This window comes from Ascaphus truei, chromosome 9 (assembly GCF_040206685.1).
Source record: "Ascaphus truei isolate aAscTru1 chromosome 9, aAscTru1.hap1, whole genome shotgun sequence".
In the NCBI taxonomy this organism is placed as follows: domain Eukaryota; kingdom Metazoa; phylum Chordata; class Amphibia; order Anura; family Ascaphidae; genus Ascaphus; species Ascaphus truei.
In genome coordinates, this window is record NC_134491.1 from 41350387 (window position 1) to 41422475 (window position 72089).

The 72089-nt window shown below is 43.9% G+C and overlaps 1 protein-coding gene across 3 annotated transcripts; it reads left to right on the plus strand.

Annotated features, from left to right (window-relative positions):
• The first annotated feature begins 1695 nt into the window (after positions 1-1695).
• DICER1 (dicer 1, ribonuclease III) lies at positions 1696-44164 on the plus strand. Of its 3 annotated transcripts, none has more exons than XM_075614443.1 (28): positions 1696-1786; positions 2548-2629; positions 3106-3289; positions 4257-4419; positions 7453-7583; positions 8432-8566; positions 10721-10881; positions 12273-12441; positions 15019-15503; positions 18442-18574; positions 19472-19714; positions 19796-19950; positions 20423-20555; positions 20933-21008; positions 23390-23529; positions 25482-25661; positions 26994-27207; positions 28082-28235; positions 28440-28622; positions 29257-29362; positions 29451-29626; positions 30855-31629; positions 32146-32301; positions 33389-34265; positions 34705-34973; positions 37897-38059; positions 38825-38900; positions 39739-44164. In XM_075614443.1, the coding sequence occupies exons 3-28, from the start codon at positions 3176-3178 to the stop codon at positions 39902-39904; spliced, it is 5733 nt and encodes a 1910-aa protein (XP_075470558.1). In that variant the 5' UTR covers positions 1696-1786; positions 2548-2629; positions 3106-3175; the 3' UTR covers positions 39905-44164. The 3 variants fall into 3 exon arrangements, 2 of the variants coding, with proteins under 2 accessions (XP_075470558.1, XP_075470559.1); XM_075614444.1 differs by having other exon boundaries at positions 1719-1802; XR_012803872.1 differs by lacking the exons at positions 25482-25661; positions 26994-27207; positions 28082-28235; ... (8 more) ...; positions 38825-38900; positions 39739-44164 and having other exon boundaries at positions 20423-20566.
• Positions 44165-72089: the final 27925 nt, after the last annotated feature.

Consider the following 72089-nt stretch of genomic DNA (forward strand, 5'->3'; position numbering starts at 1 on the left):
ATTTTTTAAAAATATAAAAATATATGCAGCCTTTAATTACCTTTATTGAAAACGAATTACCTAAGCTGTTGATTGATTTGTTCACCTGTGCTCGATCAGCAAAGATCCTGCTTCCAGGGTTTGAAAATAAATACATTATGTGTGAAGCTTCCTTGTGTTGCTATAGCAACAACTATGTAGGAAGTGACCACTTCCTCTTTTGAAATAAGCGACCATATTGGGTTCCGTGGGAAGTAGGGTCTTCACTGATCGATCACGGGAGAACTGATCGATCGGCAGATTAGATAATTACCTTGGCGTTAATGTAAGGAACTGCTGCATTTATTCAGACAAAAATCCACAAGATGCAACAACACCCCTTTAAAGATGTAGTCCCAGTTAATAATATGATTTACATCTATTTTCGTTATCTAAAAAGATTAGGCCAATATAAGTAATTGTTTTGTAGTCTGAACAATTTTCATGCAATGTAGGAAGTCAACAAGTTTACAATATCAGGTAATGGGGTAAGGCTGATATTTACTAAGCAAGCTCTTCCGCAATGTTATGGGTTCAGCACCACTTAGTAAACATGGGCTATGGACTTTGGCCTTCAGACATGTCTTGCTCTTACACAATGGCACCATCCTTTATTGCTAAGCTAGAATTTAATTAGTAAAGGCTCACCCACAATCTTCTACATTTTGTCCATATAAAAAATTGTAAGGATCTTTTTTCATACTTTATTGCGTGATGGTGATCGTGCACCTAGGGACCATTTTCCATAAGGGGATTTTTTTTGATGCTAAGATTTGGCACAATCTCCAACATAAATAATTGTAGTTAACATAAAATCTATAATAAACCTCATAGAAGCCTTTGCTCCTATGATCACAAAAGACTTATTCAAACAAATATTCCCCACCCCCCTCTCCCCAAAACCCCCGGTCCTCATCTCTGGAAAAGTCCTTTATGGCGCCAATCCTTGCATTCTCAGTTGCCCTGATGGTTACATTGACAGCCATAATAATCTGGTCCCCTCCGAGTTTCCAGTCTGCACCTATGTGACAAGCAATAAGAGAACCTTCTGTCTGACAAAACATTGGAATGTCCGTTTTATTAAACCTATTAACCTTGTTTTATTCTTTAAGAAGCGGTAAATGCCTGACTTCACTGTTTTCTCTTCAGATTGTTAACTCTGCTGTATGCGCGGTGTAATTTTATATTTCCTATTTGAACGTGAAAATGGCAGTTCACAGACCACATTGAAACCAACATTTTACAAGCTGTTTTAAGATGGAGAGCATATGCATAACATCTTCCTGACTTGAAGCTAGTCACTTAAGCTAATTAAAGCATTTCCCTAAAAATGTGGCTTTTTCTTTGGTCCTTTGAGACAAAGCAGTAAGCGTGTGTGAGCAAATTTCCATGGTAAATATGTGAGCAGCCTTTTCATGCTATTAAAATGAGTGTGCTCATATCCTCCCCCCTTATAATTGTTCTGCTATATATAATTACCCATGTACAAAGCAAATGTATTAAAATACTTCTCAATACTAAACACACTACTGTCAGGAAGATGCTTTCTGTATGAACAGCCAAAAAAGACACATGCTAATTAGATTTTTGAAAGGGCTGTGGCGTGCCGGCAAAGCTAAATATTGCAATGCAAGAAAGCAGACTTACACATGGACTTTTTATATGACTTCTGTGTTAAATGTTCATTTATGTTTCCTTTAGATTACCAAGGGGGAGATAGAGTTACTGACTTTTGGAATCTCTGGGAAGACTCATAATCAGTGTTGAGGTAAAGGATTACTTGGGTAATATGTTGAAATAATGCTACTTTTTTGCTTAGTTTCAGAATCAAGCTTGGTTGCGAAGTGGCAATAAGGCATCAAATAGCTCAAAGTATCTTTTTATAATCCCTGCTCAGTATATTCTAACAACTATTGAGAGTATAAGAATGTCCGCTCTCTACCTAAACAAGCAGATAGTTAGCAAATGCTTAGTGAGCTGTGTAACTAGCTATAGATTGCCACGGTCATGGGGCTCTTATGCAATGGTTTAGTGTGTGTGTGTTATATATACACAGCTCAGCCCCCTTATAACGCTGTGCTTGGGATCGAAAGAATCACATCGCGTTATAAGCGGATCGCATTAGAAATAATGTACCATTGTATGCATTGTACAATAAAGTATTTAAGATACCAATAATCGTGTTGTAAAGTATTCGTAACTAAGAAAATTGGGAGCCATGTGTGCATCGCGCTATAAGCGGATTCGCGTTTAACGGATCGTGTTATTACGGGGTTAAGGTGTGTGTGTCTGTGTGTGTGTGACCAGATATTTAAAAAAAAATATATATATATTTATTTTTTAAATATCTGGTTGTAAGGTGTTTCTTAAGTGTTTACCAGAACAGTTATGTTAAACTTAAGCTTACAGGAAATACCAATTCATATCTTTGTGTGGACCAGTAAGTTGAGTGAGATGAAATCCATCTTGTTAAAGTGTTCTTTTTCATTGAAACTTACTTGATTTTGTTTTTATATATTTTTTTTGCAGGTTGCATAACTAAGATGTGATCATCTACGAGCAGATATGTCCGTGCAGCTCTCACATCAGAAGTTCCGAGGTCTCAGAAACGGTAAAGCTGCAAAGAAACCTTGCATGGGCCTTTCATTGTTTTACACGAGCAGGAACAGTCTTGCTCTTAATTAATAAAATTATTTTGTGTTGTTTTTTTTACCGCTTTATGTCGAAGGCGGTTCTCTGGTTGTAGCTTGTATGATATACAGTACACGTCTTCTGAATGAATGGCGGATGCAATAAGCATATTTTTCTGAGCTGTTGCTTTCCAGAAAGGATTAGTCTGGCACCTCCAGGAACAGTGGTCCGGGTCTCCATACACTTTGTTTCTATCTCTTCGTTTGTTGAGATTTTCATATGGCATTGGGGACAAGTATGAGAACCAGACAACTGGAATCCTGTTGTGGGAGTTGAAGTCTAATTGTAGGGTTTAAAGTCTGATTCCCAAGCAAAAAACCCAGTTGTGTTGTCTGTATTGTGAATATACACTGTTCTAATGAGGCGTTGATGTATGTGTGTATTCTTGTCTTGCAGGAGCCTGCACAGAAGCAGAATTGCAATGATCTAAGTCACTGGATGTCTGAAAGCCCTGCAGTACCACAGCATGGCAGGCCTTCAGCTCATGACCCCAGCCTCCTCGCCAATGGGCCCCTTCTTTGGGCTGCCCTGGCAGCAGGAAGCGATTCACGATAACATTTACACCCCAAGGAAATATCAGGTACGTGCATGATTTGGTGTATTTATTTATAGAGCGTTACGAATGAAGTAAATACCCGAGATTTAGAAAGTTTTCTTTTCTAGTACTGATAATAGTTTGCTAAATTACGTAAGTGGCCATACATCTGTTCTTCATATTCGCGTCAGTTTGTCATGTGGTAATAGGAATACATCGTTGCGTGACCCATGTTAGAATTTGCTGCAGCATCTATGCAAGTCTCACAGAACGTTTCTCTGTACACAAGCTTTTATACTCTGTCACCATAGACCGTGCACGTCAGAGTTGCAGATATCCGTGTCATTTACACGCCTGCATCATTTTTAGCATATGTCTGCTTTACCTCCACTACATATCTTGTTACTGCATTTGATCACTGGGCCAAAGAATGAAGCAGAAGTTTCCATTGTTCTTGTGATGCACAAATGCATTGGCTTGCAGAACAGCTGGTACAGTAGCACAGGGGTGCCCAAGTACAGTCCTCCAGCCCCCTCAGCTCAGGCTTTCAGGATGTCAAAGGTGGATCAATTAGAGGCTGTCAGAAGCTGGGATATCCTGAAAGCCTTGCTTGTTGGGGGGCTTGGGGACCGGAGTTGAGCCCCCCTGCATTATACAGTGTTTGTATTTTTGTAGGTTCATGATTCTCTTACGCTAACAGCATTTGAATATCGCAGGTGTTCCGATGTTACGCCGCTCACAGCTTCATTCTACGTCCGTACAGTAATGTTCAAATCACTGCTTACTACCCAGAAGACGGCTGCCGTTTTACTTGTCACTCTGTAAAGCGCGTACTTTGTGGCACCTGGCCTTCAGTTTCTCCGACGTGTTGCTGGTTGCATTCACATTATTGCATTTGCTTTAGATTGTTTCTTTACATTTATTATTGGTTCTGTTTTGACCTTTATTTGGGTGCACTTTTTTTTTGGCATTTAAATTTTTTTTTTTTTTAAATATATAACTCTTTCTGTAGGTGGAACTGCTTGAAGCGGCTCTGGATAATAATACTATCGTTTGTTTGAACTCTGGCTCAGGGAAGACTTTTATTGCAGTACTACTCACTAAAGAGCTGTCGTATCAGATCCGTGGGGACTTCAACAAGAATGCGAAGAGGACAGTATTCTTGGTCAACTCTGGTAACCGTTTACATTTCGTGAAACTCCAACATTTCCATTTATTATTCCTAGTCCCAATCTCAATTTGCAACCTTTCAGTGGGAAAAAATGGATCTTTTTTATTTATTTGTTTATAAAACAAGCATTAAAATGTAGTTTACAATTGGCCGCTCACTAAGATGTCTCTATCTGAATCTTTTCCATTCCAAATGAGCAGCAGCTTTCTGCCCTATGACTTTAGATACATGGGGGGAGGAAGGAGTTTACATTTCTAAACAAGTGAAACTAACCATTTGTGTTTGTGTAGAAACTCCACTTGGTTCCCCAAAAGAGAGAAATAAGAAGCAGGGGAGCCTGGTTCAATTCCCGGTGTCGGCTCCTTGTGAACTTGAGCAAGTCACTTTATCTCCCTGTGCCTCAGTCACCAAAAACATAGATTGTAACCTCCACGGGGCAGGGACCTGTGCCTGCAAAATGTCTCTGTAAAGCGCTACGTAAAACCTGTAGCGCTATACAAGAACATGTTGTTGCTGTTGCTGCTGCTGTTGTTGTTGTTGTTGTTGTTATAGTTATACACAGATTTTTTTTTTTATAATGTCCCTCCAAGACCGCAAACAAAGGAAGATCTACGGATTTGTCATTAAATTATAATTTATTAGCAACACAACGTTTTGGCCATCAGCATGGCCTTTTTCAAGTGACTGGCACATGACCTGTTTTGCCAAAGCATTTAAAAAGGCTCCTTCCTCCTGACTTTCCCAGTCATGGTTTTTCCTACCTGTGTGTAGACGTTTCTCTGACAGGTAGAACCAACAAGGTATTGGACACTTACTGAGCCCCCGTAGTGGGGGGAGGGGATCACGACTCCTGGACAATGTGGTCCCTCCGCTACCGCTCATACACCGGCAGCATCCTCTTGTCAAGATCTGATACATCCCTGGGCAGCCAGGTCCCTCCGCACATGCGCAAACCGGCTGATTTTTCTAAACTAAGGGTTTAATGCATATTTTTGGCCTCCGGAGACGGTTTTTGGGCCATGCGACACCGGGGGATCCACTTCTGGGTCAACCAGAAGTGAGATCGCCGCACCGGAAGCAATGTTTTGCCGCCAAACGGCCATGGCTGTCCCTGAGAGCCTCTTAGTTTTGGAACCAAATGGTCCCTAGAGACAGATTTCCTTGAGGTATGGTTTTCTTTTTGTGCTAGGTTAGATAACCAGTTGCTCCTTGTTGCAGCTTCCTTAGTCTGTCCACTCCTAATACTTCTCCTGAGTATATGGTTGAATCGGACCCACCCGAACAGGTGGCTAAACCAAGGAACGTTGCAACCAAATCCTGGCACAGTATTGCTATATATGCCTTATGTGAAGTGAAGTGGGAGATTCCGGCAATGGATGTTATGGTGACAGGAAAGAGTGCCAATCTCCAGGTCGTTTGTTCTGGAAATCTTGATCAAAAAGTTACTTTTTTCAGAAGTAATGTCAATAGAGTGAAACTTCCCACTAGTGTAAATCCCTGCCCCCTCGCTATCGTTATAGTCCCGTTCTGGCCAAGAAGGCCATGGTTTGCAGACCTACTAAAAATGTCCGGATAAGCACCCTAGAAGTTACCTCCCGTACTTCATCTCCTGACACAGGGCCCAATAAGACATCCAAATCCAGCGTTCCTCACCTTGACAGCATGGGGATTGAGAGGCAGTATTTAAGAAATGAGGGATTGACATACCAGGTAGTCCAGACTGTTCTCTGCACTAGAAAGCAATCAACGTCCAAAATATACCATAGAGTGTGGAACGTTTTTTCCAATTGGCTTGTGTCACAAGGCTTAAATCCGGCGGAAGCAAAGTCTCCATGTACTAGGTTTTTTTGCCGAGTGGATACGACAAAGGTCTTGGCCTTAATTCTCTTTAGATCCAAGTTAAAGCCTTCAGGGTTTTCTCAGTACCTCTTTACACAAGGACATTTTTTGTATCATCAAAGCAACCGAGAAACTCTGATCTCGACTTTGGCCCCTAGTGCCTTCCTGGGACTTAAATATTGTTTTGAAGACATTATCTTCTGCTGCTTTTGAACCATTACTTCAACTTTCAGATAAATGGATTGGATAAGTGACACATTGTGTGCTCATTTGCATGTCATTTCCCAGAATCCCTTGCTGCAGTGTGAGCACTGTATGCTATATGCTAACGGTGGAGGTTTTTTGTTGCCTTTTTCACCCACCATAACTTAAAATATATATGATAAACCTACCCAGCCTAGAAATATTGCAAGGCAAGTATAAACCAACCTCACACTGATGATACCCATCAAGGTTGAAACATGTCTGTGAGTGGTTTGACCTGCTTTGTTAGTCCCATGCTGTGCTTAAAAGCTGTGGGAACGGCGATGCATTTGCTTAAATGGGCTCCATGTGAATGGATATTCCAGGCAAAGGGTGACACATTGTGTGCTCATTTGCATGTCATTTCCCAGAATCCCTTGCTGCAGTGGGAGCACTGTATGCTAGGTGATAGAATGTGCTCACAAGTGATCTTCTTTATTGGCTGTATATTTATCTATCTCAATCTCTCAGGGTGCATCCTCACTGCGCTTTTTTTTTAGCTTTGGGAATCCCCATTTACTGAGAGATTTACCGGTGTTTTCCAAGGACATTTTTACGGCCATCCAGTAGGAAGGTGCAACCGGGACCCTCAAGATTTGGTGGCCGTTTTGAAAACCACCATTTGGAACCATCAGAAATGCTGATAACTCAATCATAAAATATCCCAGTGAACTAAGGTTTCCCCAGAGCTACAAATAGTGCCGCCCAGTTCCTCTCCGGAGGACATCCTGCTTCCGATGCAGGGCCTACTTTGTAGCACAGCAAAAGCCAAATACTGGATTGTAAGCATTTAGTTTAGTCCTTTTTAAAAAAATTATAATTGCAGTTGCTCCCAAATAAGGGAGATACTATCATTTATTTTCGTTTATGACCCAGTTTTGTACTTGCCACTATTCGATGTGTCTGAGCAATGTTCAAGACCGGCCTGGACTTATTTTATGGGTTTTTTTTCCAGCTAAACAAGTTGCCCAACAAGTGTCTGCTGTCAGGACCCATTCTGACCTCAAGGTGGGGGAGTACTCAGACTTGGAATTAACAGAATGCTGGACAAAGGAGAAATGGAACCACGAGTTTGTGGATCACCAGGTAAGTCCGTGTATTGTTTGAAGTAAAGGCATTGTGCTTGGGCTGCACTCCTGTTGCCCACTGTCCGACTGATCGTATATTCATTTCCATTTGAAAGAAACGAGTCTCGCTTGCCAAGCTTTTTCATTGTTTTTTATTTTGGTGCTAAAATCTATATTATGTAGGCATTAAAGTTCCCAATTTATAGATGTTCGTGCAGCCGCTGAACCCTGCACATTTGTATCACTTATGTACAGTATATGTAACAGCCTCTAAAGAACAGAGGATGACTGCTTATTATTATAATATTACACCGTTTTAGATGTTCTAACTAGTGGAGATCGCTGAATCTTCATACATTGTAAGAAATGTTGCTTGGACATTATACAGTTACCATGCAATAATGGTTATGTCCTTGCAGTAAAAAATAACATTCATTTTATACGCTTCCGTAAACTGTAAAGTACTACAAGCAAACATCACATGTAGTATATGATTTTATATTTTTATTGAACAATTTAGTATGTAAATGGTTTATTTTATAATGTGTTTTATGTAATGTGTAGCCTTACAAAAATGTGCTTTTACGATTAAATTAAGAAAAGTTGAAGTAATTTAAATCCGTTTATTTTCTTGGTTACTGTGGCAAGTTGTCTAAAATGAATTTCTCCCCGAATTCGAACCTAAAAATCTTTAGCACAAAAGCAATTTGGTGAGTGTCAGCTAAAGCACTTGATATAAGTTGTCAGTTAGTTTACAAAAGAAACATTGGAAACATATGGTATTTTATTCCTAAAATTCAAACCAGACCTGTACACCGGTCTCTTATGAGCAGTTTGATGTTACATTATTCCTATGTATATTTTTAGATCTTGGTCTTGACCTGCCATGTCTTCCTGAATGTTCTGAAAAGTGAAAACTTATCGTTGTCAAACATTAACTTGTTGGTGTTTGACGAATGTCACCTTGCCATTCAGGATCATCCATATCGAGAAATCATGAAGGTAGGAAAATGTATGTGTCTGTATGTATTATTTACAATTTCATATCATTTTGTATTCGCACTACGTTCAAGTATTGATTTAACTTGACTTAAAATTGTAGTCGTTTGTAATAGATTTTCGTTAAATGCAATTTCATTAAATTCTGTAATATTGAACCTTTGTCACTGATGTAGCCTATTTAGTGGTGAGCCCAGTCTCAAAAGCCATATATAAATGTGTTTTTATCATAAAATCGAACATTTGCTCTGTTTTACTTGGCTATACTTTATCACTTTCTTTTTTTGTAAATTCTTTATTTATAATCCACATTTTTATAACGTTTAACATGTACAAAACAATACACCTTAAAAAAAGACATTGGAGTTTTTGCATTTTTCACTCTGCTCTGTACAGTCAGCAATACAGGCATACCCCGCATTAACATACGCAATGGGACCGGAGCATGTATGTAAAGCGAAAATGTACTTAAAGTGAAGCACTACCTTTTATCCATTTATCGATGCATGTACGGTACTGCAATCATCATATACGTGCATAACTGCTGTAAATAACACATTTGTAACAGGCTCTATAGTCTCCCCGCATGCGCACAGCTTCGGTACAGGTAGGGAGCCGGTATTGCTGTTCAGGACGTGCTGACAGGCGCATGCGTGAGCTGCCGTTTGCCTATTGAGCGAGATGTACTTACTCGCGAGTGTACTTAAAGTGAGTGTCCTTAAACCGGGGTATGCCTGTACTCAGTAATACTCAGACTTATTGTATAATATCATATAAAGGGAGTTATACATTAGAGCACCGGGTATACAATAAAACATTAACTGACAGCATTAATAATACAAACAAACACAAAACAAACGATCCAAAAAACTGACATAAATAAAAAATTATTGTAATTAAACAAAAAAATAAATAAAATAGAAAGAAGTCAATCCCATAAACAGTAGTCCGGGTTATACCTCATTATTGTTCTCACTAGGGCAAAGTGGGTCCCCTTGCAAGTCCTCTCACAGTGTTCTATTAGCAGTAAGCTCTGACCATGGCACCCGAAGGCGTTCACATTGTGACCTCGTGTCAGTGGTTATATTTGATAGTTGTTCCATTTCCAAGACCCTCCCATACTCTCGACTCCCATTGTCCCATAGTGGGGGCCTCCACCTGTTTCCAGTTGGCAGCACTTTTTAATACTTTCAATGCCGCAGGATGGAACAATCCATCGCTTTTAACAGTAAAGGATTATATGCTCTATATATTCATTGTGATTGATGCACAGACGTTAAATACAGTATACGGTCTCCATTAAATCCTGTAGCAATGTGCGATTAAAATGAGTATATGTGCTTTTTCAGACTCCCAAAGCTCTTTCTCTGAAACTATTTCCAAGGTCTTGCAGTGTCCAGCGTGCAGGCTTTATTTAGCGGTTACCTTGCTATTATTATTATTATTATTATTCCTTGTTTGAATCCTGTACAAGCCCGTATTCATTTCTGAGTTCTCTTTGTAGATATTTGTGGACCATATTTATTCCTTCCAGTTAAAAACAATCCGTGTAAGCTCACTCCGTGTACTGAACACAAGACATGCATCTTTGCTTTCCGTCTGTGTACTTTTCCTAGCTCCCCTATTTCTTTTCTGAATGTTAATGAAAACATCGCAATGTAATACAGAACAGGCCCCACCAAACCTTTTCAAGGACGCAAGCATTTCCCTTTTTCCAATTAAAGTGAAACATGTTATGAATGCCAGTGTTACTCCTGCCCTGCTTGCAACTATCTGACATTGTGCAGATATTTTTAGTCTTTTATCTACAATAACTGTAAATGTCTTTTCTTGAACAGCTACATTTATGTGCACCATGCAAATCATATTTGCTTAAGAGCTTTTGGTACCCAAGCAAATTGTCTATGTTGAGTTTCACCTGCCAGCAATCTGCGCTGATGTATCTGTTCCATACTGTTTATTCTCTGTTTTACAAGGTCAGAATAAAGAGAAGTCTCTCAAATCTGAGCGATTAGTTTTGATCTTGAAGTTGCACATTAGGAAGGCTCTGCATGATCTGTCAGAAGTCGCTGGGACTCATTGGGATGATATTTCTGTGCATTAGATGGTTGTTACATGTTGGACCCATTAATAATGTCGTTCTTGTGTCGTGTGCAGATCTGTGAGAGTTGCCAGACATGTCCTCGAATTCTGGGCCTGACCGCTTCCATATTGAATGGGAAATGTGACCCATCGGACCTGGAGGAGAAGATTCAGAAACTGGAGAAGATCTTGAGGAGTAATGCTGAAACCGCAACGGATCTTGTGGTTTTAGACAGGTGACCCAATCCCAGATTTCATTCTCCTCTAAATCGTAAAGGGGCAGCCGCTCCAAGGATGAAAGTGAATTGAAGACAGTGGCATCTTGTAGCTAATGGTGTGGTTGAAACCTATTCCAGCTTGACATTGCAAAGCCAGTATAACCATCCTCACACAGAAACCCAAAAGGCCGAAATAGCTGTCTGTGAGTAGGCTACTGGCTCTGCACTTCTGTATCCCAGGCGGTACTGGAAGCTGTGTAATGCGGCAGGCATAAGCTTATAGGGGTCCCATGTTAAAATGGACATAAAGTAAAAGGTGACACTGCTCATTTGCATATAATTTCAAGAATCCCTGGCTGCAGTGGGAACATTGTATGCCAAGAGATAATGGGGAATAGCAGGGTTGCAGACCTGTCTGAGATGTGTGAATGTGCTCAGAAGTTATATTTATATTTAGTTAAAGGTCGTAAGACTGTTTGCCAGTCTTTAAAGGCAAATGTGAATGTTTAATTTTCTCTGGTTCTTTGTTTGCAAAGTAACTATGATGCCATCTGTAGTCAAATATATACATTTTATGAACTGATATAATTCAGTGTTCCTGAAGAAAAGCAAACCATTTATCTGTTTTTGACAAAATACAAATAAGTAACTTTTCCTGAGTGAGTAAATCTTTCTCATTAGGAGAGCTTCACAGACAAGTTGTGTACATTTTGTATCTGTTAGGCGAGACCGTCCTTTTAAATTGTCGCCACTTCCAAGATAACGGGGATAGAAACCTAATACAGTTTGCATTTGGCACTAAACCAATTTTTGGAACGGGGTGTTTCCTGGAGCGGAACCCCACTATTATCTGAAGGAACTCCCTGTTTCCTGAGATATTAATCCTTTTATGTGCCGGTAAAATTCAAGTGAAATCAAAGCTGGCTGACGGGGTTGTCCAATAGGAAGCTGCAAAATGTTGCTCTGCTGACATAGCGACTTCCTATTGGCTGGTCGAAGTGAGTTTTAATATCGGTTAGGGACCAGAAACATTGGCACATTAACTGGTAAATATCTGGGGAACCTGAGAGCTGCAACGTCCCAGGATAGTACCGTTCAGCTCTGAAGGACCCCTTGTTCAAATCAGGGGCCTTGCTGTTTTTTTAGATAAATATGTAAATTCTTCAAATGAAATGTCCTGGTTTCCACTCAATTCATTGTCCGATAGTGAGAAAGGGGCACTGCTGAACTTTAATTACTTAGAACTTTCCGCGGCATTCTGAGTGTAAATGAGTAAAATGTTCAAAGAAAGGGGGGGAAGTCATTTGTTTTTAGGTATTTATTTTGTGTGGTATCCTGAAACCCACCAGAAGATTTCCTGTTTGTGACTCCACGTTTGTTTATACGTTTCTCACATCTCCTTTCTCAAGATATGCTTCTCAGCCGTGTGAGATGGTGTTGGACTGCGGCCCGTACGTTGAGAAGAGTGGACTTTATGAAAGGCTTGTGCATGAATTGGATGAGGCGCTGCACTTTCTCGGTGACTGCAATATTTCTGCACATCCTAGAGAGAGAGATTCCACTTTAATTTCAAAACAGGTACATATTCTTGGTAAAGAGGATCAAGATGTTGAACTGTTTTTCCTCCAGCTCTGCAAATGTAACAGCGTCCGTGATAACTGACAGTATACTTTATCTGGCAATTTCTACCCTACTGAATGTAGTGATGGGCAGCATTATTCCTAGAAATGGGGGACACTAGATGGGGAGAGTGTCGCTTTATCGATGATCATCTTTGAGAATTAACCAAAGTCTCTGCAAATAGTTAGTCCGGAGTCACAAGCTGCACTTGCCGACCTTGGTATGTGCAGAAGCTTTTTGAGGTTTTCCCGTTGGTAATGACCGCTTAGATTGCTCAGGACGAGATTTCTTTTGAAATTGCCTTAAATAGTACCGCTGGCTCAGCAATTTATCTAAATGGTAGCACTGCCCCCTGTGTGCGCTCTCATCCTTTGCACTACACATTCCTACAGCACCTTAGTGCACTCTGTGCCAGGCTTGCACATAAGCAAACTAAGCTCCAGCGTGGCCCCTCGCGCTCTGAGGTGGCGGGCCCCTCGCGCTCTGAGGCGGCGGGCCCCTCGCGCTCTGAGGCGGCGGGCCCCTCGCGCTCTGAGGCGGCGGGCCCCTCGCGCTCTGAGGCGGCGGGCCCCTCGCGCTCTGAGGCGGCGGGCCCCTCGCGCTCTGAGGCGGCGGGCCCCTCGCGCTCTGAGGCGGCGGGCCCCTCGCGCTCTGAGGCGGCGGGCCCCTCGCGCTCTGAGGCGGCGGGCCCCTCGCGCTCTGAGGCGGCGGGCCCCTCGCGCTCTGAGGCGGCGGGCCCCTCGCGCTCTGAGGCGGCGGGCCCCTCGCGCTCTGAGGCGGCGGGCCCCTCGCGCTCTGAGGCGGCGGGCCCCTCGCGCTCTGAGGCGGCGGGCCCCTCGCGCGCTCTGAGGCGGCGGGCCCCTCGCGCGCTCTGAGGCGGCGGGCCCCTCGCGCGCTCTGAGGCGGCGGGCCCCTCGCGCGCTCTGAGGCGGCGGGCCCCTCGCGCGCTCTGAGGCGGCGGGCCCCTCGCGCGCTCTGAGGCGGCGGGCCCCTCGCGCGCTCTGAGGCGGCGGGCCCCTCGCGCTCTGAGGCGGCGGGCCCCTCGCGCTCTGAGGCGGCGGGCCCCTCGCGCTCTGAGGCGGCGGGCCCCTCGCGCTCTGAGGCGGCGGGCCCCTCGCGCTCTGAGGCGGCGGGCCCCTCGCGCTCTGAGGGGGCGGGCCCCTCGCGCTCTGAGGGGGCGGGCCCCTCGCGCTCTGAGGGGGCGGGCCCCTCGCGCTCTGAGGGGGCGGGCCCCTCGCGCTCTGAGGGGGCGGGCCCCTCGCGCTCTGAGGGGGCGGGCCCCTCGCGCTCTGAGGGGGCGGGCCCCTCGCGCTTCAGAAATAAAAAATAAAAAAATACGTTTTAAAATCTAATGATGAAGAAGAAATGGGAAAAAGATTCTCTATAAATATGAACATTTTTGTTCAAATATGACCCTAAGCGTCATGGGCATCGAAAGTGATAAGGGACGAAGTTTAACATTTGAAGACCAGTGTCTTTGCGCTCCCAAAATCACGAAAGAAAATGTTTTAATATATTAAAATGAATGTGATGTGCAAACACTTCAGCTTTAGCTTTACACGCCACCTGTGTATATAACCACGCCAGTATAGCGCTTTCATTCATTGCAGTTTCATGTTTATATTTTCTATGGTCCCTTCAGTCAGAATAATACATCTAGTCTAATTTTTGGGGCCTCTTAAACGTGACATAGCTTCAGGCCAGAGAAGGTGAAAGTCCGGCCATGACTGCACTGTTAAATACAGTAGGATATCCTGGTATGTAGATTCTTCCCCGAAGAGCTTGCAATCTAATGCTGTATGTGAAATGGAGCAAACTAATTTGATTAGCTTAAGGTCTCTGGCATAGAGCTGGTATCTTGTCCCAATTCATTATATATAATTCCACATTTCAGTGACTAAATCAGTTTCCTAGCCATTACTGTACAGACACTGCCTAAATATACTCTAGATCCCCCAAAATTACTGTTAATATCAAAGTCTGCGTATCCTTTTTTGGGGGGGGGGAGTGTGATTGTGTTTCTTTCAGTTGGTAATTTGTTTTTAAATGGGGCAATGAATGCTTAAATAAGTGTTATACAGGCATACCCCACATTAACGGATGCAATGGGTCCAGAGCATGTATGTAAAGCGAAAATTTACTTAAAGGGAAGCCCTACCTTTTTCCCACTTATCGATGCTTCGGTGCAGGTAGGGAGCCGGTATTGCTGTTCAGGACGTGCTGACAGGCGCATGCGCGAGCTGCCGTTTGCATATTGGGTGAGGGGAATCAGCGCGTCACTACTACGGCGGTCTGTAGGGCAGAAAAAGTGTCCGTACTCGCAAAGCGAGCGTACGGACACAGGGGTATGGGGCTATTGAAAATATATCCTTACTCGCGCGTGCACTTAAAGTGAGTGTCCCTTAAACCGGGGTATGCCTGTAAATCGTTTGCCCTCATAGCTCTGGATGTTTACATTTCCCAGTCGATGCATTGGGAACACACGGGTTCCACTAACTTCTAAATAAAAGTAACGTTTGTCTGTCTTTGCCGCAGATCCTTTCGGACTGCCGAGCGGTTCTGGTTGTCCTGGGACCTTGGTGTGCGGATAAGGTTGCGGGAATGATGGTGAGAGAGCTTCAGAAGTACATTAAACATGAGCAAGAGGAGCTGCACAGGAAATTCCTATTGTTTACAGACACTATTTTAAGGAAAATCCACGCGCTCTGCGAGGAGCACTTCTCACCCAACTCCCTCGATCTGAAATTTGTTACCCCCAAGGTCATAAAACTGCTTGAAATCCTGCTCAAGTACAAGCCGTACGAGCGCCAGCAATTTGAAAGTGTTGAATGGTATAACAATAGGAATCAGGATAACTACGTGTCTTGGAGTGATTCAGAGGATGACGACGATGACGACGACGAAGACGAAGAAATTGAGGAGAAAGAGAGAACTGAAACGAGTTTTCCGTCCCCATTTACTAATATTTTGTGCGGTATAATTTTTGTGGAAAGGAGATACACGGCAGTTGTGCTAAATAGGTAATATGATTTTCCCTGTGTACCGATCTCTGGTTCCGGAGCTGGCTGCTCTGCTTGGAACATTGGGGTGTATTGTTCCGTGTTTGCTTCTCTAATATCCGTATGATTAGTCTGGTATGTGCCACCGGAACGCTCTGCCCAGTGAAACCTTGTGCTTACTTTAAGCCACTAACAATTTCTTCCGCAATTACAATTGCAGCTATTCTTCCCTGTCCACCCCCCTCCCATCCAAAATATATTTAATTTTGAGTACTCCCCTCAAACTCCTCTGTGGTCCTCCCAACATCCAGCACCTGCTGACATTGCGGCTTTGTTCGCCGCTAGGGCAAGCCCTGACCCTGCCGCCATTTTGTGCCTGGTGCAGGAGCCGAGGAGTCGCTGGATATTTCAGACTGCGAGCATGGAGGGGCGCTGCTTTTTTGTTTTTGATTTCTTTTTGCAATCCTCGAGATTTGTTGTAGGTGATGTTTTAATGGACATGCATGAGCTTGCAGAACTTCCCAGATCTTTCTCTGCTTATAAAGAGGCCCGAAACTTTAGAATAATGTGTACAGACAACAAATCTGTGAAGAATCCCCATTCTTCCAATACAAGGTAGCACAACCTACTGCAGATCCGCTGTTCAGTGTGATCACTGGCTGTCCGTAACACACAGCAGCAGCGCATTGTGACGCAGTGAGCTAGTTACACACACAGCAGCAGCACCGCATTGTGACGCAGTGAGCTAGTTACACACACACAGCAGCACATTGTGACGCAGTGAGCTAGTTACACACACAGCAGCAGCACATTGTGACGCAGTGAGCTAGTTACACACACAGCAGCACCGCATTGTGACTCAGTGAGCTAGTTACACACACACAGCAGCACATTGTGACACAGTGAGCTAGTTACACACACAGCAGCAGCACATTGTGACGCAGTGAGCTAGTTACACACACACACAGCCGCAGCACATTGTGACGCAGTGAACTAGTTACACACACACAGCAGCAGCACATTGTGACGCAGTGAGCTAGTTACACACACACAGCAGCAGCACATTGTGACGCAGTGAGCTAGTTACACACACAGCAGCAGCACATTGTGACGCAGTGAGCTAGTTACACACACACAGCAGCAGCACATTGTGACGCAGTGAGCTAGTTACACACAGCAGCAGCACATTGTGACGCAGTGAGCTAGTTACACACAGCAGCAGCACATTGTGACGCAGTGAGCTAGTTACACACAGCAGCAGCACATTGTGACGCAGTGAGCTAGTTACACACAGCAGCAGCACATTGTGACGCAGTGAGCTAGTTACACACAGCAGCAGCACATTGTGACGCAGTGAGCTAGTTACACACACAGCAGCAGCACATTGTGACGTAGTGAGCTAGTTACACACAGCAGCAGCAGCAGCAGCACATTGTGACGCAGTGAGCTAGTTACACACACAGCAGCAGCGCATTGTGACGCAGTGAACTAGTTACACACACACACACACACACACACACAGCAGCAGCACATTGTGACGCAGTGAGCTAGTTACACACACACACAGCAGCAGCACATTGTGACGCAGTGAGCTAGTTACACACACACACAGCAGCAGCACATTGTGACGCAGTGAGTTAGTTACACACACAGCAGCAGCACATTGTGACGCAGTGAGCTGGGGACCGCTTAGCCAGTTTTCCTCCTATAATACTGCTGTCCCTGATTTAGGGTACTGCTGCATTACTGGAGTATTCTTACTTTTCTCTAGTTAGAGACTAACCTTAAAGGAGCATTTGTTAATGTTTATGATCAGACATTTCTCTGTGATGGCACTCTCTGGTCACTGAGTTACTTGCCTCTGTAGGTGCTGCCGGTTACTCCTGGTTCTTAAATCTCCATTTTGTTTCCCCTTCAGCAGATGGTACTAGGGCAGGTGTGCGCAAACTGGGGGGGGTGGGGGGCACTAGATTTTCTGGGGGGGCACGGCAATTATAGAGGTATTCTGTACTAGGGGACACTTTTTGAAGGTAAGTGTCTTGTACCTGGGGGTTTAGCTCAGACACTCCCTTCTTGCCACCTATGTTTATAAAATCTATATATTTAACTTAAATAATGTTCCTGGCAGAATTAATATCCACATTACTATACAGATTTGATAGCACTGAAACCTTTCTGATAAGATTTATTTTTTTTCGTTAATACTACAATGAAAAAATTGAGCATGTTTCTTTTAAAACCAGCAATCTCCTCTACCCACCATAAAACATATTATTATTAGTGCAAAGTATGTTTTGTTGCAATCTCTCGCCCTTTTTAAATTCTGTAAAATTCTTGAAGTCTAAAGATATCCGTTGCTGAAAATCTGCCTCCCTGTGAGTTTAAAATGGCCGCTGCCACGCTAACTCATGACCGCGGCTAAACTGGCCGTGTAGCAACTGATGTCAATGAAACGATAACCAGGTGAAGATTCCGCATAAACAGATGACCTGGATCAGCACAACATGGACTATTAGGTTCTGTTATGTCTTCGTTTGCTTTTTTGGGCGATCGCCGCTTTAAGGTTTTATTAAATTGTGAGGTTAAGTATTTTTCAAGTTTCAAGACCAGATGCTAGAAGCGGTGATTCGTGGTCCGTCTGTGCCAATTGTTGTGTTGCTGTGGTAGAAACAGGAGTTGATTTCCAAAACAAAATAGTTCGATTAGATGCTTACTCTGAAGCTGAAAGACGGACATGGGGTTAATTGGCAAATAACCTTTCTGCTCTGAACCAATGTCATTCATTCTTAACTCCATCAATCCTAATGCACAGCCGTTCAATACGGGCCCCATGTTAGAAGTGGCAGCTGCTGGGCTGGGAGATGTGAATGTACTGCTGGAAGCCGCCTTGTACATGATCGTAGCCAGCAGGAATATTGAGAAATGAATGGGGTGAAACACATATTTCATAACATTTCAGGTTGATAAAAGAAGCCGGGAAAGCAGATCCTGAGCTAGCTTACATTAGTAGCAACTTTATAACTGGACATGGCATTGGGAAGAACCAGCCGCGTAACAAGCAGATGGAAGTGGAATTCCGAAAACAGGAAGAGGTAACACGTTTATACGTCGTCCTGGAGTAACGCTTCGCCCGGCTCTTGTACCTTCCAACTTTATATTGGAAGTCAACCATTTGTATAATGTTAATAGCTTCATGCACAAAGCTCTGTTCTAAATCTGCTTTCTGTCCATTCACGCTCTCCGATAGGCACTGAAGTGAGCTTTGCAAATGTACAGGCAAAGTTCTCCTTCACACAACATTACAATATCTGGCTTTCCTCCGAGGGGGAAAATGTAATTATCTGGCATTACCGACATAGCTCCATCACATGTTGCCTTGCTACACGTTACATCTGCATTGCCTGCTGGATATTGGCCCTGACAGTGAAATAGTAATGTGTTATTTTTAGGCACATATACAGTTAGGCGGAGGACTTCATCATTGCCCCCTTGTAATACTAGGTATTATTAGGTATGCTGCGGAGTAGGCTACTTTTACATTTTGATTATTTACCCGTTGCTTTTTGTATTTATTACATGCCAAGAATGTAATCTTCTACCCTCGGGTTACAATGTAGAGCTGTACATACAAAATAATAAGACGTAGTTACAGAAACGTAGGCTTCATATTTTAATTAATTGAGTTTATTGCTCCTTAACCATGTATACACTTAGTTTTCTGAGAAGGATAATGTAATGAGAGCACACACAGGCTGCAGGCATGCACACAGGCTGCAGGCATGCACACAGGCTGCAGGCATGCACACAGGCTGCAGGCATGCACACAGCCCTTGCAATGGGTCGCAGGTTTCTCCTGCACTTCTGTTTGACAGTAAATGAAGCAGCATAAGACGGTTGCTCTGAGATAACGTTTATCTTCTGTTATGGCTTCTTTTTGTTAATATTATTATTGTAAAAGGGAAAAAAACATGTTCTATTTACATCTCTAGGTTCTGCGAAAGTTTCGAGCACATGAAACTAACCTCCTTATAGCTACCAGCATTGTAGAAGAGGGGGTTGATATACCAAAATGCAACTTGGTGGTTCGATTTGATTTGCCGTCAGAATACAGATCCTATGTTCAGTCCAAAGGAAGAGCCAGGGCCCCCATTTCAAATTACATCATGTTATCAGACACTGATAAAATTAAAGATTTTGAAGAGGATCTCAAAACCTATAAAGCCATTGAAAAGGTGCGTGACGTACACTCAATATATTTTTTCCTTTTTGCATACGTTTGAAAACAATTGATGCAATTAGCTTTTGGATTTTAGATCTTGCGAAATAAATGCTCCAAGCCCATAGATTGTGGAGAAACCGAATCAGAGGCCATTGTGGACGATGATGAAATCTTTCCACCATACGTATTGCGGCAAGATGATGGCAGTCCAAGAGTTACCATCAACACTGCTATTGGACACATCAATAGGTAGGTGCACGTTTTATTGGTTAGTGTTGGACAATCTTGGATAATTGGTCATCTCTCTCTAACATTGTAGTCAAACTGATTATAATTCATTTGGGACAACTGACAGAGGTATCTGTTCTCCTGAAAGCATATCTTGTTTCTTGCCATTCTGTTTCAAACTGATGCAGCACTTAACATGTTATAAGATATTTGAAGTTGATATCATGGAATTTCACACCACCAATTAAAAGTTTGCTACAAATTAGGAGTCTAAAGTGGAGAGAATGCTGGTAAAACGGAGAAGACCTTGTTTCCTTAGTTCATGGTTCCTATTGTGTATATTACCTAAGCATGTGCATATATACGCTCTTTATGTTTACTATGAAAGTTGCATGTGTTTTGGCTGTGCACACTGAATGATAATTAAAACTTTCAGGCTTGGCGCAAAGTGTAACGTTGTCGCACCCATATGATCCTTTTTGTCTTTTGCAAGGTATTGTGCTAGGTTACCTAGTGACCCGTTCACTCACCTTGCTCCCAAGTGTAAGACCCGAGAATTGCCCGATGGGATTTTCCGCTCCACGCTCTACCTGCCGATCAACTCTCCTCTCCGAGCCCCAATTGTTGTAAGTACTTGGTAAGAATGACATTGCAGGGACGAGGCGAACGTTCATCTGTGACTGCAGTTATTGCTGGATTCAGCCTCTAACACAGCTGCAGTAGACCAGTTGTGTACCCTTTTTACAAAAAGTATTAGGAATTCTCGTTATTCAAGTCTAATTTACGGAACAGTACGGTCCCCAAACCTTGTTAAAGATGTAGCTTTTTGTTTAATAACAGCGATAAATTGCAGCATTGCTTTTGATCCTTCACCCGTTACTCCTCTTCGCACCACGTAATCAGTTAGGATCCCTGCAGCAGCAAACTCGCTGAAATTGTTGATCTTTGTGATTTTTTTTTTTTTTTTTTTTAAAGCTGAATGAGTTTGTTGTAAATGTTCCAGGGTCCTGCAATGAGCTGTGCCAGGCTGGCTGAGAGAGTGGTGGCTCTTATTTGCTGTAGGAAACTGCATCAGATTGGTAAGAACTTTTGCAGCAAAATTCATGCTGCTGGTGAGAAAACAGTCATTACAATTCTGCTTCTAAAATGGGATCCCCTGAATTAGTTCTATTTCCCTTAGATTTGTAAGCGCACTCTGACACCAAGCCTACTCGGCGGCGTCCTGTTTTGCGTGTTAACAAAATCTATTAAAATCATTGCTAAAAATATGCATTATCTAAGGCCCACTATTAAGGATCTTTGCCTTTACATTTAATGTTTTTAATGACGTTATGGGGCTTGTTTAGGAACCTGTGTGCAGCGTTAGACTTGTAATTACTTAATATAAATATAATAGTATATAGCAAGATGTCAGGGGAAAAGTGCTCCCAAAAAGGATGGCGGATGTGAGAGAGGTCTCGGATTCTCAACATGAAACCGGTTTCACCTACCCTTTAGTTTAATCTCTCACACAAATGTGCAGTCTGTTTTATTGAGCAATGGGTTTCACTGCTACAGGAATTCGGAGAACCAGTGCAGTATCTATTTTTGATGCGTGCTGTCAGAATCCGGTGCAGTATCTGGTATGTGTGCTGTCAGAATCCGGTGCAGTATCTGGTATGTGTGCGGTCAGAATCCGGTCAGAATCCGGTGCAGTATCTGGGATGCGTGCTGTCAGAATCCGGTCAGAATCCGGTGCAGTATCTGGGATGCGTGCGGTCAGAATCCGGTGCAGTATCTGGGATGCGTGCGGTCAGAATCCGGTGCAGTATCTGGGATGCGTGCGGTCAGAATCCGGTGCAGTATCTGGGATGCGTGCGGTCAGAATCCGGTGCAGTATCTGGGATGCGTGCGGTCAGAATCCGGTTCAGTATCTGGGATGCGTGCGGTCAGAATCCGGTGCAGTATCTGGGATGCGTGCGGTCAGAATCCGGTGCAGTATCTGGGATGCGTGCGGTCAGAATCCGGTGCAGTATCTGGGATGCGTGCGGTCAGAATCCGGTGCAGTATCTGGTATGCGTGCTGTCAGAATCCGGTGCAGTATCTGGTATGCGTGCTGTCAGAATCCGGTCAGAATCCGGTGCAGTATCTGGGATGCGTGCGGTCAGAATCCGGTGCAGTATCTGGGATGCGTGCGGTCAGAATCCGGTGCAGTATCTGGGATGCGTGCGGTCAGAATCCGGTGCAGTATCTGGGATGCGTGCGGTCAGAATCCGGTGCAGTATCTGGGATGCGTGCGGTCAGAATCCGGTGCAGTATCTGGGATGCGTGCGGTCAGAATCCGGTGCAGTACCTGGGGTGGGTGCGGTCAGAATCCGGTGCAGTATCTGGGGTGCGTGCTGTCAGAATCCGGTGCAGTAACTGGGATGCGTGCGGTCAGAATCCGGTGCGGTATCTGGGGTGCGTGCTGTCAGAATCCGGTGCAGTATCTGGGGTGGGTGCTGTCAGAATCCGGTACAGTATCTGGGGTGGGTGCTGTCAGAATCCGGTACAGTATCTGGGGTGGGTGCTGTCAGAATCCGGTACAGTATCTGGGGTGGGTGCTGTCAGAATCCGGTACAGTATCTGGGGTGGGTGCTGTCAGTATCCGGTGCAGTATCTGGGGTTGGTGCTGTCAGAATCCGATGCAGTATCTGGGGTGGGTGCTGTCAGAATCCGGTACAGTATCTGGGGTGGGTGCTGTCAGTATCCGGTGCGGTATCTGGGGTGCGTGCTGTCAGTATCTGGGGTGGGTGCTGTCAGAATCCGATGCAGTATCTGGGGTGCGTGCTGTCAGTATCTGGGGTGGGTGCTGTCAGAATCCGATGCAGTATCTGGGGTGGGTGCTGTCAGAATCCGATGCAGTATCTGGGGTGGGTGCTGTCAGTATCCGATGCAGTATCTGGGGTGGGTGCTGTCAGAATCCGGTACAGTATCTGGGGTGGGTGCTGTCAGAATCCGATGCAGTATCTGGGGTGCGTGCTGTCAGTATCTGGGGTGGGTGCTGTCAGAATCCGATGCAGTATCTGGGGTGCGTGCTGTCAGTATCTGGGGTGGGTGCTGTCAGAATCCGATGCAGTATCTGGGGTGGGTGCTGTCAGAATCCGATGCAGTATCTGGGGTGGGTGCTGTCAGTATCCGGTGCAGTATCTGGGGTTGGTGCTGTCAGAATCCGATGCAGTATCTGGGGTCGGTGCTGTCAGTATCCGGTGCGGTATCTGGGGTGGGTGCTGTCAGAATCCGATGCAGTATCTGGGGTGCGTGCTGTCAGTATCTGGGGTGGGTGCTGTCAGAATCCGATGCAGTATCTGGGGTGCGTGCTGTCAGTATCTGGGGTGGGTGCTGTCAGAATCCGATGCAGTATCTGGGGTGCGTGCTGTCAGTATCTGGGGTGGGTGCTGTCAGAATCCGGTGGGGAATATCGGTTTCTTGTTGTACTTAGGTGAATTGGATGATCATTTGATGCCGGTTGGAAAAGAAACCGTTAAATACGAGGAGGAGCTTGATTTGCACGATGAGGAGGAGACCAGTGTTCCAGGCAGGCCGGGCTCTACAAAAAGAAGGCAGTGCTATCTGAAAGCTGTGAGTATGGGTCAGCCATGGCAAAAAGACCAACATGTTCCATGGCAGAGGGATTTAACACTGATTTGGATGAACTCGTTCAAAGTGAGCACACATGTTCTAGCCTGTGAAGCCCAGAGTATGTCCGGGCCTGTGAAGCCCAGAATATGTCCGGGCCTGTGAAGCCCAGAATATGTCCGGGCCTGTGAAGCCCAGAATATGTCCGGGCCTGTGAAGCCCAGAGTATGTCCGGGCCTATGAAGCCCAGAGTATGTCCGGCCCTGTAAAGTCCAGAGAATGTCCGGGCCTGTGAAGCCCAGAGTATGTCCGGCCCTGTGAAGCCCAGAGTATGTCCGGGCCTGTGAAGCCCAGAGTATGTCCGGGCCTGTGAAGCCCAGAGTATGTCCGGGCCTGTGAAGCCCAGAGTATGTCCGGGCCTGTGAAGCCCAGAGTATGTCCGGGCCTGTGAAGCCCAGAGTATGTCCGGGCCTATGAAGCCCAGAGTATGTCCGGCCCTGTGAAGCCCAGAGTATGTCCTGCCCTGTGAAGCCCAGAGTATGTCCGGCCCTGTGAAGCCCAGAGTATGTCCGGGCCTGTGAAGCCCAGAGTATGTCCGGGCCTGTGAAGCCCAGAGTATGTCCGGGCCTGTGAAGCCCAGAGTATGTCCGGCCCTGTGAAGCCCAGAGTATGTCCGGGCCTGTGAAGCCCAGAGTATGTCCGGGCCTGTGAAGCCCAGAGTATGTCCGGCCCTGTGAAGCCCAGAGTATGTCCGGGCCTGTGAAGCCCAGAGTATGTCCGGCCCTGTGAAGCCCAGAGTATGTCCGGCCCTGTGAAGCCCAGAGTATGTCCGGGCCTGTGAAGCCCAGAGTATGTCCGGGCCTGTGAAGCCCAGAGTATGTCCGGGCCTGTGAAGCCCAGAGTATGTCCGGGCCTGTGAAGCCCAGAGTATGTCCGGCCCTGTGAAGCCCAGAGTATGTCCGGGCCTGTGAAGCCCAGAGTATGTCCGGGCCTGTGAAGCCCAGAGTATGTCCGGCCCTGTGAAGCCCAGAGTATGTCCGGCCCTGTGAAGCCCAGAGTATGTCCGGCCCTGTGAAGCCCAGAGTATGTCCGGCCCTGTGAAGCCCAGAGTATGTCCGGGCCTGTGAAGCCCAGAGTATGTCCGGGCCTGTGAAGCCCAGAGTATGTCCGGGCCTGTGAAGCCCAGAGTATGTCCGGCCCTGTGAAGCCCAGAGTATGTCCGGCCCTGTGAAGCCCAGAGTATGTCCGGGCCTGTGAAGCCCAGAGTATGTCCGGCCCTGTGAAGCCCAGAGTATGTCCGGGCCTGTGAAGCCCAGAGTATGTCCGGCCCTGTGAAGCCCAGAGTATGTCCGGGCCTATGAAGCCCAGAGTATGTCCGGCCCTGTGAAGCCCAGAGTATGTCCGGCCCTGTGAAGCCCAGAGTATGTCCGGGCCTGTGAAGCCCAGAGTATGTCCGGGCCTGTGAAGCCCAGAGTATGTCCGGCCCTGTGAAGCCCAGAGTATGTCCGGCCCTGTGAAGCCCAGAGTATGTCCGGCCCTGTGAAGCCCAGAGTATGTCCGGCCCTGTGAAGCCCAGAGTATGTCCGGCCCTGTGAAGCCCAGAGTATGTCCTGCTCATTAAAAAATAATAATTCAGTGTTAAAATTGTTTATTTCCTCTCTATGCTTGAGGGTTACCGTGATACCTTATATTCTGCACTCAAATCTGGGGATAACTTCATTTTAATCTGCCAGACACTTAATATTTCATTCTCCTGAAAAAGCATCTGATTTTAAAAATAGAAACTGTTTTGGATTGGCGCATATTTGGTACATGGTGGTGTGCCAAGGACCTCTACCAGTGTGGGAATATCCTGTACGGGCCGTTTGAGTGAATGCGACGCGTTTTATGGCTTAGCAATGGTTGGTAAATATGGCACACTCTCTCTCCTTATACCTTTCTCTATTCAATTACAGATTCCGGAATGCTTACAGAATAGCTATCCTCAGCCAGGCCAGCCTTGTTACCTTTACGTAATACAAATGGTGTTAACCACCCCTCTACCTGACGAGCTTAATTTTAGGAGGCGAAAACTCTATCCTCCTGAAGACACAACAAGATGCTTTGGAATCCTGACCGCCAAATGCATACCTCAGGTAGCGCCTCCCCGCCTCCCGCTCTGTGAACTGTGCAAGTCTTGTGTCCATTTATCAGTTTTATCTGCTGTTTCAGCTTTAGGTTCTTTTTAACATTTAATAGGAGAATATTTCAATAGTGTGGGAAATAATGTCGCCCTCATAATATTTGATTATGGGGAAATAATGGACATTGTATACATTAAAGCGTGCTGAGGGGATAAAGTGATCTGGGAATTGAGAATTAAAGCAATTAAAACGTGAACTTTTTTTGAATGTTTTGAAGACACTGTTACTTCCCTTTAATTCCTGTTAGGTGGATCATTGATATTGTTCATCATGCTTTGTATATATGTAATAACTTGTAAGCGGCAATTTCCTCCCTCTCCCCGGGAGCCTCGATGAGTTTGGCAGAAGGTTGATATTTTGCCCCATAAACATAAACACGACCGGCGGCTCATTGTTTATAAAAATAAATGTTTTATTCTTTGAAAATTTTGTGGTAGTAAAAGAATCTCTCGCTTCCGGGGTTACCATGGAAACCTTTAGGCGGTACCTCTCGCTTCCGGGGTTACCATGGAAACCTTTAGGCGGTACCACTCGCTTCCGGGGTTACCATGGAAACCTTTAGGCGGTACCTCTCGCTTCCAGGGGTTACCATGGAAACCTTTAGGCCAGGGCTACTCAACTCCAGTCCTCGAGGGCTGCAAACAAGCCAGGTTTTCAGGATATCCCTACTTCAGCACAGCTGGCTCAATTAGTGGCTCAGTCATACTGAGCCACTAATTGAGTCATCTGTGCTGAAGTAGGGATATCCTGAAAACCTGGCCTGTTTGCGGCCCTCGAGGACTGGAGTTGTGCAGGCCTGCTTTAGGCGGTACCTCTCGCTTCCGGGGTTACCATGGAACCCTTTAGGCGGTACAGAGCGCCACTGTAACTTCCCCAACACTTCATATTTCAAATGCGTTTATCTCCTGAACGAAGCTTCAGATTAATAAATAAATAAGCAGCGCGAAGGGCACGGAATATGTTATAGCAGTGTCATAAATACATTTTATTTGACATTGTTGTTTTGTTAATAAATAGATTAAAATGTTTGTTATGCTGTGTTTTTAAATGGCCGTAATCATGTCAATGAGAGAATGATTTATGATGACATTGTTGCCTGTAGGTGTTCAAATTTATTATGATTTTCTTTCTGTAACCTGAAAATACTTGAGTTCAAAATATTTAAAAAAAAATAGGCGTTCAATGTGGACTGCTGCTTTACACGGGGAATACTGTGTGAGACGTGTACAATACAAGTGTATCTCTAAGTATCTATGTCCCATGTTGCTCATGTATGTCTTCCAGATCCCTCACTTTCCTGTGTACACACGGTCTGGGGAGGTGACCATATTGATTGAGCTGAAGAAGTCCAACTTTGCTCTGAGTTTGCAACAACTCGAGCTCATCACAAGACTTCACCAGTATATTTTTTCACACATTCTTCGTCTGGAGAAACCTGCACTAGAATTTAAACCCACAGCAACCGACTCTGCTTACTGTGTTCTACCTCTCAATGTTGGTAAGTGACGATAGTGCCACAAACGATGCTTGCGTTTCATGTCATTACCCAGAATCCCTGGCTGCAGTGGAAGCATTGTATGCTAAGGCTAAGTCCCCGGTGGTGGCTGCTTCACGTGCGCTTGGCGGCAGGTGCACAGCTTAAAACCGCGGTCTGTGCTTGAGCTGCAGGGGGGAAAAATGTGGGGGGGGGGGGGGGGGGGATGTTGGCGCAGCCATGACATCACCCGGCTGGTTTACCCTCATTGGCTGAACTGCCGGGGGGGGGGGAGGGGGCGTGGCCAGCGATCCGTCTCCAGTTCTGAATACAATTTCCTAGTATTCAGAAAATCTGGTCGTGCGTCGCGGCGGTAAATTGCGCCCTAGGGTAGCTAGTGGGGCCGGCCCCATTTGAGGGGAGGTTCTTGTCCCTGCGGCGTGCGCTGCAGCAGGCACCGGGGACCTAGTCGTAGAGATAATTGGAAAGTGCTCACAAGTGGGGTTTTTATTTGCTATAGCAGAAAAACAAAACTCATAGCAAGAATACCAAGGCTTGGCAAATACATTGGGACAGTTATGGGATCTGGCATATTTGAATATATTTTTGCCGACCGTCAGATATAAGATTAGTTTGTTGGTACTCCGTGGGGGAAAAGCAGTTTTTAGATGAAATAAACTTTTGAATGTTGTATCTGCAATGCAGCCGGTTACATTTCCCTTATTACGGACGTGAGCCAGAGAAGCATAACTACATCATTATATTGTACGCTCTACATGGCCGGAGCCAATTCCATCAGCGCTGTCCAAGAAGGAAATAGGGTTAACTAAAAAGGTTTATTTAAAAAAAGAGAACAAAGCCTCTCTAATGTGTGACACTTTCACTAATCTCTCCCAAGTTAATGGCTCCAGCACTTTGGACATCGACTTTAAGTTCATGGAAGATATTGAAAAATCAGAAGCACGTGCTGGCATTCCTAGTACTCAGTATACCAGCGACAGTCCTTTTATTTTCAAACTAGAAGATTACCAAGATGCAGTTATCATTCCAAGGTAAGTACTGTATTCCACTGTCTGTGTGATTTGTAAGAAACCATTGTTATTATGAATTCCTCGGCCTTGGATACAAAAAACGTGTTTGGTCTCTTAAACTCCTGGACACCTAATAACATCTCCCATAGTGACGTGTTACATCATCTCTGCAGGAAAAATACTTGAATTTGCTTAGTTATGCTTTTTTTTTTTTTCTCCCCACAGATATCGCAATTTTGATCAGCCTCATAGATTTTATGTAGCTGATGTATACACTGATCTTACTCCCCTCAGTAAATTCCCTTCCCTGGAATATGAAACATTTGCTGAATATTATAAAACAAAATATAACCTTGACTTGACCAACGTGAACCAGCCACTGCTGGACGTGGACCACACCTCATCTAGGTAAGGCAGAATGCCGTGCCTGTGTGTGTCACGGAGGGAATGTGTCCGTAATATAGCAATACAACCTGCGCGCACGCTTCTAACCGCATACATGCTTAGCCCTTTCTCTGAGCGCCCTGACAAATAGTTGTGGGAAGTGATGAGCAGGTAAAGAAGGTTTTCTAGAGCTCCAATTGTGGGTTTTATTTTCTTGGTTTCCGCCAATAAGAAATGTAATCTTATTGGATTTAAGGAGATTAGGATTTTGACAGCCCTTCTGTTTAGGGGTTGGTGTGTCTGATGGAAATCTGCACTTCCCTGTGGGACTGTAGGTTGTGCAATTGCTTCCAGCCAGACCTTGTTGTTTTTCTACTAGAAAATAAGGCATGAAAGCCATTCGTCTCCCCTTCACGCGCCTGTCGAACCCAAGACTAAAATGGATCTCCGCTTTTTTTGTTTATGTAGATGACATTTTAAAGAAGCGTTATAAAAAGTTTCCAGGTTTAGTGCAACCCTACAACGAAAAGCTTCACTTCCGCTTTGTGTCTCACACAATGTTTTCCCAAGTCTTTATTATGTCCTTTAATCCATGTTCAGCGCCCTACACCCGTTTTGTTGTGATACAGGGCCCTTTTTATCATTATATTCTTTTTAGACTTAATTTACTGACTCCACGCCATTTGAATCAGAAGGGGAAAGCTTTGCCACTGAGCAGTGCTGAAAAGAGGAAAGCCAAGTGGGAAAGTTTGCAGAATAAACAGGTAATTGTATTTAACTACTTGTTATAAGATGCGTTTTCTGATCCCACAGAAACCAGTCCATTAGTTTGATTTTTTTTTCTTCTTAAAGATCTTGGTCCCTGAACTCTGCGCTATACATCCCATCCCAGCATCCTTGTGGAGGAAAGCGGTTTGCCTGCCAAGCATCCTGTATCGCTTACATTGCCTCCTGACCGCCGAGGAACTTCGCGCTCAGACCGCCACTGATGCTGGCGTTGGCGTAAAATCGCTTCCAGAAGATTTTAGGTAAGACTTGCTTGCTCTTGCTCTTTGCTCCGGATCAGTACAGCGGCACAAAAAGAATGTTTATTGTTTAGCACTTATTGGGGAAATGGAGAGCTCTGAAATGTAGTCGAGTCATGAACCAGACGATGTGGAAAAGCTTCTAGACATCTCCAGTTCAATGTAATGGGGGGTTTTATGTTCGCTTTATTAGGAAGGAACTGCAGTCATTTGCTTGTTGGCCTTTTTTTTTTTTTTGCTTGTAGTTTTTTTTATGAACATAACGACATGAGTAAATTATTAATCTATTCTCAAATTAGTTATTTTTTTTTTTTTTTGTATACTGTATCCAAATTGTACGTATATTTTTATAGTGCCAACCAGGTACGCAGCGCGTCACAATTTTAGAAACATTGCAATACAGGGAATATAATACCACAGATGGGATTAGTGCTTCAAGACCTCAATATATCATTAGGAGTAAAGAGTTTACAATCTAATTGGCATGTGGGCAGACACTAAGAAACAGGATTACATTTCAGTGCATTAGTGTGTATAAGGCCTCGGCCAGGCTCCGTGCTGAGGCGCGCTGAGGCTCAGGGAAAGCGGGTGCTTTCCCTGGCCTTGCGGTTGCTTACCGCACGCGCCGTCAGGGGGCGGGCACGTCACTGGCCGGGGGCGGGCCAGTGACGTCACGGAGCTGGTTCGCCCTCATTGTGCGAACCGCTCACGTGACCGGCCTGTCGCGCCGGCAAGCGGGGGAATTTTAAATTCCCCCAAGACCTGCGCTTCCGCGCGCTTGCGGAAGCGTAGGCGAGCCCCTACTAAAGCCGCTCTAATTGCGGCTGTAGGGGCTCAGTGCTGAGCGGGAGCGCGCCTCAGCGCGCTTCCGCCAGCAAGCAAGTAACATGGCCGAGGCCTAAGAGCATACTGTAGTTTAGAGAGTAGTGGTCCTCCAAGAGTATTTAAAGGATTAAAAACCCGCGTGGAAACTCATCTGGTCAATGACTTTGGATGAGTACATGGTGGACATAGAGAGGAGACTTCCAGAGGTGCAGAATATTAGAAGGGTAGTAAGTTCGAGGGTGCTGTAGTGACATGGGGGTAGAGAAAAGACGAGACTTCGCAGAGTGTCGAGCGAGTAGGGGTATAGCAAGAGATTAAAGCTGAGCTAGAGGAGGGGCAGAGAAGAGCGTGCCATCATCCTGTAATAACTAGTTATTTGTTGGCTGGGCTTTCTTTCCCTTTTCAGATACCCTAACTTGGATTTTGGATGGAAAAGGTCAATTGACAGCAAAATATTCATCTCGAATCAAAGCCTCTCCTCTGTCAAGAACGAAATTGACTGTATACATAGGCCGACTATGGTCCCGGACAATGCTACATGTCAAGCTGCTAATCATGGCGCCTCCACAGAAATTCATGACCAAATGTCTGTGAACTACACACCATCCTGTAAGAAGTCTCCCAGTAATATCCAAGGTGATCATGTCTCAGTAGATCATAAAGTTATTAATGGTATTTCTTGTAATCGTCTTACCAATGGTGATTGTGATGCAGAGAGCAGTGAGTTTTGCCAAGGGAGTCAGCGGATTTGCTGCAAACAGGAAATACCTGTGCAATCAACTACCTCATTTCCCAATCAAAATCTACTTAACAAGAACCAGCCCACGCCCAACAATGAATGTACTCTGAGTGAAAAATATATTGATGGAAATGCTACCAAACCTACCTCTGAGTGCCCCAACATGACTTCAAGCAGCTGTGTTTCAGAAGCTCTTTGTGTTCGAAAAGACCGAAAACATTCTGAAAATGGGCCTTCCAATGGGTACTCCTCAAAAACTCTTGGCCCAAACCCTGGTCTTATTCTTCAAGCCTTGACTCTATCAAATGCCAGTGATGGATTTAACCTGGAGCGTCTTGAAATGCTTGGAGATTCATTTTTGAAACATGCCATTACCACATACCTTTACTGTACGTACCCAGATGCGCACGAAGGACGCCTGTCCTATATGAGAAGCAAGAAGGTAAGCGGTGTTCTCCCGAGGGCAGTTTAATGCATTATGCTTTACACTTTTTCTGCCTACAAGTACCCGCATTAAAATGGGGAGGGACAGCATGTTGCACGATGAAACACCGACTGCAGACAACAAAATGAGTCATTCCAAGTAGTTATACAGTATGTAAGTATTGACTGTACAAAATAAGACAAGACATGGGGGCACGGGGATAAGGGTAAAGGGGGGGAGAGACAAACTCGTTAACCTAGGGAAGGACGAGCCAAGATGAAGAGCGTGTCAGATAAGAGGGGGTATTTGTCATATGTTACTTTTATTGGTTTATCATACTGCTCTTTCCAAACTTTTTTCACATACGTTTAACTAAAGTTGATATCTGTTGTGTGTTGCTCTGAGTTTTGGAACCTAGCTCGTTTTGTAATTAGACCTGTAATTAGACCTGTGATTAGACCTATCGATGCGTACAATCTTTATTTTTATTTTTTTGCAATCTATTCATTGTGACCTCTCATATGTCCATCATAGGTCAGTAACTGTAACCTTTATCGTCTTGGAAAGAAGAAAGGTTCACCTAGCCGTATGGTCGTGTCAATATTTGATCCACCGGTAAACTGGCTTCCACCTGGATATATTGTAAACCAGGATAAAAGTATCTCTGATAAGTGGGAAAGTAGTGAACTGGTGAGTTTGAATTGTAATGTAATGTTGTCATAGAGCAAGGGCGGTGGTCTTCAATCAAATGAATGTAACCTGGATCTCACTCCAGAGACCTGTGCACGGTTTATACACCACCTTCCTATATAAACTTATCCAATGATAACGTGCATTTCATTTACTTTTACACCATTGAGAAAATAACTCCTAATTCAAAATCTGGTATGAATTATGGACTCGAGGAAGGGAACCGTTTTTGCTAATTTATTCACTTTGTATTATTGACGAGATTGGTCTAGTATAGTATTGCATGAACTACTGTAAGATTAGAAAGTGTCATTTTTACATTGTTCCTATGCTGATATCACCAAGCTATTCTGATGTCATCTGGAACCCTGTTACCTAAAGTGTTTCTGTATGTAACTTACAAAACAATGTCTACAGATTTATATTGTCGTGTAATACCGCCTCTTCCATTTAACAGATAGTTGAAGACATATTTAGTAGCTTTGGACACTTATGCTATTTTTAATCTGTGCATAAAATATAAGTTGACTTCAGTTATCCAACATGGAAAAGTATGGATTCAACAATTATTTTTTGGATGAAATCAATAATAAAAAAAAAAGTGTACGTATGGGTATCTGTGTCAGTCAACTCCATGAAGTGTGACTGAGCTATTCTGTGTTTTCAGAATGACACCCGTCCCTGAAAATATTGTACAGTATGTCCCGCTTCCTCTTAAGGTGCAATTCATGTTGGTTTAGGAAACAAACATTTTGAAAATGCCTTAAAATTACGTTTTCACCCTTAAAGAAATTATAATCCTACTTAAATGCAACATTTGGCTGTTTTTGGTTCCTTTTGAAATCCAAGAAGAGTTAAAAACATTTTCTTGTCCTAGAAGATGCCGCTTTTATTCAAATGTTCAGCCAAGAAATGATAAATACTGTAAAACACTATTTTGTTTAACTGTCCTACCCACCTCCGTGGCTTTTTGCCAGACCACTTATCTGATTCTTCTATCTGTTTGTGAGGCGTCTCTATGTTGAAATGAGTAGAAAGAGCGAAGTTTTAGATTTTTACCATTGATATAGAATTCTTATGTCTGTAGACCCCGGACAGTGTTACGACTAATGGAAAAATTGATGACGACTTTGATGACGAAGAGGATGAAGACCTAATGTGGAGAAACCCAAAAGAGGAAACAGACTTTGATGATGATCTTTTGGAGTATGATCAAGAACATATCAAATTCATTGATAACATGTTAATGGGATCTGGGGCATTTGTGAAGAAAATTCCTCTTGCTCCGTTCTCACCGCCCGATTCAAGTTTTGAATGGAAAACTCCAAAGAAATCGTCACTGGAAAATACCCAGTTTTCATCTGATTTTGATGATTTTGATTACAGTTCTTGGGATGCTATGTGTTATTTGGATCCCAGCAAGGCTGTGGAGGAAGATGACTTTGTAGTAGGCTTTTGGAATCCTTTGGAAGAAAACTGTGGCGTTGACACAGGAAAGCAGTCTATTTCTTATGATTTGCATACAGAACAGTGTATAGCAGATAAAAGTATTGCAGACTGTGTAGAAGCCCTTTTAGGCTGCTATCTGACTAGCTGTGGGGAGAGAGCAGCCCAGCTGTTTCTGTGCTCTCTGGGGCTAAAAGTACTCCCGGCAGTTAAAAAGTCAGATAAAGACATACATTCAGGCAGGGAAACGTTTAATTGTGAACAGACAAATCCTACAAAAAACTGCTTGGCCTTCAATGGAACATACTCTGAGCTGTCATCTTGCAAAGGCATGGAATACGGTTATTTGAAGATTCCTCCAAGGTGTATGTTCGATCATCCAGATGCAGAAAAAACCCTCGATCACCTAATATCTGGCTTTGAAAACTTCCAGAAGAAAATAAACTACCAATTTAAGAACAAGGCCTACCTTCTGCAGGCTTTTACTCATGCCTCCTACCACTATAACACGATAACTGGTAAGTAGGCAGTTGACAATTTTAATGACCCTCGCCTGAATTAGTTTGTGCGCAGTGATATTTCAAATTCTGTTCACTAATTAATTTAATTACATAGTTTTTAAGAATGCAGGGGATTCTGAGTGTAAATTAAGAATTTCAGAACGCAAATAAGATTAATATTTTGACCTGGGTTTTATAATCCAGGTGAACTGCTTATAGCTACCTTCCAAAACGGACGTTGTATTTCAAGCCAATATAGCACAACAAAAGCTTGTCCTTTTAAAGAAAATGATATGGTAAGTCTGTACACCATCCAAACTTCCATTTTAGCGGGCTTCTTTCTTTAGTGAAGTAAGGGGCAGTTTATAGACTTCCCTAGGAAATGTGAAGTTTCAAGCAACTTAATTTTCAGATTTTCATTTACAGACAATATATCTTTTTTCCCTCTTTGTGTAAGATTGCTACCAGCGTTTAGAATTCCTTGGAGACGCCATTTTGGATTACCTCATAACTAAGCACCTTTACGAAGACCCTCGGCAGCACTCGCCGGGAGTTCTCACCGACCTGCGCTCGGCTCTGGTCAATAACACCATCTTTGCATCATTAGCTGTGAAATACGACTACCACAAGTACTTCAAGGCCGTCTCTCCCGAGCTGTTCCATGTGATAGACGATTTTGTGCAATTTCAGCTGGAAAAGAATGAAATGCAAGGAATGGATTCCGAGGTGAGGGGACATGATTTCGTTTCATTGGAGTATATTGTATTACTATTTTTTTGCTTTTTTTTTTTGTACATTTGAAGTACGATAAAGCCCTTATGAAGTTAACAAATACCGTATTTTTACTTTTCAGATGCGATTTTAGTAATCGTTTTCATTTTTGCAAATGCTTTTTATATTTATTTGTAGGTTTCACGTGATATTCACTGCAGACCTAGTTATGGGATGACCAGGCATTTCACCATAAGACTAATTTTTAAGTTATGAAACATTTATCTGCGAAATTAGATCCCATAAATTGTTATATTCCCCATTATACAGTATAGCAAGTTGAGAGGTTTAAGGTTTTTACGAGTAGCAAGCAGGACAATGTCTGACATAATTTAAGACTTAATGACACCCCTACATGGGGGGGATTTGGGTTCGATAACAAATAATCATTTCCACATTTTTGATGTGACGACTGGGGTTACCAAAGAGTTTTGAAAATCGGTTTAATGAATCGGCACAGTTTTTGCTTTCGGTGTAGAAAAATACCGTAAATTTGAGGCAAATGTCTTCGGTATAGAAAAACATTTGGATTGACTGGGCAACAAATGTCGCTATCTCCTGCCAGCACATAGAAACGTTGGGGATATTTGTTAGTATGGAATATGCGCTTTTATTGAATAAGCACTTCAGTTACATTTCTAATGGGTAAATGTAATACCTGTGGCAGATTTGTTTTTACATTTATTTAAAAGAGTAGTTCATAAAAGCAGCCATAAAACAGAATTAGAGTCCTTATTTTCTTCTAATAAAGAGGATTGAGTAAAATGTTTGCATGACTGTTGCAATCTAAGAAATGATCCGAACATTGATGATAATTAAGCAATGGGAGGCATTTCCTTACTCGTATGATTTATTCTCATACTTTGCATGTCATAATGACAGGACGGTCTGATGAAACTATTAAGGCCAAAGTTATTTTGATTCCCTCTGGATATACTGAGTATTTATAGATGTGAATGCAAATACATTTTCATGCTGTCCTTCACTGTTACATGTGTCTAACTTTCGGTAAAATCCTTGTTCCATTGTCATGTGGAATTTGTTCCCTTAACTCCCCCAAAACCATCTACTCGCATGCCTGTGACCAGCAGAGGAGCCCTTCATCGCAGCGACATTTGATATCTTGCCATGTGAATCAGACTCTTGATATGAGCTGATGTGATAGCCAGAGGATGTCACTATTACTCCAGTTTGTGTATATTTTCACTTTGCGCTGATGAAAAGAATGGTAATTTGTAAAGAGGAGAAAAATGGAAAATCTAGAAGTCTGTGCAAGGACCTATTGTAATCATAGAGCTGCATCACATACATAGTATATATATGCATCATATACGGATTATATATACGCATCATATACGGATACAAATCTCTCAGTAATCAATAGAACAAGAGGGCGCATCATTCTATTTATTGTAAGGTTTGGCATTTGAATTAGTTGCTTTGACTCTGTCCCTCATTTCACTCAATTGTATTTGTTGGCAAACGAAATGCATAATTCTGTTGAACCATTCATTGAGAATTGGTTTGTAACGTGAGGTTACATTAATATCTGCAGCGCTTTTCGGAACAGTTTGGTTTGTATTGAGAAAATATACAGATCATGTTTTGTGCACCAATGTTTAAAAAGTTGAAGCCACCATTTTAAGGTTCAGCTGAGTTTATAAATGGAACCATTTGAGCATAAATAATGCTTTTTGTAACCCTGCTCCTTAAATCTCACTCCCTTCTCCCCATAAGTGTTTCTTTTTGGATTCCTCATACACCCCCCTCACCACTACAGCGCATACCCCATAAAGGGAGTTACGGTGCCTCTTAACACAAGGTTTCCAAGGGATTTACAATTTTGGGACAGAGCCAAGGTGAAAACAGAGCGAGAACCAGGCCAACAAAATGATGCAACAGCCCTTTACTTCCAAGCACGCTGTGCGCCGGCGTTTGGGAAGATATGGGAGTCCAGGTTTTTTTTTTTTTTTTTTTTTTTTTTACTGGGTTCTAGTTTCACTCCGTAATGTTTACACATGGCTGACAAATCGCCTCGGATTACTGACCTGAAAGTCAGAGTAAATGCACAATATGAAACCCCAAGGCATTAGGAAGCAGCTTTCCTTGACTAATTCTACTTCACTATTTGTCCAACTGTAACAGAACAATTACCTGTAATACAGTCCAAAATGTTAGTGACCGGCTCCCAGGTGTTGTCACCAATGCTTGAGGGACTGCCTAGCGACAGCATAATTGCCGTAAACTGTTTTTGATGCCAATGCCTCATCTTCTGTGTTCCATTACCAACAACATAGTGATATTTAATTAATGGCAGTTGTGTAAATTAAATATGCATTGGCTGGCCAGCACCCAAATTGCACATTCCTGGCAACTTCGCAACCTAAAATATGGTATTCCTTAAAGAACACGAGTGCACCATCAGAAGTGTGACCTCATCTGTACAGCTTCCAAATCCCAGGGCACGTTCTGAGCTGCTGAGCAGGGTTCCATGGGCCGGCGTGTCGGGCTGTACAGGAAAATCAGGACCCCTCTTCTGAGCGAGTGAGAATGATCAAGAATAGAACACGGCACACTATACTAGTAATATTGTAACATGTCAATCTGCTATTCTGTACAGTATAAAAAGGTATCCGATTCTCTGAACGTTGGGAAACCGCATTGGATATTGCTCAATGCATGTAGACTTGGATACATAAACGGACCATACAGCCCCTCCATGTTAGATATTAGACTTGTAACATATATTATATCTTGTGTATTTGTTCTGCCCCTGCGTTTATTACAGTGTACTGTTCTTTTTAATAGCTGTTTTTGTTTTAAGAAAAAAAAATATTTTACCTGTATTTGTTGGAAAAATATAAATTTCTTTTAATAGTTAAGAAGATCTGAAGAAGATGAAGAGAAAGAGGAGGATATAGAGGTTCCAAAGGCCATGGGCGACATATTTGAATCACTTGCTGGGGCTATTTATATGGACAGTGGCATGTCCTTGGAAACTGTATGGCACGTGTACTATCCTATGATGAGGCCGTTAATAGGTATAGTATCTTTATTGTCCGTCCCCCAGGCTCGGGTACTTTTCTGCTCTGTGTGTACACGTGTTTTTATTTTAACGCATTTTCAAAATAATGTGGGGGTTTTGTGTCGTTGCCTTTCTGTGAAGAATAAATTAGGATTGCGAAAATGTCCTCCGTTTTTGTAGATTAGACGCCTGTAAAAGTTTTTTACGAAGGATTTAGTTTCCATATGTTTGTTCTTTGAAATGTTTTGGAAGAGTTGACCTTTTAGAAAGGCCTTTTACACGTCTAATGATATATTGGGAGGTTTTAATGAAGAAATGTGACCTCATCGTGCTGTTTAACAGTCAGTGTAAGGACTATTCTGTCATGTTCCAAATGTAGGCGGGCAGCTTTATTCTAAACATCACATTGACATTGTGGTAATTACTACAAATGACACTATATATAGTGTAGATATAATATCGCTTTTATTAGGGATAAATGCCGTGATTGCAATGTTAGTAGAGATTTAAACGATTGTAAGAAAACAGCAGCACATTTTCTTTTGAATCTTAAATTATGTTTCATCAATTTGTCCACAGCACTGGAGGAGTTTCCAATAAAATATTAAAACATTTGATATTCTGAAAACCAATATTGTTGAACCCTAGTAAATTGAAGCAATTGTTTTGTTGTACAATGCAACCAACTACAGCTCTAAAGTGCCCTCTGCAGCTCTGTTTAAACGCATTTTTTTTTGTTGTTTTTTAAATGGACCTTTATAACCTTTAGATTTCTTTACAGAAAAATTCTCTGCCAATGTTCCCCGTTCCCCAGTACGAGAATTGTTGGAAATGGAGCCAGAAACGGCTAAATTCAGGTGAGATGCACGCAAAATGTCAAATCTGATCTCATTTTTTTTTTAAATGATAAAATGGAAATCTCATTCATTTATTTTATTAAGTCCAAAATGAATTCACTATCGTGCACGTTTTTTATGCCATTTTACTTTAGAGGGGTCTGCTGTTACTGCGCGCTTTTCTAGATTCTGAAAGACACATATACAGACCGCCTTGCTTCTATTTTAAACTTATATTATGGCATGAGCATTAGAAAATGTTAAAAAAAATCCCTAATGGAAATGAACATTTGTAGCTGTATTCTACAAAGAAAAAAATTGATTGCGAAGTATCTTCTGAAAGTACTTAATTTCGCGGTGTTTCTGGAAACAAAAAGATTTAATCCTGCACCTCATTGATGCCCCTTACTGGATATAGTTATATAAAGCCGTATAAAGCAATGTGGTGTTTCTTGAAGCTCGGGGTAAGTTTTCCTTCTGGAGATTATGACTTAGAATGATTATTCTTGATGTGATATTAGTGCTGGAAAGCAGCACAGCTGCTGAGCTAAGTATTTTCCTTATCCCCATGGTTGATGATGATCAGATATGAGCTACAATTCCCATAAATCCACATGCAAACAAAGCCACGGTATCATTTTTATAAGGCGATGCATCATTGTAATGCATTTACGGCATATAGTTTGTGATACTGCTACAAAACGTTGATCTTCTTTATACCTTGATTTCCAGAAAACTTTCCCATTTGCAGCTAGATCGTCCCAAATAACGATCACTTGTAATCTGCTTTATAATCCAGAATAGCTCTGTGATGTTTTCTATCTATGCGGATTGATGCAAGTCTCTTTCTTTCTGGTAGTCCGGCGGAGAGAACGTATGACGGGAAGGTCCGAGTCACTGTGGAAGTTGTCGGAAAAGGAAAGTTTAAAGGGGTTGGCAGGAGCTACAGAATCGCCAAATCTGCAGCGGCCAGAAGAGCCCTACGGAGCCTCAAAGCCAATCAGCCTCCGGTCCCGAACAGCTGAGTGCACCTTAATCTATTCCCTGCTCTGCGAAGAGGGTCTTCCATGCAGGGCAGGGAAATGCTGTGCTCCACCCTGCCAGCAAAACACAGGTTAAAATAAAACATGACAACCACAAAAAAGAAAAGAAAAAAGTGTTGAGCGGAACAAATTGAAGACAGAATGTTTCAGAACGGAGACGTGAAAGCATATGCATTTGGGAAACTAATTGTAGGTTTTCCCCTCATTGCTCTGCAGTGTAGAAGGGGTTAATGGTGTTTTGCGCAAACACAATCTGGTCTGCTTCCCTCACTATTACTTTGTTTAATCACAAGAGTGCTTTATCAGTGATATTTATGAAGTCTTGGAGTGTCGGGTCCGTGTTTTCCGTTTCTCTTTCTTGGTAAGGCGTTGTTCAGTTTTTGGGTTATTGGATGTAGATATATCTATATATCTATATTATTCTTATCGGAACGTCATGCAAAAAGTTGACATTCCTAATTAACATTGCACTTACTGGGACAGCGTTGTGTGTTGGGGGAATGAGATGAGTGACTGGGACTTTTGTATCATGTAAAGAAAGTGTGAGCGTGACTGACATATTCGTTGAATAGGACTTGTATTTTTTTTAATGCCACAAATTCCTGATTACAAAATTAGTTTGCCTTATATATAAGGGTATCACTCCCCAATATTTCTCTTGGACCATTTGATTTCTCCTCATCAAATGGGTATACACTTACCGTGAAAGAGTTCTAGATTTTCAACAAATAGTAAGGCTGTGACTTAAATTATTAGAGAATTCAGATTGTAAGACTATTTTATCAATATAGATAAAGTTGCGTTGTCAAAACATAGTCTTTGATCCTTAAGAACACGGAGGGTGATTCTAGAAGTGCAAAAGCATTGTCCATAATTAATATGAATTTAGTTGTGGTAACCTTTCAATGCAAACTGTCGCTATAACAACATAACCTTTAGACATATCACACTTAAAACTATGCTGCAGATTTTATATTCAATTGGTTACTTAACAGAGCACCGTTACACTTAAAAAATGTCTCACTACTTTCTTACTGTACTTGTCACAATGTTGCATGTCTCTTCCACCTGCCAAAGTTGTGCTGTGATTAGCCTCGGAAAATTGCAATTTGGAAGAAACTGCCGAACTTTTAGGAAGTATCCGGGATTTATGTAATATAGAGAAACTTATTTTCATTTTTTTGAGGGTGGAAATGCTACATTGTTGGGCTAGTTAGATTTTGTAGGCAGTCTTCACTTAAATACCTCATGTATCCTTTATTTTTTCCGCATGCTTTCTCCATTGTGTCTGTTTTGGTGCTATGTTTATGTATTATGCTTGAAATGTGTAATTTTATTTGCACTGTAACTATAATACCTCTTAATTTACCTGTTTCTAAAAAGTTGTGGGAGATATGTGCCCACCATTACATCATTAGAGGTTTGCTGCAATTTTCCCCACCGATGCTTGAAGCTCATTACATGAAAAAAATAAAGCTGAGCGAGGTTTTTTAACCCTTTATTGCTGAAGGGATCAGGCTTGCATTGCTCTACAACTTGTTAATGGATTCCCTGGCGATAAACGGGTTAATGTTTTTTTCCTGCACACCCAGCCTAGTACTGTTGCTTCTGGAATTGCTGTGTCTGTTGTCGCTGTAATTCACTAACTCGGCCTCTTTAATGAGTTGTCATGCTTAGGGCGGCAGCCTTTTGCTTTAATGCGGGCTAGTTGTTCCTGATGCATGGGATTCCAGGAATGGGTATCTCTGGGAAGGTACCTTCTTAACATGCAAGAGGCAGGATGCCGTCACACTAAGGTCATGTACTGATCAGGGTCTTAAGAAAAAGTTTTTAAATTACAAAGTTAATTGTTTACTCCTGTGAAATGCAGATTCGTGACATTGCGTGTTTTTAACAATTTCCTTTGATAACCATTCAGAAATCGGAGTATAAACTGTGCGCAGGGCATTGGTTATCATAACCGAAGACCATTTGAGCATAACAAAATGGAACATGGTTGTTGGATAATTCTGACCCTAATTTATAATGCAAAATGTATTGTGTATTTTTTGTAGGGCTTATTGTAAGAAATCAGATCTGTGTTTGGTTCTTGAAATGGCTCCTTACATCATTGAATGCTGTGTAATCTTTCAGACTTTCTTGTGTAACATGATTTAAGGTTGTCATTCGCTCATCGTTAGGAATGGAGCAGATTGGAAAAAACCATGCAAACAGTTCAAAAAGTATCATTTGCAGCACATTCCACAATATATTAATTCTTCAATATTATCACTAATGCTTTAAAATTCTGCAAAAACCAGGGAAGGAAACATGTATTTACCTGCTTCTTGTGTTTGATGCACCTTGTATTTTTAAAGCATTTTCTGATCCCCCTTATATTGTATTTTAAATCAAGCCTATCAATTTAACACTGAACTGCAAATGTCTGAAACTTTCCAACGAGACCTCATTCCGACATGTTTTGTACCCTGAGTTTCCTCCGTGTGACCCTTTTTCAGCAGCACCAGAGGGGGAAATACTGCAATGACACCAGTATACTGTACATTTAAGAGCCGAATCAGCTGGAACAATGCAAGGCGCTTGGTGGTGCAATTTGGGCAGTTTCAGTGCAAAAAAGGACTTTGTTGCACCCCTGTTTATAAGTATCCTCCAAGCAGCATTACGGATGTATGATTTGGCATGAACTGTACAATTTTTTTATCTTAGTTTTACAATACTGTACTTTGAATAGGCCTAACTATGCTGCATATATATATATATTTTAAAGCTTTTCTTTTTGCGCTGTTCTGTTTATGTAGCACAAATAAGCATTGCACTTGGTACCATGCTTTTATTTACCTCATTTCAGAAAGACTATATACGTAACAGGGATGGGAATAATATGGTTCAGCCTTTGCTGCCATTTTGATCTGATAATAGGATAATTATGATGCCTGCATTGTCATTTTCTTGCACAGCAAACAACCATATAAGTTTTAGTTTGTTTTCCCTATTATCTACAGCGTTCCTCATTCTACAAAATGCACAACATCCGGACGTTGTATGTCACATTTTGAAATGTCTTTGTTTTACCGCTTTTAGTGAGGTGTCTGCATCAGAAGGGCCCAGACTTCCCTGAACTCGTTACTTTTACGTGTATGCGCTGCGATTCACTGAAGTGCGTTAGCGTCGACCCCATCACTTTAATGGGTGTTTCTGGGGTTTGGTGCCTGGCACCAACACACTTTAATTAGTAGCCCTTATGATATTCTGCAACACTCCCATCTGGTTGGGTCTCGGACATTGAGGTGATATGGAGGTTGAGGGTGTTTTTCAACATAAATTGGTTAAAGAAAAATACAGTGTCACTTTTCATTACCTTTATTATTGTGGATCTGCTAAGTACAGATAACAGCATGGGGAACATAAAGCTTGCAGAAGTCAGTTGGAGATTGCAGGCTATATTTTACGATGTCCAATTCAGGCCCGCCAAAGTATAAAAAAATGCATGAATATATCCAAGCTTTTATTGTTTCCATTAGTGGTTTTAAAGATGAGGAATCTTGGGTTCTTTCTATTTTTCATGTTGCGTACATTTTTGAGTCTAGTTTAAAGTAATTAAATTATAATGTGTTTCATTCCCTGTGTTGGAGAGCAGTGTTTTTCTTCTCACCAGCCACAAAGGGGATTAAAAATAAGTTTTCCCTACTAACACTTCTCCGTGTTTTTAAAAGACACCTGTTTTAGAAACCAGTCGGTTTCCCGTGTATCTGATCTTAATTGAGGTTTTAGGATCTCCCAAGGCTATTCCTCCGCTAGCGGTTAAGACAATATCCTACTGCAAACAGTGTGCAAAATAGAAACTTACTGTGTGTGTATTTAGTCCATAACTTTATTCTGGGGAACAATTTCAATTTGAATAGCAACCACAGACAAGCCAAATTGTTCATGTGCACTCATGTTATTGCAGCAGCAGTAACAAAACCAGGAAATGTTTGCGAGCAAGATTTGAAAAATTGCAGGCGTTCCCATTGTAAATAATTTAAAGAAACGTGGGGGAATCGGGTAGTGTGAAGAAAATAATTTGATGGACATTAAATTGTCAGTGTCACATGCTGCAGCTGTCTCCAGGGACTTTCATACTGTAATCATGCTGCAGAAATTTGCAGTCTGCACCTTATGGATCACAATTACCTTTAATAGTTTTTTGTAATAATTGTAGCTGAGTATATCACCAATAAAGTTATGTTCTGGTTGTTCAAATGTTGTCTTCATTACTGCACATATCATAGAACACTTTATTGTAAATCTGACATTTTTTATTCCCTCCTGTGGGAGATGAATATTAGGCCATTTTACTGCAAGACATGGACTTTATTGGATTTCTTCAATTTCCGGACGCAGTTCTTATATTTATGCAAAGCATGTTTTTATTTTGTGTATTTCGTCCGTCCCTCTGCTGGGATACAGTTTTATACATTCATCGTCCTTTCTGTACGGAAAAACAACTCGATCCAAGGAGCAGAACACCTCCGTGTCAAAGTCCTATCCCGTTTCCCAACTCAATGAGATCCAATTGTTCATAAGACCCGTTGGATCCTGGACTTCATCCAATGCAGGATTCAGTGGTTGGCATCATAAAAACTGGGGAGAAGGATGAAAAAGTAAAGCGACAACTTAGTGTCTGAAGTTGGTATTCTTTGTAAAATAGAAACTGGTGCTTGGATCGGGAAGATGTGGGTAAACCAGCTTTATTGGGAACATTGAGAATTTGTAGAAAACTGGAAAGAATAAGGTGAGCTTTGGCTGAGATCCAGTTCAATCGTGCTTTAAAACCCCACATTATGATATTGTTTTATGTAGCTATCAGCAGGCTTTAACAGGACAATGTGTAGTTGGGGATCCCAAAAGGCAGTGTGTCTCTTCAGGCAGCACCATTGAATGCGTTACATTCTGCACTCAATGGCCATTTTATACTTGTAATATGGGATGTAAAGCATGCGATATATGAATATATGGTGCACCCAAACAATTGCAGCATCTTTACTAAAATAAAAAAGGTATATTGGTAATTGAGTTATTGTACCGACGCCCAAGGCCCATACTGGCAGGACACACATGAATTGTAGAAAAGTAATGTAAGATGTTAATGCCCTTCTAATCTTTGTTGCAATCCCTCCAACACTTAATTCATTGAGCGAGGCTCTCGGTTTGGATTCCTGTGCTTTTGGTTCTTCGACGATTGAAAATTCAGACACCAGCATGTGCCAGGAAACGTTAGGGTTATAGTACGGAAAATGCCATCTAATGTGCAGAAAATATTTATTATAATCCCGTGTTGGACATTAAAAGAACATTTATATTCTGCTCTTTAAAAAAAAAAAAAAAACATTTGGTGTTTTATTGATTTTTAGATTGTACTAAATATGAAATGGAAGCACGTTATCACAGGACTTAATTTATAATTAACTCAAACTTGTGATTGATAGTAGGGTGCAATTATTTAACCAGATGTTTCTAGTCGGGTGTCAGGTCATTTCTACAGTAATTCTAGATTCAGGTTCTGCATGTGCAATTGTAATAATATAAATTTGAAAAAACTTAACGGCAATTACAGACCAGGGAAAATGCACCTTTATTGAAATGTAAATAGAACAAGATTTTTCCATGTGTGCTGCAAAACGTGTATCATAGACAGCACTGGTCATTGTACTGTAATATATAAGAAATAAAACAACCAGTCTTAATGTTACCAAACGTTAGAGAGCTTTAGGAGAACCTTTGTTCTGCACACGTTCTACTTGAGGTTTTTAATTTGTTTGAAATATCTTCTAAAACAGAATTATATTTGAGTTTACATAAAATGAGAGAATGACATGAGAAGTTTTAACTTAAGCAGCAAAATATAAAGGCTAATCTTATTTAAAAGTAATATGTGTGTCTTGATTGAGAGCCCAGATACACTCAACTGGGACGTTTTAGTGGGCTTGGTTCTAAGCTGTTACACTGAGTTATACAGGGAAGGTTTTCCTGAGCTTATATTGCCAGACCTGAAATACTCTTGTGGCTGCATTTAATAAAGAAACGAAAGTCTTGGGTAAGGGGATATGATTTTTTATGACAGAAGGAATGCAAATAACTTTTAGTCTCCTTGCCTAGACCGGGTTTGGTCTGATTTGATGGAGTTTAATAATGACTTATAACCTGTGCTGACGATGTGCAGGCCCGCACAACGTCATTTAACTCATTTATTCTGCTTGCTGTAAAAACAAAGAGATGGCAAATAAATATATGGAAAGTTCATTGTTTGTCAAAGGGCCTGAGCCAAAAGTTTTCAGTGACCTTTTAAAATCTGGTCCCCTGCTAGCACTAAAATGTCTGTCACTCAGCGTACACGCTTGCACAGTTTGGCCTTTTAACCCAATGCATCTTGTTTTTCTCTCTTTCAACTGGTTGTATGAATTTCAAATCAGCTGCAGCTATTTAAGCTTTTGCATCGGAGGATTACTGTAAATTGCAGCCTGACAATTACAATGCGCAGTGCACTGGAGAGTTATTAATGGGTAGGCATACTGATGGCCTTTCAGCGCTGACTTGGGCCTGGTATTCCTCAATCTTAATTGGATCCAGTGAGTGAAGCTTATGTAGATGATGCAAGGGGTCGTCCAAGGAGCTCCACTTTATCAGAGGAAGACACCAATTGATCATAGAAAGCTCATATTGACCATGTCTAAATCTCTAATTCACCTTCTACTTAATGACTTGTATTGGCTTAAGAGGCTAAGTTATTTGACAGCATCAAGCTCGGCTAACAATGGTGTGCAGGTGGTTTTAATAAAAGATTTCTATTGCTGGAGATTTTGCTAAAGACAGAGCAACAGTTCAACAGACACAATGGAGGCCTGTAAACCAGAGCCTGCTACAGTACTCAGCACACAGAAAGCAGCGGATCTGACTAACCGCTGCCTACTTTTATTATGCAAGGGTTTGGGGGCTTTGTGTTCCCTGTAAATTTTGCACAAGCCACTTCTGGGTTTCAATATCTCAACGCCTTTATTTCTTGAATTTTAGCTGTCAAAGTCTAAGAACTGAAATGAGTAACATTTACTGGCTGTGGACCAAAGAAGCTCCACTTTATTGGGTACAATACTCACTCAAGTGAAACTCTGAAATCTGACATTCTTTGCAATAGCAGAGGTACAATCCAAGCGAATAAGGCTAGTATACTGTGATCTCCATACAACAAAAATATTAACCAATGAAAAGGTTGTGTTTATATTCAGTGCAGGTTATTCAATGTAAGATTATATATATATATATATATATATATATATATATATATATATAATGTTTATATTTTTATAGCACCAACCAGGTACAGATGGAGGACGACTCCTTGTCTCCAGCACCACGGTCCAAGAAACAAGTCTGTGGCAGTGTGTATCGCGATTGAACCGCGAGGGGTTTCGCAGGGCATCCCCGCAGTGTTAATCCTCCAGTGCCCTGACCGCGCAGTGGCACCGGAGACCGCACGATTGGCTACATCTGTACACAGCGGTTTACAATAATACAGTGAATATAATATAGATGGAATAACTGCTTCAAGACATACATGGAACATTGGGAGAAAGATGTCTCTGCCCGAAGAGCTTACAATGTGATTTATATGGGGGGATATTGATTGGTGTGAATATACTTTAATCATTATTGAATAGTTAATTGAACAAGTGCATTTTTGGGAGGGATTTGAAGTTAGGGAGAGAAGGTGCTTGGTGGATGTTGAGAGAGAAAGGGGGGGGGGAGGGTTTCAGAGGGTTAGTGCAGCATGTGAGAAGGGGATTGTGGCTGTAGACATGAGTGCTGTAGGGACATGGTGGGTAGAGAGGAGCCCGGCCTGAGGAGAGTGTAGAGAGTGAGTAATGGTATAGCGAGATTAAAGATAAGATATAGGGATGGGCAGAGGAGTGAGACATAAGTGAAGAATATTTTGTAGTGCATGCGGATCAAGAGGACAGTGAGGTTATCCTTGCAACAGCATTTTTAATAGATTCAATGGTAGAAAGCTGCAGGGCAGGGAGGCCAGTAAGATGCTTGCATATGTGCAGACGGGGAGAATGGTGGTATACATTAATATTTTAGTTATATAGAAATAGAGAAAATTATGTGGCCGTAGCATTCTGTACCAGGTGCAGATCTGTATCCGGAAGTCTCAGGTAAAGTGCATTGTAGTAGTCCAGGCATGAGGACACAAAGTCATGAACTAGCATTGGAAGATCCTCTGGGGGAATCAAGTGCTGAATCCTGGCTATGTTCTACGAGTGAAAGAATTTGTATTTGATCACAGTTGGCACTTGATGTGTAAATGTCAAGCCACAACCGAAGATTACACCGAGATTCCTCACAGCGTCAGGAGTTTAGCAGCTGGGAAGTCCCAATCTTAAGGCCAGTTGGTTAACCTAGCTACCGTCTTGTCATCAGATGGTGAGTACCCACCAAAGAGCACCTCTGTCTAATCAAGATTCAACCCCAACCAACTGACATTCATGCCATCATGGATTCCAGCTAGACATCCATTGAGGATGGATAATGGGCCCTTTGTACTTGGTGCAAAGGACAGTTATAGTTGCTATCTGCATGGTAGTGATAGCCCAGGTCATGTCACCTGTCAATATAACTTAGTGGTAGCTTGTATTCTGCAAACAACATGGAAGATGAGATGGCGCACTCTGGCGCTCGACACCCAGTGGCGTTATTTTTTTCAAACTAACGAATTTGCAAAGATTAAAAAATGCAAACACAATTTTTGCACTCATTTTTCACAGAAATTTGAATTAACGTCACCAAGGGAGAGTGTATAAAAAGATAACGGGAGGGCACATAACCAAGCCTTTAGGTACCCCAACAGATCTACAGAGGAAGAACAGGAGTTAGACAGCCCCACTGAAGGAACAATAAGAAACGTAGGGAGTGGCGGGACTTGGCTTGTTCTGAAAACCAAGGGAGTGGAAGAGGAGAATCAATAGTCTCAATCCTGCAGACATGTTGAGTACCATTGTAAAGGGAGTAAAGTCCCTGGGGTATAGCAATGTTGAACTTGTTTCCTACTTGGGTGAGTGAGCATAAAAGTGTTTTTGAAAGTTAATTCAGATTTGGGTTTGTCCAGCATTTACAATGATTTAGCAGTAGACCTCCCCAAACCCGTAGAACTTTGAAACCGACTTTACCAATGATAGATGTATTAATAATTTCTTCCAATTTGAACAGAAAATTACACCTCTGATATAATAGTGCGAGAGAAATGTATTTAGGGTTACATTTTTATCAAGTGCTGGGAACACGTTGCTTATTACAATGAACTTAAACCCCACTGGTAAATCCACTTTTGAGCTCAGTCTATCTGTGATTGATACTTTTTCATTGGTTGATCAGTCTGGGAAATTTCTTCTAATGGATGTTATGGAGGAGAAGGAAGAAAAGGAGAAATGTTAATCCTGTTTCAGACTTCCATATATCTAATGAACTGCATAGCTCTGTCAGATGAACAAAAATATGTTGCTAATTCTAGATATTAATTTGTCCCAATGGTTCGGGCCATGTAAAACATGGTTCTCTCAATCCTGCTAATTACAAAGCTTTTTTTGGGTACGTCTCTAAAAATTGATGATCAGAGTGAAGATGATTCCACATCTACCTTATCCCGTTACCCCACCTTCTTTATCCCCCGTTACCCCCACCTCCCTTATCTCTGCACCTCCTTTATCCCCCGTTATCCCCAGTTACCCACACATCCCTTATCCCTGCACCTCCTTTATCCCCCGTTACCCCCACCTCCCTTATCCCCCGTTACCCACACATCTCGTATCCCCCGTTACCCACACCTCCCTTATTCCCCCGTTACCCCCACCTCCCTTATTCCTGTTACCCACACCTCCCTTATTCCCCCTTATCCCCACACCTCCCTTATCCCCACACCTCCCTTATTCCCCCTCATCCCCACACCTCCCTTATCCCCACACCTCCCTTATTCCCCCTTATCCCCACACCTCCCTTATCCCCACACCTCCCTTATTCCCCCGTTACCCGCACCACCCTTATCCCTGCACCTCCCTTATTCCCCCGTTACCCACACCTCCCTTATCCCCCGTTACCCACACCTCCCTTATCCCCGCCGTTACCCACACATCCCGTATCCCCGCACGTCCCTTATTCCCCCGTTACCCACACCTCCCTTATCCCCGGCGTTACCCACACATCTCGTATCCCTGCACCTCCCTTATCCCCTGTTACCCACACATCCCTTATCCCCGCACCTCCCTTATCCCCCGTTACCCACACATCCCTTATCCCCGCACCTCCCTTATCCCCCGTTACCCACACATCCCTTATCCCCCGTTACCCACACATCCCTTATCCCCCGTTACCCACACCTCCCTTATCCCCCGTTACCCACACATCCCGTATCCCCGCACCTCCCTTATTCCCCCGTTACCCACACATCCCTTATCCCCGCACCTCCCTTATCCCCCGTTACCCACACATCCCTTATCCCCCTTTACCCACACCTCCCTTATCCCCCGTTATCCACACATCCTGTATCCCCGCACCTCCCTTATTCCCCCGTTACCCACACATCCCTTATCCCCGCACCTCCCTTATCCCCCGTTACCCACACATCCCTTATCCCCCGTTACCCACACCTCCCTTATCCCCCGTTACCCACACATCCCGTATCCCCGCACCTCCCTTATTCCCCCGTTACCCACACATCCCTTATCCCCGCACCTCCCTTATCCCCCGTTACCCACACATCCCTTATCCCCGCACCTTCCTTATCTCCTGATCTATTCTGTGCACTGGGTAAATATTTCTATCTATTGTTCATGGAAAAGATATTTTTTAAACAGTGTTGTACTTCTTAGTAATTCTGTAACCACGTTTATTGAAAAAAGCCAGGTATTAAAAAAGGTGCCTGTCCCGTCTGTCCCAATTGTTAAAAGTAGAGCACAAGGGTTTCTGATCTCCTTCTGAGAAAGATAGTCATAATTTGTCTAGCAAATGTAGTCTTGGATTCCTTGCATACATAAACAAGGTTATGCTCAGCCAATGTGCCACAGGGCAGGCTGAGCATATATAGGAATAACAGACCAATGAGGAGGAAGCATACTCCCTAGTATGCATGGCTGTGGTTGGCTGATGGAGACAAGACAGGTGAATCCTATTACACAGCGCAACGGAGGAGACTGTGCGTGCTGCACCACGGTGACATCACCACGCGAGCGAAGCCTGGAGGCGGGACGGCATATAGTGCCGAGTGAAGTCCGCGCGTCCCTAGAAGGGACGCTAGTAATCAATACAATCCACACAATGATGACTCATTGATCATCAATTTAGTTAATCTGTTCTCTTGTGATCGATCGGTGAAGATTCGGCTCGGGGGTTCACTAAATGGCTGCAGAGGAGTATTCTGCATTTTAATATGACAAAGTTCTGTGGGGAAGATCATGTGACCAGGCAGGCACTAGATACAATTGGTGCACTGCTAGAGAGAGAGGGCAGGGCTCAAAAAGGGGTGTGCCAGAGCCTGCTTCAGTAGTGGAAAGGGACGTGACTTTGTAAACGGTTGCTATAGAAACAAAAAAAGCTTGTTCCATTATAATACATTAAACCTTTTATTGTTTAAAAAATATATATATTTTCTCATAGTACAGAACTGATTTATTTAAAAAAAAACACGTAGGATATTGCTCGGTCTGAAGCTTTAACGGCTTTCCTATGGGTATTATGCGTATTTATTCTGTTTGCAATCATATGATGTGTTATTAGGAGATAAACTATTTTATTCCAGTACGTTTTTCTATTCCTGTTATTATCGATATTTTTACTATTGTGATTACTTTCAGTGTTTCACCAAAAGAGCATTCCCAGACCGTTTATTGTGGGGTGGGGTTAAATCTTTCAGATGTTGATGGCACGTTAAACATTCGATCAGCAGCCCTTTACAAATGCTTCAAAAATGCGTCCCTTCTTCTTGCCTTGAAGAATAACGTTGGAGAAACCCTGCTATTATTTTGGAGGTTTGGCGTTCACTTGAGCTGCTACCAAAGATGGCATTTTAAGTAGAAGAAAGCTGTGCAGTCAGATGGTCCTTTCCCCCGATGCTTTCTATTTTTTAAAGGAAGAGCCGTTTGACGGATTACGTTGATATTACATGCTGTTTACTAGCACTTTTCTGGTGTTCACTCTTCATTGCAGATCTGTTTTCATCTTTGATATTGGCAGCAATTACAGGTTTTGGGTGGGGCTGCTATTCTTACAACTGGATCCACAACTGGATATGTTCTGCCGGCCAACTGGGTCTCGTATAAACAGCCTTAAATTCAGCAATGATTTGCTCATTGTATAACGTAAATAAGGCATGAAATAGCGCTCAGCCCACAAACGCTCTCACTTTCATGGGTCAGCGAGGATTTGCAAACACTTTGTCGTTCTGTAGCCTGCAGTATATGGATCTGATTTGTTACAGTCCTTTTTGACACTGAGGCATATTTACGAAGCACTGCTAAATTACAGTATGTATGTATTTATATACAGTAGCGCCACTAATGTACATAGCGCTTCACAGCAGTAATACACGTGACAATCATATAAATAACAAGTTATACAAATAACACATAAAGGGAAGAAGTGCTTCCGACATAAAAGTAACATTTTGGAAGAGGAGTCCCTGCTCCGAAGAGCTTACAATCTAATTTATAAAGCACCTTCTGGCAGCAAAAGATGCAATGAGGTCCAATGAGATGAATGGGCTGTGTACGGTTCCCCCCGCACGGTATTGGGCTTTATGGAATATTACTGGTTAGTTATCATGTCTTTGAATGGTTTAAATAATCCTATTTTTCTTTCTTTCATTGTAGATTTGAAAATGGAAAGCAAAGCAGGATTGGCTTCTTTATCAGGATTCTAATCTTTTCTTTTTATACTATCGCCGCTATGCTAAGAAAATGAGTCTGTCCTGGTTCGTGTGAGTGTGCGATGTATTTTTTTTTTTTTGTTCTTAATTTCCTATTTATTTTCTTTACATGTGTCTCATCAAATCCCAAGTTTGCGTACATACAATACATGCTACTTTTCTGTAATCATACACCACTGACTCATGCAGTCAGGGATTAACTATCTTGCACATGATATAAACAGTCACTAAATAAAACCCAGGCAAAGGATATTGCCTTTTAAATAAATCCTGACAGCTGTGGAAAATATTATGCACAGATGCAATACTTAATATGCTATTTACATTAATTCCTGGGGAACTCAAAATGTTTTATCGTGAATTGTTTATATATAATTTCAGTGTACTTTTTTATTGATTGGACATATTGAAGTGAGATTAGAATCTTATCGTACTGCGAATAGCACAGCCGGGGAAGCTTTGTATATGTAGCACTTATTGTATTAGGCCAAGGAATGTTTACCGAGGAAATAAAAGGAAAGTGATATATTTTTGATAGAAATGTGAGTCGGCTGTAAGGCAGCGTATGCGTTTTCTGCTTCTTGTGCCTTTGGCTGATGGAAGTGGACACTTCTGACATAAAACAAACACAGAGGTTGGAGCCGCATGTATCTGCTTCATCTTGTGTTAGTGACTCCGGCGTCACTGTGACCCAGGACCTTGCCTAACAGCTCTGGGGTTTTTTTTTTAAACATACACTGGCTTATTTTATTGTCACTTTGACGTCGCAGCCTCGGCACATTTGCACTATTCCTATTATAATTATTATTTTACGAGTTGCATTTACTTTTCCTTTTGCATCCTAATGACTATGATGTTCAGTGAAATTATTCACTTGTTTAGTATTATTGATGTAATAATAATTTGATGGGCAGTATACTGCTGGCACCTCTGGCTGTACTGGAATGTTCCTGCGCGTTGCAGTCCCATTAGAACGACAGAGACCCTAGAAATAAAATGCTGAATTTGCTCGTTTTATAGCAGCACCCGCTAGAAACAGCCAGGACTTCCAAACACAGCCGGGGTTATCTGTCATTTCCTAGGTCCCTAGGTAAGAATTGGTAGTCACTATCACACCGATAGGGCTGATCTCGGATTTGGCTTTCAGCCATGCACTGGAGCGGGCTTCTATAGAGAGAAGGTTGTGGTCTTTCCTTTTACTTCTCAGCTACTGTACGTCTTCTAAACTGCCCCATTCAAACCTATAAAAAATACACACGGTGAAAGATAGAGATACATTAAAAAAAATAAACCTTTATATTACATATATTTTTGTTCTATAGCAACGACAGTGGATGCAGTATTGTGCATATAATTTTACGGCCAGAAGTGCTTGCAATCACATTTTGGGTGCATGAAGCTCAGTTAGAAGAACTGACCTAGGATGTCACAATAACCAACACAGAGGTTACACCAGCTTTGTCCACGGAAGGCCCGTCCTTTTACCTGCGACTGCTTTGTCCACAGAAGGCCCGTCTTTTTACCTGCGACTGCTTTGTCCACGGAAGGCCCGTCCTTTTACCTGCGACTGCTTTGTCCACGGAAGGCCCGTCCTTTTACCTGCGACTGCTTTGTCCACGGAAGGCCCGTCCTTTTACCTGCGACTGCTTTGTCCACGGAAGGCCCGTCCTTTTACCTGTGACTGCTTTCTCCACGGAAGGCCCGTCCTTTTACCTGTGACTGCTTTGTCCACGGAAGGCCCGTCCTTTTACCTGTGACTGCTTTCTCCACAGAAGGCCCGTCCTTTTACCTGCAACTGCTTTGTCCACGGAAGGCCCGTCCTTTTACCTGCGACTGCTTTCTCCACGGAAGGCCCGTCCTTTTACCTGTGACTGCTTTGTCCACGGAAGGCCCGTCCTTTTACCTGTGACTGCTTTCTCCACGGAAGGCCCGTCCTTTTACCTGTGACTGCTTTCTCCACGGAAGGCCCGTCCTTTTACCTGTGACTGCTTTCTCCACAGAAGGCCCGTCCTTTTACCTGCAACTGCTTTGTCCACGGAAGGCCCGTCCTTTTACCTGTGACTGCTTTGTCCACGGAAGGCCCGTCCTTTTACCTGTGACTGCTTTCTCCACAGAAGGCCCGTCCTTTTACCTGTGACTGCTTTGTCCACGGAAGGCCCGTCCTTTTACCTGCGACTGCTTTGTCCACGGAAGGCCCGTCCTTTTACCTGTGACTGCTTTGTCCACGGAAGGCCCGTCCTTTTACCTGCAACTGCTTTGTCCACGGAAGGCCCGTCCTTTTACCTGCGACTGCTTTGTCCACGGAAAGCCCGTCCTTTTACCTGCGACTGCTTTGTCCACGGAAGGCCCGTCCTTTTACCTGCGACTGCTTTGTCCACGGAAGGCCCGTCCTTTTACCTGCGACTGCTTTCTCCACGGAAGGCCCGTTCTTTTACCTGCAACTGCTTTGTCCACGGAAGGCCCGTCCTTTTACCGGCGACTGCTTCGTCCACGGAAGGCCCGTCCTTTTACCTGCGACTGCTTTGTCCACGGAAGGCCCGTCCTTTTACCTGCGACTGCTTTGTCCACAGAAGGCCCGTCCTTTTACCGGCGACTGCTTTGTCCACGGAAGGCCCGTCCTTTTACCGGCGACTGCTTTGTCCACGGAAGGCCCGTCCTTTTACCTGCGACTGCTTTGTCCACGGAAGGCCCGTCCTTTTACCTGCGACTGCTTTGTTTGCTAAAGATAGATACGGTGACGTTTTATACATACGTACAGTTATTGTCTGTTCCGATGCCTCTCGGGGAAGCAGTACTGTATTAGGATTCTGAAATGATAGAGTACAGAGCTTTCTAAACCTTCTAGGTTTCTTTGTGTATTCCTAGGCTTACATTTCCATATGTATACGTATGCAAAATCCCAGCCTGGACATTACACACGTTTCTGGTTTGGAGGCTGTATATTGGGAGTGTGGGTTTAGGTCTCTGTACTGTAATGCTTGTTGCTAGCATAGTTTGCTGACACATTGAAGCCAGGCAAAGTGAGCAGCCCTGAGCTATACCAGAACTTTTGTAATAACGTCACACGTAACTTTACGAACACAGGACCCCAGCAGGTTTCTTAACAAAGTCAAATAAAAATACATTTAAAAAGTTGAAGAATGCAAAAAATACAAACTACGAGAGAAGAAAAACACACAAATATACATTAGGAAAATGTTCTGCAAAAAAGCATTAATCATGTTTCAGAATTGTAGCAATTTAACAAAACACACTGTGCTTTTAAAAACTTCTTTCTTCTAATCATCCAGCATAGGACAATAATATATTTACTTTAAAGTTCCAAGCTTTACCCCAGAGTGTCTTTGCAACGCTCCACCCACACTTTCACCTACAATGTTTGGGTCATTTACACAATTATCTCTTTGTTCATTTTTCTTTTCCAACTGGGCACTTAATTTCTACAGATGGAAAGGCGACTGCAGATCCCCAAAGGCTTCCCTGTGATATTTTGGCCTCTAATTTGTACACAGAACAGCACGGGAAACACAAGTCCAAAGATTCCATTAAAAGGAAAGAATGAACCAACGCAGGCGCAATATCAATTTTTCAGCACGTTGATATGCTGCCAAGATCATTCCTCTCGCTGCAGCCCACGGGCTCACGTTTTAGAGAGGGTTATTAAAGGGGATTAGTGCTGTTACAACAACTAATTTCGTTTTACATTTCTACGTGTTCCTAATGCATGCTCTGTAAAATCGTTTCACTTTCACCAGCTGCAAGTGAAAGAAATGCTCTAAAAAGGAAAAAAGTTCCCAAGAACGTCTGCGTATAAAAACGCTTTAGGAGAACTCATTATTGTAGAGCAATTTATTTGGAAGATTAGAAACTCCCTTGAAAGAGCCAGAAAAATAAGATTATTTCTGCATTAATAGCTGTTCCAAATGTAATCCTCCAATTGTACTTCTCCTCTCGGACTGCTTCTGTCTCAATAAACCACAAAGATTGCAAGTTCTGCAGATCAGAATGCCTTCTTCCCAAAGGTGTGTTACCCTTACATTAAGCAAATAAGGGAGGGTCCCTGTGTTGGTGTTTTCTTCCATGTAGTAACAAAGGAGGGAAAGGGAGTAGGGGTCCCCGATACCTTTTATTGGAAGAAGTGATTGATATGTTACAAGCTTTCCAACCTCTCAGGGTCCTTCATCGGGTGTGGCAGAAATGCAGGAACACAACATATATAATATACTAGCTGAGAGCCCCGGCGTTGCCCGGGATGTTTGTGGTGTGGGTGTGGCATTTGGGTGGGGAGTGGTCCACGCGGCCCATGTGCGGTGGTAGTGCTGCTGTGGCTGTACTGATGGTGATTGTATTGGTGTGCTGATTTGGGAGGGTTTGGTGCTGATGTGGGGGTGCGGATGTGGGTGTGCCGATGGGGGAGGTGCAAAGGTGGCGATGTGTGGGTGCTGATGGTGTTGATGGGGGCTGGGAATGGTGGGGAGCCGAGAATGCCAGTGTGCTGGGGGGGCATGGGATACCGGTGTGCTGATGTGGTGGTGCTGGGGTGTGTGTGTGTATACATGTTTGTGTGTATACATTGTATGTGTGTGTGTGTATACATGTGTGTGTGTGTATGTGTACGTGTGTGTGTGTATACACGTATGTGTGTGTATACACATGTGTGTATACACGTGTGTGTATACACGTGTGTGTGTATACACGTGTGTGTGTATACACGTGTGTGTGTGTATACACGTGTGTGTGTGTATACACGTGTGTGTGTGTATACACGTGTGTGTGTGTATACACATTTGTGTATACACGTGTATACATGTTTGTGTGTGTGTATACATGTTTGTGTGTATACATTGTATGTGTGTGTGTGTGTATAAGTGTGTGTGTGTGTGTGTGTGTACATTTGTGTGTGTGTACACATGTTTGTGTGTGTATACACATGTGTGTGTGTGTATACATGTGTGTGTGTATACATGTGTGTGTGTATACACATGTGTGTGTGTATACACATGTGTGTGTGTGTGTGTACACATGTGTGTGTGTACACATGTGTGTGTGCACACATGTGTGTGTGTACACATGTGTGTGTGTACACATGTGTGTGTGTACACATGTGTGTGTGTGTATACACATGTGTGTGTGTATACACATGTGTGTGTGTATACACATGTGTGTGTGTATACACATGTGTGTGTGTATACACATGTGTGTGTGTATACACGTGTGTGTGTGTGTGTATACATGTGTGTGTGTATACATGTGTGTGTGTGTGTATACATGTGTGTGTATACATGTGTGTGTGTGTGTATACATTATGTGTATGTATACCTGTGTGTATACGTGTGTGAGTGTATACGTGTGTGTGTATGTGTACGTGTGTGTGTGTGTATGTCTCCATGTGTGTGTGTGTATGTCTCCATGTGTGTGTGTGTATGTCTCCATGTGTGTGTGTGTATGTCTCCATGTGTGTGTGTACGTGTACATGTGTGTGAGTATATGTGTACATGTGTGTGTGTGTACGTGTCTACGTGTACATGTGTGTGTGTGTGTGTGTGTATGTGTACATGTGTGTGTGTGTGTGTGTGTGTACGTGTCTACGTGTACGTGTGTGTGTGTCTACGTGTACGTGTGTGTGTCTACGTGCGTGTGTGTACGTGTGTACGTGTGTACGTGTGTGTCTACGTGTGTGTCTATGTGTGTGTGTGTCTACGTGTGTGTGTTTGTGTCTACGTGTGTGTGTGTTTGTGTATACGTGTGTGTGTGTATACGTGTGTGTGTGTCTACGTCTGTGTGTGTGTGTCTACGTGTGTGTGTGTGTCCCTGTGTGTGTTTGTGTCCCTGTGTGTCCTTTGGCCCGTGACTCCGCCTCAGGGAAGGGGGGGGGGGTGGGGGGGAGGTGGTGGGAAGGAGGGGGGGGAAGGGGAGGTGGGGGGGAGGTGGTGGGAAGGGGGGGGTGGGGGGGAGGTGGTGGGAAGGGGGGGAGGTGGTGGGAAGGGGGGGGTGGGGGGGAGGTGGTGGGAAGGGGGGGGTGGGGGGGAGGTGGTGGGAAGGGGGGGGGTGGGGGGGAGGTGGTGGGATGGGGGGGGAGGTGGTGGGGAGGTGGTGGGGAGTTGGTAAGGGGGGTGGGGTTGGCTTTGGGGGGTGGAGGTGGTGAGGAGGTGGTGGGAGGTTGTAAGAGGGGAGTGAAGGGAAGGTGAAGGTGGGGGTGGAGGGGAGGTGAAGGTGGGGGTGGAGGGGAGGTGAAGGGGGGGGGGTGGAGGGGAGGTGAAGGGGGGGGGGTGGAGGGGAGGTGAAGGGGGGGGGGGTGGAGGGGAGGTGAAGGGGGGGGGGTGGAGGGGAGGTGAAGGGGGGGGGTGGAGGGGAGGTGAAGGGGAGGGGGTGGAGGGGAGGTGAAGGGGGGTGGAGGGGAGGTGAAGGGGGGGTGGAGGGGAGGTGAAGGGGGGGTGGAGGGAGGTGGAAGGGAAGGGAAGTGGAGTGAGGGGAGGTGAGGGGTGGGTGAGGGGAGGTGAGGTGAAGGGGGGTGAGGGGAGGTGAAGGGGGGTGAGGGGAGGTGAAGGGCGCTCCCTCACCCGTCCGGCAGCTCCCTCACCCGTCCGGCAGCTCCCTCACCCGTCCGGCCGCTCCCTCACCCGTCCGGCCGCTCCCTCACCCGTCCGGCCGCTCCCACGTGGTCTGAGGCGGGAGGCAGCTTGTTGTGGCCGCTCCCCCGCTGTGTCCCGGGTGCTCGCTCCCCCGCTGACTGTAGCGGCGCCAGGGGGTGGAGGGGAGGTGAAGGGGAGGTGAAGGCCGCTCACTCACCCGTCCGGAAGGTCCCACGTGGTCTGAGGCGGGAGGCAGCTTGTTGTGGCCGCTCCCCCGCTGTGTCCCGGGCGCTCGCTCGCTCCGCTGACTGTAGCGGCGCCGGGGGGGGGGGGGGGGGGGGAGGTGATTTGAAGGGGGGTGAGGGGTGGGTGAAAGCCGCTCACTCACCCGTCCGGCAGCTCCCTCACCCGTCCGGCCGCTCCCACGTGGAACTGAGGCGGGAGGCAGCTTGTTGTGGCCGCTCCCCCGCTGTGTCCCGGGCACTCGCTGCTCCGCTGACTGTAGCGGCGCCGGGGGGGTGGGGGGGGTTGAAAGCGCGGGAGACACGGGGAGAGGAGGAGGCTGATTTCGGGGAGGAAGAGGCGGAGGCTCCGGCGGGTATGTGAGGCCCCCCCCCCCGGGTTATACATGCTGCTAATGTACACCCCCCCCCCTACTGTGTGTGTGTGTCCCTGTGTGTGTGTGTCCCTGTGTGTGTGTGTGTGTGTGTGTGTGTCCGTGTGTCCGTGTGTGTGTGTGTGTCCCTGTGTGTCCTTTGGGCCGTCACTCCGCCTCAGGCCAATGAGAGGTGTGCGGGGGCGGCCCAAGGGACCAATGAGATTTCCCCTAGGGACACCGGACATCCAGCAGGCAGGCATGCATGCAGGCAGGCAGGCAAACATACAGTGCTTTCACTAATATAGTATAAGATATATATAATGTGTGTGTAAGAGGGGGATCTGCTTGCAATGGATGTTGAGAGGAAGTGGGAAATACCATACGGTAGATACAGGTAGCCTGTGTAATGTGGCTGGCATAAGATTATAGGGCCCAATGTCAAAATTGATTTGAAGCAAAAGGTGGCACTGTGCTCATTTACATGTCGTTTCCCAGAATCCCTGGCTGCAGTGGAAGCGCTGTACTGTATGCTAAGCAGGGTTGCAGACCTGTCTGAGACGGGTGAATGTGCTCACAAGTGGGATTTGTATTTTCTGTATGCTTTACGGGGGAGAGTTGTCACTTTTTCACCCACCGTATGATGTGTGGCTGTGGTATTTTTGCTCATTTTGAAGCAGTGCAAAATTGAAGGCACTTTGTGAAATTAGGTCCCTTGCTTACAGAGTATTTACCCTCCAATCCACCCAGACGTACGTTAGCAACTGCAGCAAACTTTTCTGAATTTCAATCTGAAAGGCGTCCGAATAGAGACATCCCAGTGGTAGAAGCCCTGACCTCTGAAGTGGGCGATAAACCTCTATCAATTGTTTGGATTCTAAAACAATAATCACGAACTCCGATTTAAAGATGCTAAAATACATTATTACATTTCAGTGTCGCTTCATTTCAATGATTTGCATTTTGATTCAGTGAAAATATCCCCTCGGATGCTGCAGAGCGAGTTTGTTTACAGAGAACGTTCAGTTGGAGCAATTACCCTACTGAAACCTGGGTAAGACCAGGACTTGTCAGAAACCCTGCACAGCAAAGCACTTTAGATCAACAACTGCAGGAACAAGGTTATATGCTTGTAACCTCTGACCAACGGAGACCCCAGAAGTGTTAAGTCATTCTACTCAATTTTATTAGTAGTTTTTTGAGGTTTCATGCTGCTAAACATTAATCATGTCTCCACTTCCAACTAAGCAAATTGTTTCTGCGTTTAATGCTGTTCTTTTAGAAGTACAGTTATAAAGAAAACGTTCAGTCAATGCCGCTAATACATGCTCAATCTGCCGTAGTGTAATATTGCGCCCGCTGTAATGTGCTTGTGTACGCGAGCGGTTACGTTACACGTGTCCTTGTTCTTTGTGATTGTCCTGTGGTTAAAGTGAGTTTGTTGGGTCTCGCTCATTAGCGTTGAGCTTCTAGAGAGGAATCAGACATATGGTCGCGGCTGTCTTGCCACAAGCAAGTCTCCGCTGGCGTTTGGCCACCGAGGGAGCGTACGCTGTAGCTGCTCCGCCGCTGGACACTCAGCCGCCGGACGCTCTGCCAATAAGGTAATTTAATATAAAGGATTGTAAGCTTCCCGGAGCAGGGACTCCTCTTCCGAAATGTTACTTTTATGTCTGAAGCACTTATTCCCATGATCTGTTATTTGTTATTTATATGATTGTCACGTGTATTACTGCTGTGAAGCGCTATGTACATTAATGGCGCTATATAAATAAAGACCTACATACATACACATACACACATACATACATACACACACACACATACACACATACACACACACACATACACACATACATACACCACACACACACACGCACACGCACACGCACACGCACACGCACACGCACACGCACACACACACACACACATACACACATACATACTGTACATACATACACACACACACACATACATACATACACCCACACACATACATACATACATACATACATACATACATACACACATACACACACATACACACACATACATACACACACACACACATACATACATACATACACATACACACACACACATACATACATACACACATACACACACATACATACACACACACATACATACATACATACATACAAGGGGTTTTAGCAGTAAGGGTAGGGGGCTATGGTCTTTAGGGTAGCAGGTAGCATTAATATCGGGGGTAAGGTTAGGGGGTATTTAGAGTAAGGGGTAAGGTTAGGGGGTATTTAGAGTAAGGGGTAAGGTTAGGGGGTATTTAGAGTAAGCGGTAAGGTTAGGGGGTATTTAGAGTAAGGGGTAAGGTTAGGGGGTATTTAGAGTAAGCGGTAAGGTTAGGGGGTATTTAGAGTAAGGGGTAAGGTTAGGGGGTATTTAGAGTAAGGGGTAAGGTTAGGGGGTATTTAGAGTAAGGGGTAAGGTTAGGGGGTATTTAGAGTAAGGGGTAAGGTTAGGGGGTATTTAGAGTAAGGGGTAAGGTTAGGGGTATTTAGAGTAAGGGGTAAGGTTAGGGGTATTTAGAGTAAGGGGTAAGGTTAGGGGGTATTTAGAGTAAGGGGTAAGGTTAGGGGGTATTTAGAGTAAGGGGTAAGGTTAGGGGGTATTTAGAGTAAGGGGTAAGGTTTGGGTCTTACCTCGGCAGTGAAGCGGCCGGCAAAGAGAGGTCCCGGTGTTCTCGGTGAGAGTTGGTCTCCGCAAAACGCCCACACTCGTAGCGCAGCACTTGTAGCGCAGCACTCGTAGCGTAGCGCTCGGTGCTTAGCGCTCGTAGCGTAGCACTCATAATGTAGCGCTTGTAGTGTAGCACTCGTAGCATAGCGCTCGTAGCATAGCGCTCGTAGCGTAGCGCTCGTAGCGTAGCGCTCGTAGTGTAGCGTTCGTAGCGTAGCACTCGTAGCATAGCGCTCATAGCATAGTGCTCGTAGCATAGCGCTCGTAGCATAGCGCTCGTAGCGCTCGTAGCATAGCGCTCGTAGCGTAGCGCTCGTAGCATAGCGCTCGTAGCGCTCGTAGCGTAGCGCTCGTAGCACTCTTACACCCAATGCTTCCTTTTACCCTGTGTATCTGTGCGTGTTTGTCCTTATTTGTATGCAGCTCTGCTCGTATCACATCTCTTTGCCCCCTTTGTACTGCGCTGTGGCATATGTTGGTGCTTTATAAATAAACAATAATATTAATATTAAAATGACATTGTTTGATATGGTTTATTTGGATCCCTAAATGCTACGCTTAATAAAGTTTGTGAAATAATGTGGGTAATGTTTAAATCCTTTCCTTTAACCATTACAAGATATCACAATGTACAATGTATCTGATGGATGGGCACGCAGAATAGTAGGGTCAGTAATAATTTGGGGTGGAAATTGCATCAGCACTCACATAAATCGAGATTCCAGTGTAGTATAGTTATATTTTTTCATGTTTAATCAACACAATCGCATTAATCTCACTGTTTGTTGGACAATTCTATTGGGAGTGCATTAAAAACACAATGTGTGGACCGGCCCTGTTCTATGTAACTATTTGGATAGGGGAATATATGGAATCACCCCATCAAATCTGGGTTATTGTCAAACCTATATCTGTTCTATGGACATCTGCTAGAAAATTACATTGGAAAAATATTAGATGCTGTTGCAAAAATGTCCACAAATATGAAACTTCTAATATGCAAGTTGATAAATGTGGTTGTGTTGTGGGCTTTTTAGTGTTGAGAACCTATGTTCTAAAAGTCTAGAGGTCAACTCCCCCCTTGGGAAGAAAAAATTGTGCAAAGAGAATATTTAGTTTCATTATCTGAAAGTGCGATGTGTGAGTTCTGTCCCAAAAATACTCCATAATTTCAGCAGCTTTTATGCAATGAAAATAACGAGTTGTTATTTGAAACAAATACTGAGATTATTTTGCCCCAGAGAGAAAATTAAGTAAGATTAAGATATCTGCCTGATAGAATCCAGTCATATACTACATCACCTGCTGCAGACGTCATTAATCAGTGTGCTAAACGCGACAGCAGAGTCTCCGAACCTCTGGTACATGGAGAGGAACCGCCACCTCTTCTGAGCTCGTCCCTGGAAACATTTCTGCCCTGATCACCTTATTAAGGTGAATGGGATGTTGGCATTTTGTTCCTAAAGTAATAAACGGACAGTAGGACCACAAGCACCAGACCTACCTCTGCACACAGGTTGGTGCCGGAGAGAGGGTTGTGTGGCTATTGGTACGTTACCAAGAATTTTGTCCATACAGATTCTTACCTCTTTCAATATAAGAGTAGGTAAAAAAAATTACCAACCGTCTTCCTAGTAGATTTTCAATAATCATTGTCACAGAGTTGGTCTTTGGTTGGCTCAGATGGACATACTTGTGTAACGCCTGTTCATGTCTGGTCTGACCCACCCAATCTCACAGTGGCCCCTGTGGTCTATCCAGCCCCCGTTACATGTCTGTGTGTGGTGGTGCACCTGTAGGCAACAGGACTCCTGAGTCTCCCGCATGATGGTATTCGGGGATGTCAATCAAGACAGGTAGCTGAGGTAGTGTGTGCGAGTCCTACTTACATCCAGTGCAGCGCCTCCACCTCATCAGGATCTCTGCGTCCGCAGGAAGATGGCTCTGATGAGGAACTCCTCTGTGGTGCCTTCCTCTGTGGAGTAACTTCACACTCACACATGGGGGTTGTTGTGAACCAGGGCATCTTTATTTGCATGATGTAAGGCAAGCTGCCCCTCACAGCTGGCAGCTCAGCCGCTCATCTCTCTGCTGCACTCCATTAGGAAGGTTCCTTCTCCTCTAATAGAGTTGCTCTCCACCTCTCCCCTCAAAGAGATACTCCAGCTTCTCTCTGTCTGCTCTGAGCTGCACTGACTCACAGCTCTTGCAGACCTCCACGTGCCTCTCACTGAACAGAGGCAGAACATCAACAGGAAGTGAACTCCTAACTTTAGGCAGTGCTGTGTCTTAAATCACCCCCAGAGGACAAACACGCTCTGTGTCACTAAGGGTGGACATAAAGCATGTTGTCACTTCCTTTGGGACATATGACACCTCACCAGGGTTTGAGGGCAAACCTCCATGATTGTTGCTGGCAATCCTGCATACTTACCAGGTTTACTGCCAGCATGAGGAAGAGATATGTACACCAATTTTATACATGGCTACATTCTCCCCCTGGTGAAACCCAACGGCCCGGCTGGGATCTAAATTTGCGGAACCTTCCTTCAGGTAGCACTGCAAAACATAACAACACATTATTACAGTACATATCTTTTCATCATAAACACCATAACAGATACATCCTAACGTAGATGTGTAACAACTAGGATTACTCCATGCTGGAGTATCCATTACTATTACTACTCTACCCTCTTAAGGTGGCCTGCGCACACCCATTGGGTTTAGAGCAACAATGCGATAACACTCTGTGGGTGTTCAGTAAGGCACACAATCAGCGCAAAATTCCTGCCTGGATGCTAGTGGACTGAGAGGATCATGCCCATACACTTCCCCAAGGCACCTCCTGGAGATGTAGACTATCCCCTCTTGACTACACCACTTCTCGTCTAACCCGCCAGGATCCCATCTTCTTCTCTTGATCCTTCCTCCTCATCAGTGCCATATCCCCTATCCTCATCAAAGGAACCCACAATCCCTGGCTTAGGATTTGACCCAAGGCTTTTAGGCTTACACCTTACACTAACAGTATCATTAGTGCTGGATGACATTCTTGGCATAGCCATTTCCCTCCCCGATCCCTCATCAGAGGTAAAACAGTCACCCCAGTCCAAGTTTTCCCCAGTCCATTCTTCAGAAGTGGCTCGGGACTCCCCATACAACCCTTGGCTAGACTGGAATCCATAGGAAAAAGTTGCCATGGCGCTGGGTCGGAGTAGACTAAAGGGTAACCCTCCGGGGGGCACCCGGGCATAAACAACGTGGACGGGGCATCTGCCAGGCATATATCCCACGTGTATGTCACCACAAAAAGCATCGAGCTCCACGTGGACGGGGGGGTCTTCATCTACATCTAGAATAAGGGCGTACTGCCACCCGGGGATTTTATGCAATTGATCACAGACCTCCTTATCTGTTATATTGGCGGGAAGGCCTTCTACGTCCACCACACGGCGGGGGTTAACTTTTTTCCTCAAGGCCCAGGCGAGGACCTCGTGTCCGGACTTTACAACCATGGTGGAACTTTCTGCAATTTTAGCATTTGCAGCAATTTCTGCACTCGGCCATCTTGGACCTTCCGCACCGTGCGGATCCTCCATTCTTGCGGGCGCCATTCTTTTCTCTTTGATAATTTCTGTTATCGCACATGGAGCTCCTCTCTGTGGGGCAGCTGCCACACCGGTACAATAAAAATGCCTTGTGCACCACCTTGTGTACCTAATGTAAATCTGACTCGTGTTTGCACTACCTCAGGCTAGGCTCACTCTTGCTGTGTCTGCTGTATCTCCTTCCTCCCAGTCAGTGCTCCCTGTTCACTGGTCTGGCTACTGGCTAGAGTACTCTGGCTCGTCCATGCAATACTTTAGCGTCTACCTACTGTTAATAGTCTAGCGCAGACCCTCTCCAGGATTCCTGCTCTAAGTTACCAGTTTATCCCTTTAAGGCGTCCTACCACTAGCACTACCTCAAGGGACTCGGACAGCTATAACCTGGCTCCAGACCTAAGAATCTCAGAGCGTCTATGCGTTCCACGTCTTCCGCGGCCTCCCTTGACTACCCCTGGCTCCTTCCTACGCAGCACAAAGTGGCAACAGACACTCTTCCCGTTCCTGGTGAGCCTAGCAAAAGCCTGTCCTGTTGACAGGTATCTCAGCAGCGCCTCCAACTGTAACGCCTTTTCGTGTCTGGTCTGACCCACCCAATCTCACAGTGGCCCCTGTGGTCTATCCAGCCCCCGTTACATGTCTGTGTATGGTGGTGCACCTGTAGGCAACAGGACTCCTGAGTCTCCCGCATGATGGTATTCGGGGATGTCAATCAGGACAGGTAGCTGAGGTAGTGTGTGCGAGTCCTCTGTGGTGCCTTCCTCTGTGGAGTAACTTCACACTCACACATGGGGGTTGTTGTGAACCAGGGCATCTTTATTTGCATGATGTAAGGCAAGCTGCCCCTCACAGCTAGCAGCTCAGCCGCTCATCTCTCTGCTGCACTCCATTAGGAAGGTTCCTTCTCCTCTAATAGAGTTGCTCTCCACTCAAAGAGATTCTCCAGCTTCTCTCAGAGCTGCACAGACTCACAGCTCTTGCATGAGACCACTGCAACACTGTTGCAGACCTCCACGTGCCTCTCACTGAACAGAGGCAGAACATCAACAGGATGTGAACTCCTAACTTTAGGCAGTGCTGTGTCTTAAATCACCCCCAGAGGACAAACACGCTCTGTGTCACTAAGGGTGGACATAAAGCATGTTGTCACTTCCTTTGGGACATATGACACCTCACCAGGGTTTGAGGGCAAACCTCCCTGATTGTTGCTGGCAATCCTGCATACTTACCAGGTTTACTGCCAGCATGAGAAAGAGATGTGTACACCAATTTTACACATGGCTATACTTGCTACTTGCTACAAAGGGCAACAACATTGTCTGTAATTTAGACTTGCTATGTTACTGAAATGACATGGTTATGGCCACCAATATCTCAAGAACATATATGTAGTTGGCTGGAGGCATTGTGTTGGGGTTAAATATTTGGTCTTGACTATACAAGCACATGGGTTCAATACCTTCCTTAGTCTGCTACACTGCACATGATCTTATCAATTATTATATGATTACATCATATGCTGTAACCTTTACCCAGAATACATTGTACCTAGACCCCAATCATGGCATGCGTGTGCTGGACTGTGACGCCGTGTAACTTCGTGTTATATCATGCAACCATAGATTTCTTGTGATTAACATCCCTCCATGACTGCTTTTAGATATAAGGCTGTGGACAATAGTACCTACGATGCTACTATTAATCCCCAACCCACATGGGCCCCCTTCATCCCCTTAAAGCAGCAGTCCAAGCTGCTGTTTTTTTTATTGTCCCCCCCCCCCCTTTAATATGTTCATTAATACAATCAACACAATGACAAGTAATTAGCTAAGTTGCCGACCGGTCTGTTTTCCTGTGATCGATCGGTGAAGATTTGGCTCGGGGGTTCACTAAATAGCTGTCAGTGCAGAAGAAGAGGACCAAAGATGCAAAGTTCTGTGGGAAGATCATGTGATCAGGCAGTCACTAGATACAATTGGTGCACTGTTAGAGAGAGAGCAGGGCTCAAAAAGGGGTGTGCCAGAGCCGGTTTCAGAAGAGGAAGGGGATGTGACTTTGTAAATGGTTGCTATAGAAACAAAAAATGCTCGTTACATTATAATACGTGTAACATGGTATGTCCATTCTACCTGTCTTTCCCCCTGTTACCTAAGCCCCATGTAAGTTCAGGGCCGTAACAGGTTAATCAGTGGGCTTTTGTCCCTCTGCAGGCTCCTCTGTGATGGACAGAGGTGAGGTGGTGACTCATAGCCTGGGTAGGCCTATCAGTATAGGTCTAGTCTATGAGCCTGTCCCCTCTGAACCTTAATCAGGGAGTATCCCAAATTTAGTTAGTCTTGCTCTGGAGAGAAAGGAGAAAGCCTGTCCTGTTCGCCCTATAAAAACGCGGCATTCAAGATCTCCTGCTCCCAACAGGTATGCAGCATGACAAGCCATGTAGCAGTAGAATCTGCCAAAGAAGGGGGGGGGGGGAAGACAGGGCTACATACATTAAAAATATAATTCACGGCGATTCAAAAAAAAAAAAATGCTACAAGTATTGTCTCATAGTACAGAACTGATTTATTTAAAAGAAACACACGTTGGATATTGCCTGGTCTGCAGCTTTATATCATGGAAAGCCCCGTGTTCTGGCATTAAAGGCTGGGTTCTATTTCTGTAACATACATAGAGGACTATGCAGTAATGGGAAGACACAGGATTACCGGGGGGGAGGGTGGGGGGGAATTTAAATAGAAGTAGTGGGAGTTTTTCTTTGATATATCTGGAGGTATTTTTCAGCATTGCGGCTTCGTTAAGTGACCCAAATAACGAGTTAACAAGGAAAACAACAGCATTTTGTGAATGTGAAAGTAAAGTTAAGCACGACCACAAAACGGTGACCGTTTTATGGGGTGGTTGGAAGATGTGACCCATAATAAGAGAAATACAGACGATAATAACACGCTCACAGTCTTCATGGGGAAAAGAAACAGAGTGCCGTAAAAACATTAGAACATTATCTTGGGATTACAATGGACTTTAATAGCATTCCTGGACGTGTGATCCATAATCCTGGTTAATAAAACAGAGACATTCTCTAATGTGGACGGATGTTGATACACGAAGAATATTTTAGCAGTTATCCTATATGTCTATATTTATTGCTGTTGAAATGGAGAAAATGACATGTTGGTTTTAATGATATAAGACTAGACTCCCGTCTGGGCGAGGATCACTGTGCGTTCACCACAATGCATTTCATCTCTTGGACTATCTTCAGTTGGGGAATGGTAAACCATAATTGTGGCTTCCAAATGGGGTAGAAATGTTAAAAAGATACAAATATACACATGTATATAGATTTTGACCAATCTTATTACATCATCTTCAGCTGCAGGATGCCACATCGCCCATTCACATGCTCACAGGGAACTACTGCTTTCCATTTGGGTCCTTTCAGTGAACAAAACTGAGAACAAGGACTTAACATGTTTTAATGTCTTAATATTTTATAATAAACAGGCCATTATTAACCTTATAGGTCTAGTCTAGTCTCTGTTGTTAAGGGGACCTGCCCTGGTTCATATAAATAATGAATATGTAATGCTTGGCCATCATACGAGCTATTTAATTACATTTCCAACTGGCTATGGATAAATCTTGAGTGGGGAAGTGGATCTTGATCGCTTTAGCTGAGCTCATAGGTGAAGTAACTTGTAGAATGACCTTTATTGTACAAATGGGCTTTTGTCGGGGGGCGTTACGGAGGCTCTTGTAGGTCCTGTCATTGCTTAGCTAGCCGTCTGTGGCATGTGCAGAGCAGAAAACTCACATGTCTCTCTTCTTCGCTAATGAAAGCGCCTGTTTGACTCCTATTGCCTAAAAATGCCCTTTTTATTTACAATATACAACAATATTTCTAAAAACCCTTCATTTGAGTGTGGCCATTGTCCTACATAGACAGTATTAGGGGACCTACACTAGGGGGGCTTATCTCCCATCCTCAAGCCCCCCATCAAGGTCAGGTTAAGGATAGCTTTGCTTCAGCGCAGGTAGCTCAGTCCTTGACTGCATCATCTGTGCTGAAGCAGAGATCCTTAGCCTGACCTTTTGGGGGTTCTTCAGGACCAGTGTTGAGCCCCCCTGACCTAGATGACCATACACAACAGGTTAAAAGTGATAACTTACACAAAAAAGAATGTTTCTCTTTAAGGGTAAAAGTAATCCTCATATTACGCTAGTGCTTTGGATTAATAGCCATGTAAAGCATTTAAGCACCAAAACAAAGCTAAATATCAATAAACAATATAAATCTATATAAAAAAACATATATATATGTATGTATGTATGTATGTATGTATGTATGTATGTATGTATGTATGTATGTATGTAGAGGTATCAGTACCGTGTTAGCCGAGCTTCAATAATCAAAAAATAAATAGACGATACCGTTCTGTGGCTAACGAAATGCTTTTATTTGTGCGAGCTTTCGAGATACACTGATCTCTTCTTCCGGCGATGTTACAATGAACATCGCCGGAAGAAGAGATCAGTGTATCTCGAAAGCTCGCACAAATAAAAGCATTTCGTTAGCCACAGAACGGTATCGTCATTTTATTTTTTGATTATATATATATATATATATATATATATATATATATATACACAATACGTTACCATCCAGAAGAACGGCAAAGAAGAGACAGCACTCAGTGGGATACGTACTGCACAGTCTTTTCAGTACAGTTTTGAACACACGGTATCCCACTGAGTGCGGTCTCACCGTTGAAGTTCGGATGATAACGGATCGCCTGCATTTATTTATGGGATTAGCACCAGGCTTTTTTAACATTACTACCGTAGAGCGGCACCCTAGTCACCAGCAGGGGTGGGGGGTGCCCGCTAGGTCGGCAGGTGGGGGGTGTCACGGGAGACCAGGACTAATACCCGGGATCAATATCGCCAGACAGAACACGGAGACCAGGACTTATACCCGGGATCAATATCGCCAGACAGACACGGGAGACCAGGACTAATACCCGGGATCAATATCGCCAGACAGAACACGGAGACCAGGACTGATACCCTGGATCAATATCGCCAGACAGAACACGAGAGTTTATCAAATTAATTTATTGGAAAAACATCCACAACTATACAAAAGACACAAACATCACACATACGAAACTGGGGAGTACCCTGCCTAATTAGTCACAGGGGCATATACCCAACTGGGGAGACTGGGGGATACCGTGCCTAACTAGTCACAGGGACCTATACCCAACTGGGGAAACTGGGGCATACCCTGCCTAACTCATCACAGGGGCCTATACCCAACTGGGGGATACCCTGCCTAACTAGTCACAGGGGCCTATACCCAACTGGGGACACTGGGGAATACCCTGCCTAACTAGTCACAGGGGCCTATACCCAACTGGGGAAACTGGGGAATACCCTGCCTAACTAGTCACAGGGGCCTATACCCAACTGGGGAAACTGGGGAATACCCTGCCTAACTAGTCACAGGGGCCTATACCCAACTGGGGGGTACCCTGCCTAACTAGTCCCAGGGGCCTATACCCAACTGGGGACACTGGGGGATACCCTGCCTAACTAGTCACAGGGGCCTATACCCAACTGGGGAAACTGGGGAGTACCCTGCCTAACTAGTCACAGGGGCCTATACCCAACTGGGGAAACTGGGGAATACCCTGCATAACTAGTCCCAGGGGCCTATACCCAA

What these genes read in the sequence shown, in the direction of transcription:
- DICER1 (XM_075614443.1), top strand. Translation starts at nt 3,176, where the DNA reads ATGGCAGGCCTTCAGCTCATGACCCCAGCCTCCTCGCCAATGGGCCCC. An exon ending in ACACCCCAAGGAAATATCAG is followed by an intron (nt 3,290 to 4,256) that starts GTACGTGCATGA and finishes CTCTTTCTGTAG; the next exon opens with GTGGAACTGCTTGAAGCGGC. An exon ending in GATCTTGTGGTTTTAGACAG is followed by an intron (nt 10,882 to 12,272) that starts GTGACCCAATCC and finishes TCCTTTCTCAAG; the next exon opens with ATATGCTTCTCAGCCGTGTG.